The 72,089-nt window shown below is 41.7% G+C and overlaps 1 protein-coding gene, 2 long non-coding RNA genes, 1 other non-coding gene and 2 pseudogenes across 7 annotated transcripts; 3 read left to right on the top strand and 3 right to left on the bottom strand.

Annotated features, from left to right (window-relative positions):
• Positions 1 to 2,787: 2,787 nt before the first annotated feature.
• On the bottom strand, positions 2,788 to 9,202 carry LOC102526875 (troponin T, slow skeletal muscle pseudogene; annotated as a pseudogene).
• LOC102527134 (uncharacterized) lies at positions 8,637 to 10,187 on the top strand (annotated as a pseudogene).
• A 20,526-nt stretch (positions 10,188 to 30,713) lies between these two features.
• LOC140688594 (spermatogenesis-associated protein 31E1-like) lies at positions 30,714 to 36,698 on the bottom strand. Of its 4 annotated transcripts, none has more exons than XM_072948233.1 (5): positions 36,517 to 36,698; positions 35,708 to 35,897; positions 35,070 to 35,131; positions 34,730 to 34,796; positions 30,714 to 34,422 (listed from the first exon to the last, which is right to left on the bottom strand). In XM_072948233.1, the coding sequence occupies exon 5, from the start codon at positions 32,749 to 32,751 to the stop codon at positions 31,282 to 31,284; it is 1,470 nt and encodes a 489-aa protein (XP_072804334.1). In that variant the 5' UTR covers positions 32,752 to 34,422; positions 34,730 to 34,796; positions 35,070 to 35,131; positions 35,708 to 35,897; positions 36,517 to 36,698; the 3' UTR covers positions 30,714 to 31,281. The 4 variants fall into 4 exon arrangements, with proteins under 4 accessions (XP_072804334.1, XP_072804332.1, XP_072804333.1 ...); XM_072948234.1 differs by having other exon boundaries at positions 33,755 to 34,422; XM_072948231.1 differs by having other exon boundaries at positions 30,714 to 34,796.
• An 11,268-nt stretch (positions 36,699 to 47,966) lies between these two features.
• Positions 47,967 to 55,959, bottom strand: LOC107035179 (uncharacterized). Its single transcript, XR_012063412.1, has 5 exons — positions 55,866 to 55,959; positions 53,773 to 53,857; positions 53,263 to 53,370; positions 50,571 to 50,665; positions 47,967 to 49,959 (listed from the first exon to the last, which is right to left on the bottom strand). It is a non-coding gene; the product is annotated as an uncharacterized lncRNA (long non-coding RNA).
• A 58-nt stretch (positions 55,960 to 56,017) lies between these two features.
• LOC116279539 (uncharacterized) lies at positions 56,018 to 59,097 on the top strand. Its single transcript, XR_004188875.2, has 3 exons — positions 56,018 to 56,158; positions 58,184 to 58,518; positions 58,865 to 59,097. It is a non-coding gene; the product is annotated as an uncharacterized lncRNA (long non-coding RNA).
• Positions 59,098 to 61,575: 2,478 nt separating this feature from the next.
• LOC116279544 (U1 spliceosomal RNA) lies at positions 61,576 to 61,739 on the top strand. Its single transcript, XR_004188881.1, has one exon. It is a non-coding gene; the product is annotated as a U1 spliceosomal RNA (small nuclear RNA).
• The last annotated feature ends 10,350 nt before the right edge of the window (positions 61,740 to 72,089 follow it).

The following is a 72,089-nucleotide window of genomic DNA, read 5'->3' as shown; positions in this document are numbered from 1 at the left end:
AATTTTGTAAAACAAAAAATTAATGTTAAAAATACAGCTTATTTATATTATAGTATGTGTGAGAAATATGTTGAGGTTTCCAAGGAAGAAAAGAAAAAAGCCTCACCTCTTTCCCTCATTCATGGTAATCTTTTTTGACCATCAATTTACGGGATAAGATATTACATTAATTTAGATATTTGTGACTTCAGGTAGTTTTACCATTTATATCTGCAAAGATCTTTTATCCATATTTAAAAGGTTTTTCTTTTTGCTTATATTCAAGAATATTTTCCATATCGCTGTGATGATCTTAAATTACATATCTATTCTGCGAAATAGAAAACCTTGATCATGTTCTGTACTCAAGGTCAAAATATATTGAAAGTTTCTTATTGTCAGACACACTGTGGATCATTTACAGCAGTGGTCTCAACTGAAAGCTTACACGAGAATCCCCTGGAGATCTTTTCTCAGAATAGTACCTCTCCACATTCTGTTTCAAGAATCTTGGGGTGCAGTCTAAATGTTTGTTTGTTGTTTGAAAAAAACCCTCCAGGTCATGCTGATGCAGATTTAGGTTGAGAATCATTTTAGAAACTCACTCTGGAATAAGAAAATAAAAAAATAAACCCTCAGGTTGTGAAACTGTTATCTTTTTCTTGAAGTTTGGAACAGAAGATCCATATAGTTAAACTAAACAAATATTTCTGAGCATCTATTAAGTGCAGGTCACTATACTAGTTACTGCAGGAGTATTAAAAAATGTATCAGCCCATGGACTGAAGAAGAATGTGGTCCTTCAGAGTGAATAGTACAATCCTAGGGGAAAAGTACTAGACAGAGTGTGGCCATTCTGCCTCAGAGAAGGGTAAGTTTAGAGCTGTGTGGAAGTATCCTAGATGTGTTCACGACACAGTATAACATATGATTCATCCTGAAAGGAGGGTAGGAATTTTAAAAGAAGGGATATTGTGAACCCAGTAAGTGCAGTGTTTTGTTTAGAACATTTCCATGAGAGCCAACTAAATTACATTTTGACTGTGCTTAGAGCATTGTAGTGTTTGCTTTTTCACACATTTTCTCATTTGATCCTTGCAAGAATCCTCATAGTATCCATGACTTACTATTCTAATTTTGTTGATAAATGTACTGAGGTTAAGTTTCTAGCCCAAGATTATCTACATGGTTTGTGAGCTTTTCAGTTCTCAACATCAAGTGAGGCTAGAGATACTAGGGCCAGTATTAGGTAGTTAGAATCTGTGAATTTGTAGCAGCCGAGTAGTTTTAGTTGAAGACTGAAGTAAAGCACAGTTCTCAAACAGACTCACAGACATAGAATACAGACTTGTGGTTGCAAGGGGGGAGGGGGTGGGAAGGGGTAAACTGGGAGTTGGAGATTTGCAGATACTGACTGGTATATATAGAATAGATAAACAGCTTTATACTGTGTAGCACAGGGGAATATATTCAATGTCATGTAGTAGCTTATGGTGAGAAAGAACACGAAACTGAATATATGTAGGTTCCTGTATGACTGAAGCATTGTGCTGTGCACCAGAAATTGACACAACATTGTAAACTGACTATACATCAATTAAAAAATTTGAATTTAAGATAAATAATAAATGATTTTTTAGTATAAGTTCCCCCCCCAAAAAAAGCCACAGTTCTCAGATTCTGAATGTAGTGACAAAGAATGTGTATCATTGATGGAAATAAGGAGTTGCTAACTTGTCAGTTGGTGAAGATAGAGGTGGATATGATAGACTTGGTTTTAGAAAGAAGTGGTGAATTTTAAATTCTAACATTAGCTTTTGCTTAGTTGTGATGAAAAGACACCAAACGTAAACAGATTTTATTTGATTTATTTTCCAGAGACAACATTGCAAATGTTTTTATTTGGCTGGGTTTTGGGTTTGTAAATTCAGATATAATTCCCATCCTGAAAAAGCTACCATTTCAAAGGGTGCAATTCAGTGGGGTTTTTTGTTGTTGTTTTTGAGGTTTTTTTTTTTTTTTTTTTTTTTTTTTTTTTTTTTTGGCCTAGTCACAAGGTTGTTCAGCCATGGCTACTACCGAATTCCGGAACATTTTCACCCCCTCCCCAATAGAAACACCATTTCTTTAAACCATCACCACCACCTCCCTCCCCCCATTCCTCCCTTCTTCCGGTTCCCGCCTTGGTGGATTTGCCTTCTGGGAATTTCGTATCAATGGAATTCCACAAGATGTGGTCTTCTGTGGTCTGGCTTCTTTCACACATGATGATTTTGAGACTTGTCTGCGTTGTAGCCCGTGTTAGCACCGCATTCTTTTCATGGCTCAATGATAGTGTCTGGGATCCATGCATTGGTTAACGGACCTTTGGGTTGTTTCCATCTCTTGGCTATTCTGCTGCCAACAATCGTGTATTTTTGTGTGATGTACGTTTTCTGTTCTCTTGGAACAGCACTACTGAGTTCTCTGGTAACTCTACATGTAACTTGTGTTTTGGTTTTGTTTTTAATGGAGGTACTGGGAATTGAACCCAGGGCCTCCTGCATGCTAACCACACGCTCTACCACTGAGCTATCCCCCTACCCCGTCTACGTTTCACTTTTCAAGGAAACACCAGACTGTTTTCCATTTTCCATTCCCACCACTGTGTGTGAGGGTCCAAATTTGCACATCATCACCACGACTGCTGAGGATTTGCCAGGCGATCAGATCGCGAGTCCGTGGCCTCCCCGTTTACCAGAGTGGCAACCGCGCGTTAACAATAACAATCAAAGACTTCAGCAGGTACCTGAAAGGGGAGCGTTTATTTCAAGCCACAGTTGGGGCACACACTCCAAGGAGCCCTGGTGCCGCGGGGTGGGCCAGCGCCCCTCCCCACTTCGAGCGACCTCCAGCGCGGCCAGTCCCGCCCCTTCCGGAACTGCTGGGTGAGGCTGATGCGGTTGCACAGCGCCTAGACCTCATGTTTCTGCTGCTTCAACTTGGCCATCAGGTCAAGCTCCTCGGACTCCAGCTGGTGGATCCAGTCCGACAGAGCCTGGGTCTCCTTCCGGAGCTGGTCCTCTCCCATGTAGTCGATGTTCAGAGGCTTTCTACGCTCAGACAGGATGCGCTTTTTCACTTCACGCCCTGTCTGGTGCTTCCCCCGCTTCTGTTCTGCCATGGCCAGGTAACCCCCAAAATGGGCCCCCATGTTGGACAGAACCTTCTTCTTTTTGGCATCATCCTGAGCCCGCTTCTTGGCCTCTTCCTCTTCCTTCTGCATCTTCTCCACCACTTGGCCTGACACTCGCGTCCCTTCTCGGTTCTGAAGCGCTGCTGCTCAGCCCTCTGTGCCCGGCGCCGCGCAGGGAGCGATTTCAGGGCCACGAGCTCCTCTTCCTCCTCCTTTCACTGCTCACAATGCACGTCAGTGAGCGCCTGCAGCTCCGGCAGCTCTTTCCCCAGGAGCTTCCGGCGGGTGTCACTGAAGTCCGCACGTTCCCCTTCTGGGATCTTCGGCGGGGTCAGTCGAGGTACCACGGGAGGCCTGGCTTGTGGCACTCCTCTCGGGCTCTGCCGCCGGCGCCGGCTCCGGGGGCGTCCTCCCCCTCGGCAGCCTCCTCTTCTCAGGCTGCTCCTCGGCGCCCCACGCCTTGGTGTGACCTGAGGCCGGGTCAGCGGAGGTGCAGGCGGCGGGGCTGAGTATTCGTAAATCTATTTTTGTATCTGATTCCTTTCAGTATTACCTGATGGTCTTAATCAGGTCATACTAAAACTCCTAGTGACCTCATGCCAGAGGAATGAAAACATTTCGCATGACATCAACCTAATTTTACTGTGCTTTCTTATTACACAGGGCTCAGCTCTCTCTTCTAACAGTTCCAGATACTCCCAAGTCCTGCTTAGATTTTACCTTGCTTCTCTTTCTGTCTCCCAAGAATGTGTTGTGAAAGATTTTGCCATTCACTGTATTTCCTCTTCTCTTTCCTGCCCTCAATTCCCCTCTTTAAAATTATGTATTATAGTGGAGCTGTGTTTCAGGCAACTTGAAATATGAGACTAGAGAATAAGATACTGGAATATAAATTAAAGGTATAAATTGGAGACTCTTCTATTTAAAAAATTTATTTGAAACAATACAAATATATGTGATTGCTTCATGAGAGTTTTGGGAGAAACTTCTGTGGAGCTGGACAATAAAGGTCTTCCAGTTAAGTGAAACTTCTGGCTGTGAGTGATTCATTACCTTCTGTGAGTGATGATGCCTGTCCTTTGTACAGTAGGATGATTGTTGGTACGTGATGGTCACCCACTATTTTCTCTGTGATTCTAAACACCAAGACACTTTGAGATACAGTGTTAACAACATGTGCTGTGTAGCTCTGTAATGTCTGTCAATCACCTGTGAGTGTTTCAAATACACATAAAACTAGGCTTAGCAATAAACAAGTCCTGGGAAAATAGTTTATTAAAATTTAGCAAGTGAGACGTTCACAACAGACATGAATTTGCCAAATACATTTACTTTGTAATAATTTTAATATTGCATTGGAACTGGCTAGTCAGAAAGAGAGAGAGAGGAGAGAGACAGAATATGAATGGGAAAGAAAGGGTACTGTGGTGTGGTGTTTTTTACTATATAAATTGCTATTACAGAATAGTTTGATAATCCAATTTCATGATTATTCATTGTGAGTTTTAAATTTAATTTGATACTCCAAGCAATTGTACACATTCCCTCTCAATTCTAAAAACAGACAAAATAAAAACCAATGAGGAATATTATTATTGTTCTTTGCCTTTTTAGAATATGAAAATTAAGGCTCAGAATGTGGAAATGACTTGCCCATTTTATACGACTATTAAGCAGTCATAACTTTCAAAACAAACTACTCTTTTTTCCTCTGACAACTGCCTTCCTAATCACTGCTCTTATCTCCCATCATTTTAATACAGGAAAAGTAGATCATGCCATTCAGAAGTCCAGAATCCGTCCTTTGAAACACAAGTTCTTTTAGCATTTGATAGTCACTAGAGCAGACATAACCTGAGACAGTTAAAATAAGACAAAAGTAATATTTTAGGCATTTACAGCTTTACAGTCAAATCACATTTAAAAGGAAAAATTTACAGTCACTGATATGAAGGAAAACGAAGACAGAATGTTGCCACCACCAGTGAAAATTTAGCTTTGGCAAATACTCAAATATATTTGAGAGCTTAGTATCATTTATTTATTTTAAAGATGTTTTAACCAGGTGACTGAGCTGAGCTCCCTAAATGATACTTTATATCCTAAAGTTTGATTTGCTGCTCTCCTCTATCAACATTTCTACTCTATTTTTGAATGTAAACTCTGATGTTCAGTTATGATATTCTTAGTTTCAACCTGCTTGGGTGCATACTTTTGGGCTCATAATTTCTAATTTGCATCTATAGATGCAAGTTGAAGATGAAAAATACAGACTTCAAAATAGTTTTTATTTAAAATGTATGGGTAGTTATATATTTGTATTATCTAAGTAATTGCTTCAGTTGTCTATTTCATTAGAAGTGGACTGCACAACTTTCATTTGTATGTATATTTCATAATATTTGAAATTATTTCTGCATTATAGTTTAAACCAGGTATTACAGTTCATGTTAAGATTTATTGTTACTAAAAATTAGCAACATTTTAATATTATGCTAACACCACATAAAATTTACATCTTTGGCATTGCACTGAATTTGACAGAATCAAAGAGTATCTGTGAATAAGCCCTTCTTGTGGATTTCTCTTATTTATCCTGTGTGTGTATTTAAACAGACTAAACGTAACTGTTTGGCATTAAGGTTCAGAAACTATATTCTGACTAGCAAATAAAGTCCTTAAAGAGAACTAGTTTTTTTCACATTACAATTTCTCTTATAATTAATATTTATTATATAATGTTTCTAAAGAAGTCAAAATAATCCAGATTGTTAATTTTAAATTTTAAAGTTAGTTATACATATATTTGTAATACAAATGGCATGCACTAATTGCAATTGTATGTATGTGCTGTGTTAAGCGGTGTTGCAGGATTATTGGCAACCTTTTCCATAAACCAAATCTTGAGATTCATATACACTTGAAATGAAACTTTATAAACATGTGAAAGTACATGAATATTTATATATTATGCTTCTTAAGCTGCTTGGCTTACTAGTAGTGTCCTATGATGATGACTTAGGAGCAGAGGTATAAATCTTGTTAATTTCTACTTTTGGCCTCAGCTTGTGATTTTATACATAGAACAGAATAAACATACAAACAAGAGAAGAATTCTCTAATGTGCTGTTTTCCCGATGGCTTGTGTTTAAAGCAAATTCAAAAAATAAATAAATAAAAATAAGGTGAATTTACAATTGGCATGTTTATTTAGGTCTACAGTAAGATATTCTTATATTTAAATCTTCACACATTAACAATGTGTGTTAACGTTAACAATGTTAATGTGTTAACATTAACAATGCCCATTTGAAGTTACTGCTGTCTAAATAGTACTTTATTATTATTTTTCCTAAATGTATTGGAATAGTATTTAATATACAGAGTCAACCATATATGCACTTTAGATTAAATGCTAATATATTTGTATATATTAGAGCATAGTTTAAACAAGCCAATGAACACATGTATTATAAATTTATATTTTAACCTCACACATTAATTTTAACATATATTGAAACTAGAACTGCATTTATGGCCATTTTTTAAGATAGCACCTTTCTTCCAAGAACCCAGAACAAATTCTGGTGTTCTGTTCAGAATAACTCAAGTTAATCAACTCAACTGTTTTTTGAAGTGACTAAGAAAATGTATTCTATGGTTTTGAGGGGTGAAAAATTTTTGCCAGGAAGCCTAATGACTTACCCAGAGAGAACCCAACGGTTTGAACCAATAGGCAAATATTATTCTTATTGGGTTGTCTGTGTGGATGGATATTTCTTTTATTTCCACTAGGAAATTCACAGATTCTTAAGATGAGTTTTAAAGACTAACTTTCCACTATGCTTATTATTAAAGAGGAAGAGCTTTTACAAATAGATACTATCCATCTACGCAGCCTCAATCCTAACTCACTCACTACATTTAATGTTGATTAATGTCTTAGATATGTATCTCTTGGAAGCTCAGGTATTCTAAATTTTGATTCATAGTCTTCTGGAGACTCAATAGGTAAAATATATATTAATTTACTCAAGCTTCTAACAAAACAAGTTTTATGAGGTATACTATTATTTCCATATTTTAAAACTTTGAAGATATTTTTATTATTAAAACCATTATAAAAGTTACACCGATCAAAAACATATAATTATTAAAGCCTCTCAAAATACCTAAAAAGTTTGTTTCTCCATAATTAGTGTAAGAATCTAATATTCACTTAGAGGAGTGGAAAGAGTAATGATATAGGTTTTTAAAAAGACCTTATAAATCTTGAATGGTAGTAATTATTTTCTATTAATGCAAAATATATTAATATAAAAATAAGCAACAACTCTCTGTGGCTGAAGTTCTTCTAAATCTGCATGTTCTGAGTTACCACATAAAATCTACGTCAAGGATTACAGTGAACTCTGTCAGCTTTAAATGTGAAATTTTGCCAAAGTGAGATGATTATTTTTTAATTTATAACATGTACTTTTTTTTACTAACAATGCCTGATTTACACAGCATAAAATAAAAATAAATTTTTTGAATGACTCTGTTTTATTTGAGATAAATAATCTAACCAATTTGTATGACTTGAATTATCTTACTTGTCTATACATGTTAATTAAAGGCTACAACAGCAACAATTCACAGTTTTGTACTAAGTAAACACACATTTTTTTAAGCTGGTGGGTCTATTAAATCTAAAACCTTGACAGTGATCAAAGCAAACTTTCCAAAATGCATTTTCCCCCACAGGTTTGAAAGAATTTCAATAGCAAATTTACTTGAATCTTCTCCTCTTTGTGACTTGCCATTTGCAGTTGGTCCCTATTGCCTTTTTTGGAGTCCCTCAGTCTGTCAGGAAGATAATGGACAGTGTAGAGACTGATGGCCAGAGAGAGCATGGAAATTGGTGGGCGGCTCCACAAGTAAGGATGGCAAGGGAACCCGAACACTTATGATGTCTATTGGCAACTCCGGCAGGACTGTAGGAAAAGGTGTCCCTGCACACAGAATGGAGCAGATACGCCAGAGGCAAAGAATGGATTGTTCACCATGGAGAAGACCCTAACCTTGGGTATTAGTGGATTGTAGTGGGCAACTTCAGGCTGGAAGTTGTATACTGTGTAAGTGTGTAGGTACGTGAGAGAGAGAGAATTACTCCTGTCAGAGTTTTTTCCCTTGTGCTTTCCTATCAAAAGATGGACCTTGGTTAGGGAAGTGTTAGAGTCCCTGTGTTCCAGTCTTTTTGCTTTTTTGGTGGGGGGAGAGGGGAGGTAATTAGGTTTATTTACTTATTTATTTTTAGAGGAGGTGCTGGGAGTTGCACCCAGGACCTCATGCATGCTAAGCACGCCCTCTGCCGCTTGAGCTATACCCTCCCCTTCCCTGTGTTCCAGTCTTAATCATTGTGAGAAAGCAAGACAAGTTAAGATGTTATTATCTCTTAAAGACATACAGTGGTAGTTAACCATTACAGAGAATAAACAAAGCTAGCAATATAATAGCAAATCTAGATAGATGAGCAGATAGATTTATCTATGAACTCAGGCAAATTTGAGTGAATAAGCAATACATAAATAAGTACTAATTTATGAGCACTAGCCCAAAACTATACCAGTATATGAACAATTTGTAAAAGCATATGATGCACACAGTAAAGTAAAAAATTTTTAAACTATGAATTGAACTTATGTTCTGGTGACTGGTATATATGTGCTTTTTTAAAAGTTTAGAATAAAAGTATCTGCTATTAATATGTTTGAGAGGAAGAGATTATTTTGAATTGCAATTATTTGGCTATAAACCAATGACAAAGAAAGAACAAGAAAATACAATAGAGATTTAGGCATTGGAGACAGTGAGCGTGAGATGTATCTTCAAGCTGAGGGGCCACCCACCACCACCCCATCTTGGTGGTTCCTCAGGAGTTGAACAGCCTGGCCATCCTTCTCAGTGGTTCCTCCAGGAGTCCCAGAGCACCACCATCCCTCTGGCACCCGTGCCCGCGCCCCTCCCGTCCTCTTCCCGTCCCCGGGCAGAAGCTGCCACATTCATGGCCTATGGAGCCCTGCAGTCCACCCAGGTTGGGCGAGGCTACCGCTACTACACGTATACCGCCGAGCTGCTGGCCATCGTGCCGCACTTCAGGCAGAACCCCAACGAGCTCATGGTCACCTGGATCCTGCGGGTGTATGACCGGGGGGGGGGGCGCCGGCGCTGTCCCTGAATTCCTGGGAGCTGGCGCTGCTGGGCGACCTGACCGGCGATGCCGTCTTCAACTACCGCTGCCAGGCCCTGCGGGGCGGCTGCCGGACGCTGCTGGCCTGGCTGCTGCTCTCCCGGTGCCAGCGCTGGGAGTCCTTCCTGCACTTCGAGGCCACCGGGCTGCCCTTCCGGTCCTGGACCACCATGGAGGAGGGCATCCAGCTGGTGTGGGGGCTGGGCCTGCTGGCCTGGATCAACCGAGAGCCTCCCCTGCCCGGGGAGCCCGAGCGCCCGGCGCCCGAGGACGTGCGCTTCACGCAGGGGCTGCCGCGGCGCCTGCTGACGGCGGCTCCCTCCGAGCTGCGGCTCTGCTGCTCAGCCTGCTGGTCAAGGGCATGCCGGTGCTGGAGATCCGGACCATTGCCGACATCGGCCTGGTGTGGCGCCAGAGCCAGCCCGGCCGTGCCAGGCTCATGCTGGGGCCCGACCCGACACACTAGGACCTCACGGGCTGGCTGCTGAGCCACGGCGCGCCCAGGGAGCGGGCGGACAAGCAGCCCACCAAGGTCTTGCCGGAGCGGCGCACCAGAGGCCAGGCGCAGGCGCAGCCGCGCCGCCTCCGGGCGGGGGAGGAGCAGCCCCGCCTCCCCCGGGCTCCGACCAGGCCCGCGCGGGGAGCCGCCCGTGCCCGTGCGCCTCAGGTCCCGGGGTCCAGCTGGTGCTCGGAGCGGGGAGGGAGGCTAAATCCCAGGCGAGCCGACAGGCAGGGAGCAGGGACATTGGAGGGGAGGCACAAAGCCTCGGCGAGGCCTCCTGTGTGCCCCCGATGGGCTGAGGGACGGCCCCGGCCACCCTGTGGGGCTCACTGGCCAGAGCTGGGGGAGAACGGGCTCCTGGCTGAGAGCTGCTTCTGGATTCGGGGAGAGTCCGCTACATTGCAGTCTGATGCACTTTAACCCAAGGGTGTGGGGGAGTCGGTACCCACCGCTCGGCCACACGGGCCGCCAAAGCATTACTGGCCAAGAGGGAGACCCCGAAGCCCACAACATGAAAGCACCTTGACGTTTGCACCCTTTCTCAAGGTTTTATTAGATGCAGTGTTTTAGCCTATTACTTTATTTTCAGTGTGGAACGTGTGGGTTTTAGGAAGGCTCTTTCCCCTCTTGTGGTAGTTTTTCTCTTGAGACCTTTTTTTATGCAAAGCCTTTTCTCTTTTTAAAGTGCCATTCGCTCACCTGGGGAAGGTGCAGCCGGTTTTTTCTGGTTCCTCTAGCTGGGTGTGTGGCTGGAGTGTCTGCGAAATGCCTGGGTGAGGGGTGCTGGGGCCCAGAATCCCAGCTTGGTGGGGATGGACAGCCCAGGCAGGCAGCGCCAGGCACCCATTAAACACCTGGCATGTCCCTAAAAAAAAAACACACAGATTTAATATCCCATTTCATTTTAATTTTGATCCTTTGGCCAATATTAAATTTATTATTATTTTATGTTAATGCTGCTTCTGTTTCTTCTTTTGTTTTGCTTTGTTTATTATGGTAATACTGATTATTTTTACTAATTCTCATTAGTCTGAAAAGAATAACACTCATTGACTGATGATTTAAATTTTAGAAACAGGATACTGAATCACAGACTTCCATTTCTAGAGCTCAGTGTTCAAGCTAAAAATTAGAATTCAATCACTTTGAAATTACAGAGGAAAAGTATGTGGTATGAATAAACATAAATGTTTAAAAATCCAGAAACTGGAGAAGATTTTAACTTTAGACAATATTTCAGTTAACTTTCTAATTCATATAATCCTAGAAGAATATCCAAAGATTCTGTATAGCTAAAGAAACGCCATCCTTATAATGGGTTAAATTGCATTTGTGAAACTATTGCTAGATAAAAGTTATTTAATATTAAGAATTTTTGGCTTTAGATATGATACACTTTTTATTTGACTAGGCAAATTTTAGTTTGAATGAGGAGTTTTTGCTTGATAATATTTGGTGCATTAAGCTTATTAGAGGCAATAGAAAAGAAATTGATTAACTTTAATTGTTAATTACATTTTCAAAGTTAGGCTTTATGTATAGTTAAAACTTACATTATGTCTAATAGATACACATGCAATTTAAATAATCTAACATTACAAATACACTTTAAAAATATGTGTATACCATGTATTTTTTAAATTGGAATAGCTGTTAGGCATACAGTTTTGGCTTAAATATGATAAAGCATCATCTAGAATATTTCCTGTATTATAGATTATATCATTTGCTGTATCTTAACCACATTAAAAACATTGTCTCTATCTTAGAAAATGTGGTTTGTCAGTCTTTGTGTGGATCAAAAAATAAGTGAAAATGAAGTTAATAAAGTATTAAGTAATAATAGGAGAAATACAAATGTATTGAAATGTATGGTTATATAGGTATAATATTAAATATTATTATATAGAATTTTTTATGTACTTACACCCAAAAGGAAAATAAGACTTAATATATATGGTATTTATATCTTCTAAAAATTCTTTGTTAGAAACAGATCAAGGAGCAGGTATGAGTAAGACTGATCAAAGGAGCCTGTTTCGCCTGCTGAGTTGTTCCTATTTAAGAGTGATTCTATCTGTCTGCTTCTTGGAGTCTCAGAAGTGTTGTAATCTACAGAGGGAGCAAAGAAATTGTGAACCTTTTGAAATTACTTAAAATTTCAACAAAACTGGAGATAAATGATCACTTCTAATTGAATACACACACATATATACATATATATAATAATTTCTACCAGTAAAAACATAAATTAAAACTTTATGAAGAAAAAATACTTTTGTCAGAATGTGCTTGTAATTTGTTTACTGGGGCACTTATTTAAGAATCTTGATAGTTCTGTAGATTTAAATACAGACCACCTCTTAATCTAGGAATATTTAAAAGTCACATTTCTGGACTTTTTAAAGGAAACTAAGTTCTTCATCAGGATTTGATGAAGTTACAAAGAAAAAAAGACGTGGTTTGTTGAAATTTAAAAATAACAACTACTTTCTTTAAGAATCAGTGTAGTCTGGTGTAATCTCATTAGAGAAAACATTCCCAGATGCTGAAAAGTTGTGTCCAAGTCAAAAACTTTGACTAGAAGAAAAACAGGGGGAAAAAATGCAAAATCAGGGACAGCTGGTATGTTGTTTTCTGGACTTATAAAGACTTTCTTGTGGTAATCATGAGAGGTCCCAAGTACTTAGTATATTTTATTTGAATTATGGAATTAGTGGCTTGGTCCAAGTCACATCTGGAAAAACACTGCTGCTCTTCTACAAATACAAGTTTAAACAGTAAAAATGTCCACAGCCTGTCCATTGAATTAAGGTCACCATAACTACATTTCAATTAAAAGCATGTATCATTTCTGTGACTGCTCAGTTTCTGCTATTTTCAAAGTCTCACTCTGCTTGCTAGGACTGGAATGCATTAGACAAGACAGAGGAATGTGGAAATCATTAGGCTGAAATACAGATGGAGGAGACAATATCTGAGGCTGTTGTCCCCAGAGGAAAAATCATGCCAATTTTTGTGCTGATATCTTTTCAGCATCCCAATTAGAGACAGTACCTTTAATGTACAGTTTTGTTCACAGATCATCATTTGATACATCCTTTAAAGCACACAGGAGACATATCACACTCTGGTGTACTCCACACGACTGGTATGCCTAATGAAGTAAGCATTCTTACACCAGACTGGTGCAAGCCACAGATGTACATGTAACTCCAAAATATCAATTCATAAGCCTATCACATCTTCACAGGTTATTTTGCTTAAATCTTCTTTAAAACTACATAGATAGGTGTCTAGAGTCACATTCTTAATAATCAAAAAAAGTGTATTTTAGCCATGTCTTTTATAAGAAATTAAACACCTTTCACAGAAAGAATTCAAATGAATTATCGGGGTTTATTTTCAAAACAGTAAATAGGCATTGCCTCCAATTTTTTAGGTGAAGACGTAAGGACCTCAAAGTGACTGACTGACTTAAGACAGCGTGATGATAGAGAACGTGATGAGATGGACTCAGTACATAGTTGCCATTTGTACACAGGTGCAAAATTAGTGTAATGACTGCAAGGAAAATAAGCATCATCCACTGTGCGCAAGGCAGGGTGGCCTTTAGGAAAATCACTGGAAATGCCAACAAAAGGCAAAAGTCTCTGTCTCTTTTCTGTATGTCTTTGGTGTAATTATGTGGGTACCTTTCTGTGGGAAAATAATAGCTATTGGCATTACCTTCGGAGCTGTTCTGAGGAAATAAAGTAGCAATGGCTAATGTATTTGGCACTTGTTCCATTCTTTTGGCCTAAATACAATTTGTATGAGGCAAAATTGTTAACATTACTGGCAAGGTAAAATCACAGCATGACTAGGATGTTAACCATTCAGTAATGCCCATTGGTTCCCAGCCACTGGAGTAGCTGCTGAGAATACTGAGATGAATCGATCATTTTCCTCACCTTCAAATATGTTATAAAAGCTAAGATGGGAGATATATAAACAGCAGCTACTATACAATATAGGGAGTGTGATGATACAGTTGGGTTTTTTTGAAAGCTAAAGGGAAGGGCCTACAGCAGGAAAGACTTCTCAGAGGAGAAAATAGCTAAACAGTGGAGTAAAAGAGAAGCGATGTAGGGAAAGATGTCAAAAGTCGGGGAGGATGGACATGGCTGTCAACTAGGGACTATTCTACAGGTTTCAGATATAAATGTGAATATGCATAGTACCCATTTTCTACTATTAATAGAGGATAGAAATGATTATAATATTCAGATTTTATTTAAAAAGTTAATCACTTTACTCAAACAAGACATTTTAGACCCAAATTACTACCTATAATATTAATACATTTGCTCTCATTATTTGTTTATTTCTTCTGATTTTAAATAGCATGTATCAATTATAAAACATTTTTTGGAAAAAGTTAGAGATGTAAACAGACACAAATCAGATCAACCATCTTACAATAAACTCTATTTCATAAATGCAGTCAGAGAGTTTGACATTTATGATGTAGAATAATTATTTTAGTTACAATTAAACTAACAGGAAATGCCAAAACAGTATTATTAATTCACAAGGAAATTATTGGTTGTAATATTTTATCAAGGTACTTTCCATCATATTTCTCTGTATAGTGAGAATTGTTTCAAAATTATAGTACTGACAATTGTAAACAGATAAAAATGTTAAAGTGAATTAATTTTCTTTTAACTGTAGTAGAATCCAGTAATAGTTAATGGTAGGGGAAAAGGTAATTATAAAAATAAATCAGTGAAAACCACCTTCAATACTTTCAAATTCTTGTCTATAATGTAATATATAGTATTTGAAGAACAGCAGGTTACAAAAGAAACTACAGAAATGTCCGTGCATTTCAAGGGATCTGTAACAAAACTGACCTGAGAATTTATTTGCTTGTCCACCCAGATTGTTCAGATATATTCTTGACACAAAGCAATTTGTATCTAGACTTGGCTATTTTATTGCTATTGGCCACTTACTGCCTTGTGTTTATGATCTTTTGACAAATCTTCACTTTTTTAAAATTTTCTAGTAACTTTTTTTCCTTCTTCAGTTTTATTAGGCAGAATTCTTACAGTTTGACTGCACATACACATTATGTTTCATGTAAGTACATATATACAGTATACTGCACATTGTTTTAGTTTACATGTATGTACTGATTATTGTTTCTAAGAACAGATTAGAGCTTTAGCTTTTTAAACTTAGTTATCAAAGGAATAAAGCCAACTACAAAATGAGAATCAACATAGTGCAGTGATCCAATCATAAGGGACAGTCAAATGTGCTTACATATATTCAAGAAATCAATCATCTTAGTTATAAATAATAAGTAATTCATTTATGTCCTCATTATTTTTGTTATTATTTTTTAGACACATCCTCACTTCTTGATGATTCATTTCTCTGGATCAGAATACATACAATGATATATTTTCTTAATCTCACAAAAATGTTGTCTTGGAGGCTAAAATGTATTTTGTGACTCAGTGCATTCTCCCCCTGACCACACAAGGATAGCATTGCATTTGTATAATATGCAAACTGTTTTACTCAAAATAATCATTTGGAACAAGATTCAGAAGGGGGCAAGTATTTCATTCATTCTTGTAATTATTTATGTCTTGTCCTATCCTGAAAAGGATCCAAGGAAGCCTATATGAAAGCATATAATAAGACATAGCGAACTAAGCTGTGCAAGTGAATTGAAGCAAAAGGGAAATAAGAGTAAGATATCCTACGAGTCTGCAGAGGACAACACATCATGAAGACATATCCTGCCGGAGATGGGTCACAGGCTTGGCTTAAGCTCCCTAATTGACAGCCTCAGAGGGGAAAATCTCCAATCTCCATTTTGTGATAAACAGGGTCTTTTCAGAACAGGAAATACAGATGAGCAGCACAGGATCCTAGCATGGAGACCAGAGAGAATTGTATGCCGCCGTTACCACTCAACTCTGCAGAGCAACAAACTCAACAGGAACAAAACAGAACTAACTATCCAAGAACAGCTTCTTAGAAAGTTCCACCATGACTTCAGCACGGGCATGTTAATTTACAGTTTAGTAAACCCGACCGTTGCACTTAGGTCCAGATTTGTCACTCCGCTGGGCAAGCTTTATCCAGATGGATGTATCATGTGTTCTTGAGATGTGATTGAGTAATTGAGCAATTACTCAGTTGTGTAATTGAAACCAGTAAATATTACTTCTCTAGACCACGTTTTTGATTAGTATTGAGTGGAAGGAATTTAGTGTTAAAAATAAGAGCTAAACATTGAATTTAATTTTTTTTAAATTAACCAAACAAGGGTAGGATTTACACAGTCAGAAAACTGCCATAAGGGCTTAAATGATCCAGTCATTTCCCAAGGCTTCTACATTAGGTCCCCACCACTGGTTTGGTGAGCTCTGGCTATACAAGGCGTGTCCACACTCATCAACATCAAAGCTGTGTTCAAAGTGCTTTCATAGAACGTTTTCTCAGTGACTGTTACGATATCTGAAACCTATATAGCAATGCAGGGCAGATTCTAAATAGAATCTCCATAACTCACATTTCTTAAGATTTATGTAAAAGATATCATGGTTATAAGCTATTGCTTCTTAAGATCAAAGAGAATTGTTTTATTTATTTAAAAAAAATTAGTAGCACTGAAGTATTGTTTTGTAATTTTCCCTGTGTAACTTGAAAGAGAGAGTACTGGGGTTGGACTCACAAATACAAATATATTTACCACAGTCTTCAGTCCTCTTTCCTTCTCCTATTTTCATGTGTGTAGATCTGCTTCTGAAAGTTAAATCTTGAAGAGGTCAAGGTGATATTGTCGTATATGCACAAGGTCTTTAAGATAAGGGAGAACTGGGAGGCCGAATACCTAAAGGAGTTTTATCTTAATTAAAAAAAAATTGCAAAAACTCTACTAAAATTGATGGCAGCCAGTTTTTTCTTTGAAATCCCAACTTTAGAAATCAGTAGTTTGGTTGACAAGCCACAGTTTGTTGCTTGTTACTGGTCATCAGGTCTATGGAAGGTGTGTGGATTTTAGGGACACACAGTTAAGCATAAACCCACCTGGAGTCTGGGGAAAATATCCACTTTTATTGTAATGAACACCTTGAACTTGCAAAGCAAATGGGCCAAACTGAAATTCTATGATGCAAATAGCAGCAGTGACATTCCCTGTGTTGGTTATAATACTTCAGTTCCTACAAGCTTTGTCTTCCTCCCCGATGCATCACATTTCACCATTGCACCAAATACTAGCATTTTATTTTTATTTCTCAGTAGTGTGTGTTCAACCTAGTGTTGGCCATTGAATTAGTGCAGACTAGTAGAATACAGGCACCTCTAAACTGCTGAGTGCATACTGCATGCTTTACAGCTGCGTAAGTCAGCCTCAGTGATCATAGTGACGAGGACTTCATAGTGACAACTAAACATGTGATCTCAATCCTTACCCTTCGCCACCTAAATTGAGAAGTTCTGCTTTCTGAGAAGACAGTGATGATTGCTTTAAAGTGAAGAAATTCAGAATAACCATGTTTGTTATTAGCAATGTACTTTTAAATTATTATTATAAATCTTGGTGACCATTATCCATGGGAACGTCCAGTACCCTTTTAAAAATAGTGTCCTGTTACATCCTGTTATAGGAAAATTAGAAGATTTCATATATTATATTTGTGATTATTGATATGGATAATAATAAATTTTGGAGTGTCAAACTTCTATCCTAATTAATAATAATTTGGAAAACATAGGTGATAAAATACATTTGAGATATGAGTTATTAAAACTACTACACCTATTTGAAATATTAACATTTGTGGGATAACAATATTATTTGAATACTAACAAAATGTGGTTTTGGGTATACATAATTTTGGATTAAAGAACAGTGAAATTATGTATCATCCTCTTTTAAATTATGTTGTTGTGTTCTTAATAATATCAAGAATATTTTCATAATTAAACTCTACATTTCTAAAAAATTTTGAAATGTAATTAACAAGTGTATGAAAGCTAATGCTCTGTATCTATTTTTCCCCATAATTTTAGTCATGATTTCATTAGAGAATTTACAACAAGCTATAGGGAAGTTTCTAGAGGGCTATCACAATTCAATGTATATGGGGTAAGAGGAATTTTATTATTTTCCTCTGAAATAAGTAAATTTATGCTTTTAAAGTATAGATTTTTGCAAAGGATAATTGCCAAAAGTTAACTAAGTACTAGGATGTGTAAGAATCTTACATTTATTGAACAGATTGTTTTTTGAGGTTAAATGATAGTATTTCCCTTTAAGTCACATGGTCTTGAATCTATTTGGAGTGATTTAAAAATTCTTGCTTATGAAACATTTTATTTTAAAAATATTTCATGTGGATGCAAATTTGTTTTTCTTGAGCTTCAGCCTTTATGTTTTGCCTTCCTACCAACCGCCTCCTCAATCCCTTTTTAATAAAAAGAGAAATATATGCATGTTTGTTGTGGCAGCATGGTGTTATGTAACAAGATGTTTTTGCTTAGTGTGTTGGAGCATCTTAACTGTCATTTAGATGAAGACTGAAGGGAATGAGAAAGTATAATTCAGTCACTAGAGAAACCCAAAGTTATTAAAGCAAACACAGTAGTTATTTCTGCCTTAAACCTATCCTTGCAGTTAACGTCCAGGTATGAGTTAAGCATATGGTATGTTTTAGCACTGCTAATCCTTGAGCTACATTAGCTGTACATTCTCTGTGATTTTTAAATTTGAGGCACATCAATAGTCAAGGAGAATATCTCAGTATTTAATCGGTAAAGATAATTTTTTCCTGCCAGATTGACACTAACACTAAAATTGACCTCTTTTAAGAGTGGAGGAATCTCCTTCTTCTATCAGTCACCTTCTTACTAGGCTAAAGCACTTGTATTCCATGCATTCATTTATTTATCAGTTTATAAATAAAACATTTATAACACGACTTCTATATATTCCATACATTATATTAGGCTCTGGGAATAAAGAGGTGAATGATAATTTCAATGTCTAATGGGAGAGACAAATGCACAAAATATCTTTATAGTATCTTGATAGATGCTGTATGTAAGAGTATACTTGGTGGAGTATGAGATATTATTGGGGTCGGGGGATGGGCAAACTCATCCCAAGAAAGCTTCCCAGGCAAAGACAAAGTTAAGAGCAATGGATCAGTTTATCTCTCTGAGTCTTTCAAGGGCAAAATATTAAAGTTCGGAACAGACATTGAAAGTCATATGACAGGTTACATTCATATAGATGCTGGTTTTCTCTCCACACTCTCAAGGCTGAGGAGGAATAAGGCATGCATACTAGTCTTCCTTGTACTTAGAGCTCATTTACTGCCAAGCCACCACATAACCCTCCAGAGATCAATTACTTTGAGTTTCCTTAGCTCTTATAATGTCTTCTTCTTAATGGATCTCTCTTATCCAACAACACTTGCTTAATGAGGGGATCAGTATCACATCTGATGAGATGACAAAGAAACTTAGTAACAATTATTCCTTATTAAATACCCTGCCTGGATATTTATACCATGACTTCAAATATAAATGTATTCTTATTATTCGTATTCTCAACAGAAGAGATCATTTTGAAGAAAGTCTGGGAGACCATTACGATTATGTGTCAGTAGTTTTAGAATTTCAGTGGACAGCTCGCTCTTGGTGCAATACATTGGAAACGTCATTTTCTGCACACATGTAAGGGATTCAGATTTGCTGAGGCAGCCCTGGAAGTTTTTAGCCATGATTTCTTCAGATATTCTCTCTGCCCCTTGCTCTCTCCCGTCTCCTTTTGGTGCTCCCAGTATTCATATGTTGTAATGCTGGGTTATGTGCCACAGGTCTCTTACGCTTTGTTCATTTTTTTCTTTATTTTTCTTTTTGTTTCTTAAACTAGAAAATCTCAATTGATCAATCTTCAAGATCACTGATTTTTTCTTCTTCCAGCTCAAATGTTCTATTAAAACCCTCTAGCAAATTTTTCATTTGTTACTGTGCTTTTTAAGTTGGTAATGTCTATTTGGTTCTTTTTTAAATTTTTGATCTACTTATTGATTTTTCTATTTGGTAAGACATTGTTTCATGCTTTATTTCTTTATTCCTAGCTTCCTTAGTTCTTTAAACATAATTATAATAGCTGATTTAAAGAATTTATTAAATAAATCCCATATCTACAAGTTCTCAAGTACAGTTTCTATTGATAGCTTTTCCCCCCCTATGTATAGGCCATGCTTTCCTGTTTTTATGCATGCTTTGTATTTTTGGTTGTTGTTGAATGCTGGAAACTTTTAAAACTATAGTAACATGGGAGACCAGATTCCCTGCTTTTCCAGGATTTGTTGTTGCTGTTGGCTTGGTGACTTTCCTGGAGTAATTCTGGAAAGTCTGTTTTCTTTGCTGTGTGGGTCTTTGCAGTCTGTGCTTGACTGACAGAGATTTGTGTACACTGGTACACTTCTTATATGCTCCAAGTGCAAAATTCTACCCTGGCTTTCCCTTGCTGTTTAAATAGAGATGCAAAGTCAGCCAGAAATGAAAGATGAGGGCTTCCTCAAGGCCTTTGCTGGCCATGCACATAGTCCTGCGTAAGCACCTGGCCGTCTGGCTCTCCAGCAATGTGCCTGATCTTTACACAGCCTCCTGCAAGCTTTTAATTGTGCTGGTTTGGAGCTAGTTTTGAGGCTGTTGCTAGGACTACAGTGGGATCTACAGTAGGTGTGCTTGATGCTAGGGGCTCAGGTGAGTGTGGATTAGGTCTGGTTGCTGCGTGGATGAGACTGGCTCCGGTATCTTCTTTGGTAGAGTGGTCCTGGGACAAAGTTGCTTTTCAGAGTGCACAATTGAGTCATCAGTCAGTCAGCATATTACTAGGTTTGTGGACTGGTGTGGCTCTCACTAGGTCCCTGGAAGGACTCCACACTTTTACACATAATTACATGTCTAATGGAAATTACTTCCATTATAAAGCAACTACTAGAGTCCTTAAATATTCACATATTTGGGTGATTTTCTCTGTTAGTGTATTTAATCAAATGAAAACTGTTATATGTCTTGGGTATATTTTATTTATTAGAAAAACTATAGTTTTTCTACAAAGTAATCACTGTTACTTGGGATCTTGACTGTCAAAAGTCTCTCTCACATTAAGAAGATGCATATTGTAGGGTAATCAATACATAAAGTGATTGAGAAGAATATTACTGAAAAGAGACTTTTTTAAAAGAAGATTATCACTAGTAACATTTTTCTTTTTTTTTAAATTGAAGTATAGTCAGTTTATAATGTGTCTATTTCTGGTGTACAGTACAATGTTTCAGTCATACATATACATGAAATATATTCATTTTATATTCTTTTTCATCATATGTAATTGTAAGGTATTGAATATAGTTCCCTGTACTATAAGTATAAACTTACTGTTTATCTGTTTTATGTATAGTAGTTAGTATCTGCAAATCTTGAACTCCCAGTTTATCCCTTCCTACCTCTTTCCCCCTGTGGTAACTATAAGTTTGTTTTCAATGTCTGTGAGTCTGTTTCTGTTTTGTAAATAAGTTCATTTGTCTTTTTTTTTTTTAGATTCCACATATGAGTGATATAATATGGTATTTTTCTTTCTCTTTCTGGCTTCACTTAGAATGACAAGCTCCAGATCCATCCATGTTGCTGCAAATGGCATTATTTTACTATTTTTATGGCTGAGTAGTATTCCATTGTATAAATATACCACAGCTTCTTTATCCAGTCATCTGTCAATGGTTGTTTAGGTTGTTTCCAATTTTTGCAGAGAAGTTTTGGCTGGTTGACTATTTAGGAGTCATATTAAAGGTATTTGTAAGTGAATGAATACATAAGAAGTGAAGGCACCAGGTTTGACTACACATTTTAAAAATATTTCAGTATAAAACCTGATATTGCAATTGTTTTATCTGCTTTTTAAGGTGATAAATCCCCTAAAAAGCAAGGAAAAAAGAAGAAATCCATTAATTCAGGAATGGTAAGTCAAATTTTATGTTACTCATTAAAGATTCAAATAAATGAATAAAAATATATGCTTTCTATTAGATAGAAGCAACTAAAAACTGAACTGTTTCACTTAGGATTTTTTAAATGAAGGTATATAATTTAAAAAAATAATAACTTGCTATGAGAGTGGTTGAAATGGAGCATACCTTATAGGAGATAGTGACCTAGCAGCCTACACGTTGTCCTAGGGGCTGAATGGCCTTTGAGGGAAGATGAAGTTTTGTTATGAATTCATTCAGTGAAATCACCCTAGAGAGAGTCAAGCAGACTTGAAAAAGTTTAAGTTATAATAAGAAATACTACATTCTTTATACACTTAACTAAGACTTGTTTTATGAGATGTGAAAGGATTTGTTTATAGTGCTTTAAAATTTACAACTCTGTGGAAATGCTGGACTAAATCTTTACAGGAAGGTGCAAAGATGAAAGTTTATGTTAAAATTGTGAAAAATCAAAACCATCCCATTCTGATAAAAATATACTGAAAATTTTAATCCAAAGATTTAGCTTTTTAATCCAAACATTTAACATCCCACCAAGACAGCATGCTTGCTGGGATGTGTCTAAGGTTTCAGGGCAGGGGTTGACTCTATGGGGTGACCTTGGCTCTGCTGGACTCCAGACCTCCCTAAGGATCCCCCTCCCCATCCCTGTCCCATCAATCATGGTTCATGCTCTTTCTCAAATTTTTTTCATTGTAGATAATTACAAGAGTCTCTGTGCTATAGATTAGGACTTTATTGCTTATCTATTTTATACATAGTAGTTTGTACCTGCTAACCCCAAACTCCTGATTTACCCCTCCCCCATTGTGTAACTTAACTTGGTCGTATTTATTATTTGAAAGAAGACACAGCTCAGCGCCACAGCAGTGGTAATAGCCACCACCGTTGCTCTGCTCTAGGAGATCTGTCTCCTCTGTGTTAAAGCATCTCAGTGAGAAGCCCTGTGGGGTGGACCAGCCTTAATTCTGGGGGTACCCTGTCTTGCCGCTGGATTGTCTGAGGAGCCCAGAGCCGTGTTCTCTGCACAGAAACTGTTTCCACTTACCAGTGGTGCAGGAGACTGCCAGAAACTTGGCAGAAGGTGCTTCCTTTCAGTCACCTGGCTTTCAATTCTCAACTTGTTTCTGTTCCTGAGCTGTTAGAGCTTTTCACTAACCCATGAGAAACATCTTGAAAAGGTCAGGTGACCCTGACATCTAAGTGCTTTAACCTGGCATGTCCCTAAGGCTGACTTCCCACCCCCTCCCAAAGAACTCTCTCTTCTTGGTGATGTGAAAATAGAGAATTTAACATAAAAATAAACACACAAGTAAAATCCCCTCTAGATACTGCCATTTTCCCAGTTCATTCTTAACATATATCTTGGTGTTTGAAATCAGAAAGAAGGAAGAAAAAGTAGTAGATATCTTTCTAGGTAAGTGCCAGTATTACATGCATAAATAATAGCCAAGCCTAAGTTCTTTAATTTCCTAATTATATAAGAACATATAAGCTTACATCTTAATTCTTTTTCCTGGGGATGAGACATGCTCTTTCCAATGAACTGGTAAAAGTTGGTACCAAAGTTGGTTGAAAATTAAAAGAAGAGTCTTATAAATTCAGATGCCTTTATGGCAGCTCAAAGGCCTAACACCAACCCTAGGAGCTGAGAAAAGGCCTAACACCAACCCTAAGAGATGAGAAAACCAAGCCCGCCGCGACTGCATCAGCACCTGGAAAGGAGGGGCCGATGGAAGGTGCACCTCCCGTGACTGCAGCACAGCAGCCTTCTAGGAACATGGGGGAGGCCCAGGGAGGTGGACATGGGCTGGGACTTTAGAGAGGGTTTCCAGGGTTCTGTGAGCGCACCCCCAACAGGGAGCGCCCAGGAACCAACTCTGGGGACGCAGGCAGGTTCTCAGAGTGAAATGCCTAAAGCCAGGGGAGCAGGGCATGACTGTAGGACCATCCTGGAGACATGGGGTAGGGGCTGGCTGAAACGCCAGGAGCACGTGCTCTCCCAGCCTCAGGGCTGAAGGGGTCCCACGCTGTTCCAATGTGGCCCAGCTTGAGAGGCCTGCCGTGAGAGGGGAGGGGATGGCAGCAGCATGAGGACTGCCAAGTGATGGGGAGCCGTGGGGACCAAGCAGGGAAGGTGCTCCCCCTCCCGCAACAAGTCTCTGTGAGAGTGAGGCCCCTGGAAATGGCATGAGATGCCCACAAGAGAAAGCCCCCTGGGAGCCCCTGCCACGTCCATGCGGTACCACAGTGGGCTTGCAGTGGTGCTGGGCAGGTGACACGAGCCTTTCTTGCCCTTTTATTCTTGCTTCCTTCCCACCTTCCCCTTGCTGGGCTAAGAGAGGTCAGAATTCAAGATCAGCAATCTGGGAAGCAGGAGAGCCCTGTGGACCAGGGCAGGGAAGAAGAGGGAGCAGCTCCAAGCACAGATGGAGGAGTTCACGTGCTCCCCGTCAGCTCCACACGGCAGCATTCCCATCAATGGCTAAGGCGGGCTGTCCTCTGGGGACACAGAAGTTCTGCACCGAAAGAAAATGTAGGGGATGGGGAGAGTAGCTCAGTGACAGAGCACTGGCTTAGCATGCAGGAGGTCCTGGGTTCAACACCCAGTACCTCCAGTAACAAAAAGGAAAAAAAAAAGAGGGAAATGCAATGTGGGATTTTGACTATTACCCTGGACTGTGGGATTTAATCGTGAACATCAGGCTTCCTCTTGCTACTGGAGGTAACCAGAGGACCCACGGGTTTCACCAAGAAGCACGTGTGAAGAGGCAGGCAGAGAAAACAGTGTTGGTGTCAAAGCACCCAGTGAGTCTAGCTTGTTCAATGTAAAAAGATGCAATGGCTTTGGAATTGCAGAGTCTTTTAAAATCAAAAGAAATTAGTAGAAACTTGCTAAATACTGTGTAGCAAAAAATGATTAGAAAATCACTTGAGAGAATATTCAGTTTATTTTCTTAGAGAGGATTTTAAATTTTTAACACATCCAAAACACTAGGTTTTGTGCTACAAAATTTTACGGCTGAATTTTGTAAGAAATAACTAATTGTGTGTACTTTAACAGATGGAAACTAACTTGGTAATAATAATACAAAAAATAAAAGCAATGATAATAGCAAAATGATTCAGTACTAGTTATGTGATGTTTTACTATCTTAACTCATTTTCCATTTACTGTAACACTTTTAACTTTGAGCCCCATTTTCCAACTCAAGGAAACAGAGTTGTGAGGCACTGCATGACTCACCCAAGTCACAGAACTTGTAGATGGAAAGTTTCTCTTACTCCAGGGACCACACTCTGCAAGAAAAATTTATAAACTTTTGAAATACTTATTGACATTGGAAATAGGCATGTAAAGTGTCACCAGCATAAAATTACAGCAGGAATCAAAAAGGAAGATGCTGGTCTTGCTTCTGACATTTCAGGGCAATGTGTGAGCTGGGAGAAAGCTGTTTGGTTGCAGGGTTCATTGGAAACAAATGAGATTGTGAAACCACAGGAAGCAGGTGGTGGAGAGTCCAACTTTTGGACTCAGAAAAGGAAAGAAGAGCTACAGACGTCACTTCAGTGAGTGAGGGTAGGAAACTTGAAAACACAAAAATGCTTGGTGTCAAACCAAAAGTAGTTACCCTGTGATCCAGCAGTCCCACCCCTGGGCATATATCCAGAGGGAACTCTAATTCAAAAAGATACATGCACCCCAATGTTCACAGCAGCACTATTTACAATAAACAAGACATGGAAATAACCTGAATGTCCATCGACAGATGACTGGATAAAGAAGACATGGTATATTTATACAATGGAATACTACTCAGCCATAAAAAAGAATAAAATAATGCCATTTGCAGCATCAGCAAAGGACTTGTTTTCATTATTTTCTCCTTTAGCTTGTTTTTTGGTATCCATTCCTGTTTGATATATACTAATGGTAAAATATTTATAAGATTTGCCATATATGAATCTTGGTAAAAATAAAATATGGGTGGCCGTAAAGTCGGGAAATGCTGACAATATTTTTTTTAAATAAGTTGAACCCCCTTGACTGTTTCATTGAGGGTAAATTTGCCACAGGTGGAGAGGAGGGCATCCCAGCAAACCTGAGTTACCAGAATGTGCACCTGTTTGAGAAATGCAGCCATTCACATGGTCAGAGGCAGAGGCACAATCATAAAGACTGATCCTGTTCCACGAATGATTCACGAATGATCATGTTCCACAAATGAACTTGATGGACCTCAAAGGTGCAGGGGTCATTGTGGAGTTTCTGGAACATCTGGGTCTGGATGCTTCTTACTAGGTCCATGGTGACAGCATGGCAGAAAGAGTAGCTGTATATATTTGGGAACGCTTCCAGAACACTGCCTGTGGGAGTTCATTATAAAATGTATGAAATTGAAAACAGCATTGTATCCTATGCCTATCAAGAGGAACAGCTTTTGAGGGTTAATATTGTAGACTGACTACTTTTTCTCTGCCCCCTCCCTTTTTTTTCTTTATGTTTTGCCCCTTGGAGTATTCATAAATCATCACCTCATTGCCGCCCTCCACATTTTGTGCTAGAATACTTGTCTTATTAGAATCAGTGTGAGAACTGTTTTAAATATAGGTCAGTTTTGAAACCAAATGTAATACATCCTGAATATCGTGCAGACAGCCTTTTATTTGTAGATTAAAAATCAGTTCATTTCCAGCAAAATGTTCTCATGAGAAAAATGTCAAAGACAAAGGACTTGTTTTTGTTAATTTTCTCCGTTAGCTTGTTTTTTGGAATTCATTTCTGTTTGGTCTATATTAATGGTAAAATGTTTATAAGATTTGCTGTATGTGAATCTCGGTAAAAATAAAATACAGGTGGCCATAAAGTCTGGAAATACTGACAATGTTTTTTTTTTTTTAGCAAGTTGAACCCCCTTGATTGTTTCATTTAGGGTAAAGGTGCAAGTTTATGCTGTGGAAATTGGACGCACAAATCGTCTGAGGGAACGTATGACAGATACACGTGCAATGACTGATGGGAATGTTGCTTTAATGAACATTGTTCATTGCAGTTTTCCACAGCTTATTGAGCTATAAATTGCTAATGAGGGACAACACATTCACATGTCGTAAAAATAAACTACTTATTATGGACTTTTTGTCTATGTTTTCAGACTTCATGGCCACCCTGTACAACTTCAATTCAAAGGACTGGATAATAATCCCTCAGTTGAATACTGTTCTAATTCTGTTAAAATAGTCGACTTGAAAAGGATATACTACTCTTTGTAAAGCATTTCTTGTATGAAATTTTCCCTAATTGGTCCCATTTTTTTGATGATCATGAAACTTACCTGCGTAAGTTGCACTTAAAAAAAAATCTGATGCGATACTACAGGGCATCCAGGACCATTTTCCATCATTTTATGATTCAATGACATTGTGAGGGAGTAAAGTAGAAAATTAGTTATAAATTTGTAAATTATGAAGAATAGAAAAAGGGAATTTTTAAATTGAAACTGACAATTCAATTCTCTTAGAGGAGGGACTGTAACCCTGTCATTCTGATGGGTAACCTGAGAGGCTCAACCAATGACACAAGCTTGACAGCTAGTGTTACAGTCGATTTTAACAAGACAAGGAAAACTAATTGCTTATGAGCAACAAGAAATATGTATGTAGCATCACTGAAACATACCCTTTGGAAAGGGCTGGGTAAATAACATGAGAAGTTTGATGACTACTGTACACTTTGTGTACATTAATCTGCACTTGATGATTACACTTTCTTCAGTTCTGATGTTAAGCTGTGCCTTCTGGTAGTTTTATTAGACCATACGCATGTCTCAAGAATAGATTAAATGATACATTTTCTAAGATTCTAGATGAATCTAGAGAGGACAGAGGAGAGAGAAGAGAGGAGATTTGAAGCAAAGGGTCCCTTTTTAGCCTTATAATGAGTATGTAATGGAGCCCCGTTGCTTAAGTTTTGGAAAATGTCCATTTTAAAAGAATTATTTAAAAAATGAATCCTCCTAAATAGTCTATCAGTTTAAGCTACGTTGGCTAAACATTAGGACTGTCACATCTTGGAAACAGGCATAATACCATTGGAGGGCATTGCCACATTTTAAGAAAAAAAATTAAGTATAATTTTGCCAAAGGACCAAAAAAAAAAAAAAAAAAAGAAAAGAAAGAAAAAAAGAATACTGTCAGATATAGGAGTCATTTGTAAAATAAAACTTCACGTAATTGTTAGTCTGTTTCATTTAAAAGTAAAACAAAGCCGACAAACCTGTTATGTGCAAAACAATGTTCCAGTGGCGCGGCCCCCGGCGGGGGAGTGAGTCGCCACAGGCCTTCCTGTTGGTTTATTTTACTCCTGGAGCCCATTGGCTTCAGGCTTTTACCTTGCTTCCAAAATAAAGAAACCCACCCTCTGGAGTTCAGACCTTGTCCCCAGTGAAATTTTTAAAAATCTGACATTGACACCATTGGCCTGGAAGATGAGTGACACTGGACAAATAAAGTATTTTCTCTCATTGAAGGTTGGCAGAATTTTATTCACATTGAAAATCTGTGATTCTCTAAGCTGGGGGTCAAGCTAACAAAAACCCGTGGAGGAAAGACCTTTGCAGGGCTACGCGTGGCGTGTGTAATTCTTATGTTTAGAGGCAGCGATGTTACAAAAGGACCAAAATTCATGAGTATTTCTCCAAGCAGAGACCACCATTTAGGGCAATGCTGACAAGGTCTGGGTGTCTGGGGGACCTCGGGGAAGGGAGGCAGCCACTGATCCTCCCCCTGTGCTGCCCGTTTGTTAAGTGGCATCAGATCCACCAGGAAGGCTGACAATGGGTGGCGACTCAGATCCTAAAGCCTGCCTGTGAGGCCTGTGTGCAGGGTCTCTGAGGGGGTGTCTCCATGTGGGTCTCTGTCAGAGGTGTCTGTGTGGGGACTCCTAGTGGGGGGCCTCCATTGCTGGCCTTACCACACCTTATGCAGGACAAGGGCAGAGGGACTTGCCCCTTCCTGCTTCTTGCTGTTCTAACAGTGTCCCCTTCTGTGTGGCTCTCCCTGCAGGACACTTGGGGTCCCCGCACCCCAGCACTCACCTGTCAGTGGTCCTGAGAGGATGCAGTGGCAACCAGGCTCAGGGTCCCCACTCTGTGCCCCCCTCCCTTGAGCTCCCAAGGGTGCTCTTTTGGCCCAGGTCCCAGCCCCTCCCACAAGTCCTGTGTCCACCCTGCAGGATGGGGCTCGAGGCAGGACCTGGCTCCAGGGAGAAACCACAGTCCTGTGCCTGCTCCCCTCTCCACCCTGGGTCCTGGTCCCATGAGTTGGGGTCTTGACAGGCGTTGGGGCAGGGCCATCCCTGCTGTCACCTGGATGAGGGGCCCCTCTTGGAGCAGGGCTGTCCATCGTGGGAGTCACTGTGACATGAAGCACCAATCACTCTAGAGCATTGCTCCCCATCTCCCAGCTTCCCATGTGGCCGGGCCGGGGAGGAAAGCTGGACGCCATCCCATTCCCCACAGGTCACTTCTGCCCGCTGTGTGACAGGTCCTGTCTGCTGGCCTCTTCCCACTCTGGGCTCTGGGGTAAGCAAAGCTGAGAGCCACGTGAGACTTGCTGTGACCCCGGGACAGTCTCCAGGCCTTTTAAGTCCCGTCTGTCCCCTGGAAGCCTCCTTGGGCCCCGTGTGTAGGTAAAGGCCATGGACCACCAGTCTGTCCCAAGCTCCTCATCCTGTGAAAGCTTATTACACACTCTGTGGAGACATGAACCTTCCTGCTTGAGGCTTTGCTGCTGCCGTGAGCCTGGTCCTCAGAGTAGGAGCTGCAGGTGGTTGCCCTGTCTGGGCTCGGGGAGCTGGAGTAGGGGGGACACTCTGGGGTGAGCCTCCAGGCCCTGTCTTCTCCCCTGCGGGCCTGTAGATGGTGGTGGGATGCCAGGGGCTTCTTGGTCACTGCAGCATTTACGGGCACCCTGTGCCACCTGCCTCCTCCCCCTGCACCCCCCTGGGGTGCCCAGTGTCCCACCATCAGACGGCGAGGTGACTGCACAGAGTCACGGCCTGGGAGGGGAGGTGGGTGCTGTGGGCAGGGCTGCTCCCTCCTCTGGGGCAGGCTGGACAGTCCCTCGGAGGTCTCTGGGCGCCCGCCGCACACGCCCAGAGCTGGGGGAGCTGCGCTCCTCGTGCTCGCTGCTGCTCCAGGTCCTGAGAAAGGCAGAGGGAGGGGCCGCTCCTGGCCCACCTCAACCCAGCTTCAGGGCGGGGAGGGCTCAGGGCAGGTGTCACCTCTTCCCACCAAGACATGGCGGGGGTGGGGGGCAAGGTTTCTCCCAGCTCTGGATGTGGGGCCAGCGCTGCCCCCTACTCCCTTCCTTAATCGGCCACGTGAACTTGTCTCTGACACTTTCTGGAGACTGAGGGGAATTTCAGCCTCTGCAAACCCCTCCGCCCCAGCTGCACAAGTTCAAGGTAGAGAGCGTGTGGGGGAGCAAGGCTGAGCCAGGTCCTGGGAGAGGGGAGGTCTTTAGGCTTTGCTCTCCTTGACAGGCCCTGGATGCTTCCATTTGTTTCTGTAACGCTGCTAGTTGTGGGACTTTAAGGAGCAATGAGGGAACTGGGGCGAGGGTGAGAATTCCACGCTGGGGTCAGCCTCCCTCCATGGCCCCGTCGTCCCTTCTGGAAGCCAAAGCACGCCCTTGGCTTCCCTTCCCTTCTCCCCAGCAGGACACAGACAGACGCCACACCTGTCATGGGAAAAAAACATATATTTGGGGGAAACAATAAAAACTGTGGTAGGAAGAAGACATTAGCACACAGGGGATGTGCTAACCTGAGAAAAAGAAGTTTCTCTGCACGATGTACATTGTTCCCTGGGGAAGAGTCGTCCTCCCAGGAAGGACGTAGGGAGCGTACCCCGACGGCGCAGGAGAGGCGCAGTTCCGAAGGGGACGGTGCCTCGGACAGTGGGCGGGGTGGCCGGGGATGCCTGCCGCTCCCAGCCCGTGCTGGCCGCGTCCGCCTGGGGGCCCTGGCTCCCCGGGCGGCAAGGCCCACTTGCCGTCTCTGTGGCTGCGACTGGCCCACCTGTTCCTGCTGTGGCCCTTGGGGGAAGCTCGGGGATGGCAGGCTTTCTCTCTCATCACTCTCCTGTGCTCTTGGTAGGAGACAACCCTGTGGTAGCAGTAACGCTGACCCACTGGGGCCTGGGGGTCTCCTTCGTGCCAATTTAACTCTGAGGCATAAGGCCCGTGTCCAGGGTGAAGGGCTAGTTTCTACTCGAGGATCCGCCCCACAGCCGTCATGAGAGCCTCCGCCTCAGCGACCGACAGTGCTGTCTGTAAACGATCGGCTTTGGGCAGGTTCTGAGCCCCAGGCAGTGGCTGAAGCGGGCTTGCCTTTTTGCAGGGGGTCTTTGGGGCCTCTGTCTTTACTGGGGAAAACCCACTGGAGAAGGAGCTTCATGTATTTCCTGAAGGAGCTTCCCGACGGAGCCTGCCCCTTCCTCAGCGTCAGCTGGCGGGCCTCGCCTCTTTGGGAGTCTGCTGGTTCCTCTTTCCAGCTGGGGCGGCTCAGCCCCCGGGCCTGGTGGGCCTTGAGCTCTGCCGGCCCTTTTTCATGCTGTCCTGGCCTGGGCCTCCTATAATCCTCTTGCTCATCAGTGGGGCCAGACTTCTTCCTCTGGTTCTTTGATGGGGCCTGCTGTCCCCAGGGCTCCTGCTGTTCCCAACTGCTCCCTACACTGGAGCTCAGGTCATAGAGCACCTGGGAAACTGACATGTCCCCACTGGACAAGGTCTGGGAATGAGACAGAGATTCCTGAGCAGCCAAGATGTCTGCGGCAAGGGACATATATGAGTGACAGTCTTGAAGAAGGGTGCTGGAGGCATGGTCTTGCAGGAGCACCCCAGTTTCATAGTCCCGGAGGAGCACCCCCGTGTGCTGTTGCTCTGGTTTTGCGAATCTTTGGCCCTCAAGCTTCCGAAGCTGTGCGTCCAAGTATACATCTTCTGGAGTTAGGACCACGGACTGTGTACTTAATGAGAGGCTTCTTTTGGACCTTGGAGACCAGGAGTCCTTCTGATCCACATTCGTGCTTTGGGATCTAATCATCATACCAGGGTCCAAAATACTTTTCCAAGCGGGGTCCGTGTCTTGGGCCTTGGAAGACTGGGGCCACTCGTCAAGGTCCACTACTGTTACGCTACTGCAGGAGTCTGGGGAGGCCCATCCCCCAGTCTCTTCCCTTGGCTCATCCCTGGCCACTGGCGGACTTGGACTGGGCTGTTGCGGGCTGCCTTTCTCAGTCCCCGTGACAGACTCATTGTGCCAGATTCTGCTTATAAACTTGTATGTGACGGTCTGAAAAGGTGACTTGTCCCCCTGTCCAATCAGAGAGGCCTCAGGGGGCTCACGGATATCGCCAGAAGGGAGCCCTCCCAGGTCCCCTGGGATTTTCTCACAAGGACATGAGGGGGCAAGGAGGGGACTCATCAGGGTGGAAAGTGACTCTGTGGTTATGACATTCTCTTCTGGTTGGGGCTGAGGCAAATTTTCCAGGACCTCAGTTAGCTGGGTTTTTGAGTGGCCCCCAGATTCATAGGTGACATCCACGATGGAGCTGGAAACAGCCATGGGGTGAGCTTTTTTCAACTTATAGAGAGTTAGGAACTTGAGGGCCTTGCGGAGTAAACTCCAACTATGCTTCACCCAAAACCTGATAATATGTGCTTCCAGCACCTGCTGAATGCATGGACTAAGGACCAGAGACTCACGGGACGTGTTCATGCAGGGCTCCCAATCCTGGGGTTTCTGGACTTCCTGCTCCCTTATGAGAATTTGACTCTTCAGGAAGGTCTAAGACAGGGTTGGCGGCAGGCCTTGAACAATGAACATACATATGGATGTGACCCTCGTGGGTCTGCTCCACCATCCTGCCCAAAAGGACTCCCAAGATGTTTTCTGGATGCTTCCTGCCTAGGCCCAAGTCTCTGTTTGACTCAGTCTTTATGCCCAAGTCACTTTTTAACTCAGCCTTCATGCTTGGAGCCTTCGGTGAGTGGCTGGCTGAGGTCACATATATGTTTCTTAGGATCCTTCTCACACTATGGCCTACAGCATTGTGCAAGCCCTTCCCTGGCAGGATCCTTGTGGGGCACCTGGACCCCATCTTCTGTGCATCCCAGCTCCCCTGGCCTATAAACGCAGAGGGCTTTGAGGGCCCCATCGTGCCCTGTGCCTGGCAAGGCCCCGGGAATGTGCCCTGAGGCTCCACCAGTTTCTGAGACACTTGGCTTCTGAAGGGCGGTCTGCTGTGTTGTGGCGTGAACCTTTGCTGGAGGTGTTGCTCCAGCTTCTCCCAAACCCCAGGGCTGATGAAGTCCCTGGGAGGGACGGAGATGGCGCTGTGGGCCCGGGAGGCCCTGCTGCCCTGGGGGAGGCGGGGAGGGGCTTGGCTAGAGACTTGCCGGGATTTTTTAACCACAGAGGGTAGCATCTTCTCCCTTTCTAATTGCTTTTTCAAGAAGTGACTTTCCAGATTTTGCACTGCAGTTGACATGAACGATTGTGCCTTATTTTGGACTGTAGGGCAAGATACATCACAGTACCTAACCTGGGGTTGAGAAGAAAGTGGCAGGATCGGAAAAGAGTGTGTGCAGTGGGCCACCTCAAACTGAGCCAGAGATGGGGGGTGGAACTGGGGCCCAGTTGGGGTCAAGGGTTGGGGTTGGGCCTGGGCCAAAGGGTAGGGCAAAGGCTGAGCCAGCGAGAGATGTGAAGTGACTTTAGCTTGATTTTAGACTGGTTTGGCATTAGAGGGTTCATTGAATACAACAGAGGGTAACTTTGGAGAGGAATCAGCAACTGTGACAGGAGCCACCAGAGACTCACTGTGCAGAAAGGGGAGACCCCAGAAGAGCTGGCTGCATGTCTGCTGTAGCTGGCCCCCCCGAATGCGGAGATATGCGGCCTTCTCAGGACCAAGCAGCTCCGCTGGTTGGCCTTTCATGCTCCAGAAGTGTTGGCAACACCTGGGGTCCAGGGACTTGAACGTATTCGCCAAAGAATCCAGGTGGTAGCCTGGTCCCTCCTCCTTTTCTTTCTCCTTCCAAATCTTCAGTCCTGCCCTCTTGGTGATTAGCACCTCCAGCAGCTTCTGGACGTCTGGGGTGACAAAGGGCAGGCCACTAGCCTTTACCTGTCTGCCTGCGGGGTCTTCCCAGAACGGGGCCTCCGGTGGGTGACGAGACAGGCGCCCTTGCTGGGACTCAGAGCGTGTCAAGGTGGAGAGCCTCCAGGCTTTGGAAGCCACCTGCCACCAAGGCACCTCTGGAATGGGACAGCTGGAGCCGTCAAGGCCTGAGATGGCTGGTGCTCACGTGATGCGTGGAGACGAGCTGCGTGGGGTGGTGCCCCGTGGGAGTGCCAGCGAGTCACACTGAGGTCTTGGAGTGAAGTCTGGTGGCAGTAGGGCAGAGGGGGCTGTCAGAGGGGGTGAGCAAGCCCTGGCAACAGGAGGAGATGGGGGCAAAGGGGAAAGAGCAAGTGGCCGGGATGAAAGGCTGTCCAGGGAAAGGAAATGCTCTGGTGACGGACAAGCACTTGAGGGTAAATTCAAATGAATGGAAATTGTCGCGATCACTGAGTCTGGCCAAAGGGTGGAGGCCAGAGGTGGAAGGTGTTTGGTGAAAGGAGCCAGGAACATGGCAGAATCAGCCTCTTCCCTGCATGGCTGCTGGGCTCCAGCAAGCTCTGCTTTGCACACCTTGTCAGGGGGCTCTTGGCGGTAGAGATGTTGAAAGCTGCCCTTGTCAGGGAATCTCCCCAGGTGGCTGCGGGAGACAGGAGGCACAGGCTGCAGCCAGGAGCTGGCAGGGCCAGGATGGCTGGGCAGGCCAAGTAGGGGTGGGCATTTGTGGCCCATGGCCCTCCACAGCGCCCACGCTGACTTCACAATGCTCCTGCTGTCCTTCCCTACCCCCAGGGCTTTAGCCATCCCCCATCCCCAGGGCTCCCCCCCCCATCAGCCCCAAGCTGCCTGCAGCCCTGGGGTCACCCCATAGGCTCCGGGAGGAAGGAGAATCTGGGAGAGGAGGGGAAATTACCTTTGCAGGAGTGAAACCAGGCCCCGAACCTCTTCCAGCTCCTCCAGACAGTATTCTGTAAGCTGGAAATCAGGAGGCTGGGTCATGGAGTGAAGATGGGAGCCTAGGGGCCTCGCAGCAGGCTGAGTGCCATGTCCCTCTCTAGGGGACATCACTGGGAGGCTGGAGCCCAAACACCAGCACCCAAGGCTGCCTGGCCCCTGACAGTGATGGAGAAAGCTCACAAATGGGTTTATCATTTATGAAGCGCTTCCACATCCATCCCCCCCGAGGCCCTGACAGCCCTCTGTGGGGGCTGCAGGGCAGGGGTCACCTCACGGAGGAATCTGAGCAAAGTTAAACAGCACAGTTACACCTGGAGGTCCCCCCTCCCCGCCCAGGCCCCGCTGGCCCCCTGCAGCCCGCATGCCCGCGGCCCACACCCCTTCCCAGGCCCCTCACAGCTTCGTTCCAAGTGAGGAATCTGGAAAGAATCTGGGTTCTGCTCTCCTTCCCAGGAGCCGCCCAGAGGGTTCAGCTTCTGAGGGACAGACCCTACCACTGGCGTCCATGTCCTCGGAGACCGTGGAGCTGGGCCCTCAGGGCTGGGGGAGGGGGGGCTGACTCTCAGGCGCACGGGGCTGGACGGAGCTACTTACCTTCCAAAGCTCCGTTTTTCTTCCGACTCCTGTTCCTGCCCTTCTGCGGATGCTGAGAGATAAGGGGGAACAAGGGGCTGGGGCCCGGCTCTCACTCTACCCTCTCCCGGCAGGCGCCAGACTCCCGCGTCCACGCATAGTGCAATTTTCTGCATCAAACGGGGCTCTGTGGGTTTTCTTCCCTTTCACTCTTTTTTAAAGTGGATAAAAGTATTTTGTTTTACTCCATCGGAGAACGTGAAGAAGGATTTTCAACGTGAGACCCACCCTGGAATTCTTCTGTCACTGCTCCTCTGCTCAGGAAACACGCACTCTCCAACCTGCAGGTGCGTCTGGGTTCCGTCAGGTGGGGCCCTGCTTCCCGAGGTCAGGGCCCCCCTGCAGCCCCAGTCGGAGGCTCTGGGGGCCTCAGCACTGCCCTCAGATCAGCCCTGACCGGGGAAAGTCTTGTCCCAGACACCTGTTCACGGCTGGTGAGCCGGGGCTCAGGGGCCTGACCTCTGGCTGAGGCTGAACTCCCACCATCTAGTCCTCGGCCACTGGTCACTGCATTTGGGACTCGCCCTGGAGCCCTCTACCCTCCCTGGACGACTGGCCTGAGCTCTCTGGCTGGGAATCCCGGTGCCCAGTCCAGCCCCTGCCCAGCCCGGCTGGTCCCTGAGGGCTGCTGTACTGTTCTTCCCCGAGGATAGAAGTCCTAGGCTTTCCCACCTCAGGAGGCCCTCTCCTCAATTCAGAAAAGTGGAAATAATAATAGGAAAAAGGAGAGATAATCATGTGCTTTTGTGTCCAAGCCAAGCATTCCTTACCTTCCTGAAGTTTCCGTGCTTCCTAGGAGGTGGTGCGGGTGGACCACACTGGAATCAGGAGATTATTAGGAAGAAGAGCCCCAGCCTGCACAGGGCGCCCAAGATGAGGTCAGGCACCCGAAACGTGCAGCTGGAGCTCAGGCACGTGTCCAAAGTGCTTTTCAGAGAAAAGAGATAATTCTCCATCGTCTGAACCACACTGCTGCCCTTAGGCAACTGGGCACAGGGGGTGTACGTGGGGACTGAAGTCCTAGGCCTGCATCACAGCTGTGGTCTGGTCACAAAGGGCTCCTGAGCTGGGGAGGGAGCTGGACCACACCCCAACCACCCAGCCTGGCAGTTCCACTCATCCGTCCTTCTGAGCCATCCAACACCACCTTCTCACCCTGAGAGAGGCGTTAGCCAGTTTTCTTTTAATTCCACCTGGAACCCAGATAACAATAGATTCCTTTAAGATCTCCACTTGAATTCCATTAATAGCTCTTAAAAATCTGGAGTTGTCCCTGGAATTTTGGTTAATTCTGGGGGATTTTTACTCAGGATGGCCTTGTCTGTAACTCCAAATATAAATCAAAAATAAATCTAACATGCTATATTGGTCACCACAATAGGATACCCCCCTTCTCACCCTACTATCACAAATATTATGATTAAAATAATTATATTCTTCTCTTTTTTTCTATTAAAATGATCTTATAAATTTACAATGCTTTTATTAGTTTCCAAGACTCAGAAGCAAAGATGTTAGAAATTTTTCACATAGTATGTTTGTGCCCTGCATCAACCCAGACATAGAACTTAAACTTTTTTTCTTCTTGAGCCATGTGAATTTTGAAAACTTTCAAAAATTTTAATAAGTTTCAGTTACTCTTCACTATATTGAGCTACAGGGACTTAAAACTTAAGTATTCAAAATGTATAGAGCTAGATTATAAAACAAATTGAAATAGTTAAACCTTCAAAGTATATTTTTCATAAATTTCTAACATCTTTGTTAGATGCTTAGGCTGCTTAGACATCTGGCCCCTAGGCAGCAGCATTTAAAGAATGCAGATATATACCGTCCTGTGGGACTGTCAGCACACACTCTGCTGGCCACCAGTGCCACTGAGCTGGAGGCGTCTTCCCAGAAGCAGCCACAAAACTCAAGGCCCCAGAAAAGTGTGTGAGCTCATTTCTGGGAGATGCTGGCCAGTTGTCGTGAGGCAGAGGGAGAATGCCGATATGGCGTCCAGCGACCCACGTTCCCCAAGATCAGCTCTGCAGACCCTTAACTGTGCGCCAAACTGGAAGCCTCTCCCTCAGGCTGAAGCTCCTGGACCAGCAAATAGGCCTCTTTCAGAGAAAGACTGGGATGACTTTTAGTCTGCTGTCTGGGCAATGCCCTGGGGGCGGTAGCCTGCTGAAGTGTCTCTCTGAGACCAGGAATGCAAGCCCTGCCTTGTCTCCAGAGCCAGGTGGTCAAGGGCTTCCCTGAGCCGTACCTGCAGAAATCAGGCCCCAGATGCCTATAAAGCTTCCTCCTGGTGGACACTGGTGCTCTGGGGTGTGGCGGAGGCAGCACACGAGCATGCTGCCTGCTGCCTGCAGCAAGAGGGGGTGCTGTGGGAAGGTGGTCCCCAACAGAAAAAGAGAAAAAAGAGACAGCACATGTTGTCTAGAGCAAGGCAGAGGAAGAGCACCAAGATGCTGTGCCCCCAGTCCCCGTCCCCAAGTGTCCCATTAGGCTCTGAGATGTGTGTATGAGATGGTTGCCCCTCAGGCCGATGCTGTAATACATGTAAATGAGTCTCTTTCGCTTACAGTCTGAGCACCACGGGCCACCCCTGCCCTGGGCCCTTGGACAGACGTGTCCGGTGGACGTGCGCTGTAAGAGCTGTTTCTTAGCTCACTACCGTCCTGGGGTCTTACAGACGCAATCCCTGGTGGTTTTCAAAACTGGAAACTTTGGGCGCTCATTTCTCAGATGTGGGTCTTAAAAGTTGGGGTGCCTGATGTGGGTCTCACACCCTTTGCTCCTCTGGGGGAATCTCCTAGTTTTGAGTTTCCCCCCAGTTGTGTGTTGCAGTGCCAGGGCTGGAATTTATCATGAAACTTGTCCCTTCTCCTAGCTGCTTATCTGAAATTGCTGAATGTGTGGTCATTTTGGTTTTTTCTTTCCTCTAATATGACTGATTAGATTCCAGATATTCATGGTCCCATGAAGTTCTGTCCAGTGGGCCTGGACGTTTAACTGTGGCCTCTCCTGATGTGACAATGGACTCTTTGCTTGTCCCCAGTCTGCCGGAGGCCTGGAGGAGCCAGGCCTCACCTGACGCCTGGCAAGTGCCTGCTCAGGTGAGTTTAACTCACTTGGATCCCAGGGCAGAAAGTTCTAGGTCCCCCATCTCTTTTTCTGTGAAGTCCAAGGCTGTAAGCAGGAGGTGAGGACACCACTCACCTAGCAGCTTTGCATGCTTTAGAAATACCTGCATTTTTAACCTGTAAATGCTCAGACACAAGACAGCATAAACAGATTGGTTCTCATGATGGTGACGTATGTGTGGCCGTTGCCAGCTGTGGGTACTTCCACAGCTGGTAGACAGATGCTGGGCATCAGGCAGAAGGACTTATCCTTTCTTCCAAATTGTTTTCTTAAAAAGTATCTTTAATTTCATCCCATCTAAGTAAATAGATGCACCTAATATTTCCTAAGCTCCTTTATGGCTGTTGTATTATTGTGCACTTAAGTATTTAAACATCAGTGTTATGTTTTAATTGTTGAAATACCATAATTGCCAACTACCTTTTGGTTATGCCTAGGGGAGAAAACACCTGTCAGTCTTTTGAAATCCTGGCATTCCCAGTGTATTTTATTTATTTTGATGGCAAGACAATGATGAAGACACTTCTGTGTGCTTAGCTTCAACACATTGATTTGTTTCTTCTTTAATAGTTGAGTTACACTAAGTGCCTTGCTGGACATTTAGGTCTCTTCTGGTACAGAATGTATTTTAAATAATACGTGGAGAATGTTTAACTAATATGTAGAGAACGTTTTTATTATATACGATGGTTTTCCATTGGTGGCAGATTGTAACTCATCGCAGTGTGTGACTGGGTAAACTGAGGCAAGCACTGACATTTTAAGTCCATGCATGAGCTTAAGGGCGTTCGGTGTTAGGAGGAAACTAAATACCAACCATGTGCTCACAAAATCTCCACAAGTAAATGATGCACAAAACAGCAAAGATCCCTTTCCACAGGGCTTCCTCACTTCTGATTTCAAGAGCTGCCTGTTGACCTGTTCACCCTTCCCTGCTCCCTGCCCTCGCAGATGTCGCGATGGAAACACAGTCCTGGGAAGGAGCCACGCCTGGTGTCGTCAGGAGCCCCCTTATAAGACACCTGCGGTTCTTCTCTTTCCAGTCTTAAGCTGTTCATGTTCAGAACTACAATCTATGCTGCCTTCTGTGGTTTAACTGTGGGTAACACAGGTATCTGTTCAATCTCCGTGCCCTGGTGGAGGGCACCCCCTTGGTCCTCATGCTTCCGGGACCTGAGCTTCTGCCCACAGGGAGTGCTGGCCTCCGGGGCCCGCCTTCCAACGTGCCGCTGCTCTGACACGGCACTCGTTGAGCCTCTCCCCCGTCAGACCAACGCAACATTAGGAAAGCAAGGGGCACGGTCTCCCCGGGTCTCTTGGGTAACTTTGTGCTGGATTCAATGGCTATGTTCTTTCCTGCTGTGTTGGGGGCGTTGTGGGAACTGGCAACAGCACACAGCTCAATGAGACACATCTGCGAGGCCTGAGCATCGCGTAACAACATAACAATGCAGCTTTTGGTCTCTCTAGGACTCAGGCGGAGGGCTGGGCACTGCCACTGTCTGAGCACCGCTGGGTCTAGAGCAGGCGGAGGTGAGGGAGGCACAGGGGGCCGAGGGGGCTGGGCCAGAGGTTACAACCTTCCAGTGGAAATCATCTAAATAAATACGGAGAAGCTTCTCAGGTTTTTGTGTAAAAGATGTCTGGTTCATATAAATTAAGAATCTAAAAAAAGGAGGATTACTAATACACAACAAGCAAATAGAGACTGGAGAAAATCCAAGTTGTCTGTTTACTGGGGCTACATTAATATGTGTATCGGTATAATTAAACGTTGTGAAGTTTTCTACTCTTTCCATTGTTTTTATTTTCTGAAATCAAGCTAAAGGCCTCTGAAATGGCCTCTTAAGCAGATAGTTTTTTCTTTTCAAAATTATTTGGAAGGCAGTGCAACCGTTGCAGACACTGCAGCAAGGGTTAACTCAATGAACTTGAGCTTCTCAACTCTTGTACATTCAGGGGTGAGCACTGGCCTTTGACTGGCTCCTGGAAGCTAACTCTGGATCCCCTGGAATATCTTGCTTGTTAAGATTATCTTTGTATCATGACCAGATAGTTGATGAGACCTTGGTCATGCCAGAGAGTTAAAGTTAACAGTGTGATTTAGAGTGAACACCTGCTTTTGGTTTGCATGTTATGTGAGCAATTAATCTACAACAAAGGGGACGAGAATATACAATGAGGAAAAGACAGTCTCTTCAATAAACGGTGTTGGGAAGACTGGACAGCTGCATACAAAAGAATCAAACTAGTTCCTTCTCACACCATATACAAATATAAACTCAAAATGGATTAAAGACTTAAATATAAGACCTGAAACCATAAACCTTCTAAAAGAAAACAGATAGTATGCTCTTTGACACTGGTCTTAGCAATAGTTTTTAGATATGTTTCCTCAGGCAAGGGAAACAAAAGTAAATAATAAACAAATGGGACAACATCAACCTAAACACTTTCGAACAGCAAAAGAAACTATTAACAAAAAGAAAAGACCGCCTACTAAATGGGAAAAAAATTTTTGCAAATGATACAACCGACAGGAGGCTAATACCTAAAGAACTCACACAATTCAACACCAAAAAACCTGAACAACTACATTGAAAAAGGGGCAGATTACCTGAGTGGACATTTTTCCAAAGAAGATATACAGGTGGCCAACAAGCATGTGAAAAGGTACTCAGTATCACTAATCATCAGTGAAATGCTAATCAAAACCACAACGAGGTATCTGTCACCTCACACTCATCAGAATGGCCATCATCAAAAAGGCCACAAATAACACATGTTGGCAAGGATGTGGAGAAAAGGGAGCCCTCACGCACTGTTTGTGGGAATGTAAACTAGTGTGGCAACTATGGAAAACAGTATGGAGATTCCTTAAAAAATTAAAAATAGAACTACCATACCATCTAGCAATTCTGCTCCACAATATTTATCCAAAGAACACAAGAATACTAATTAGAAAACATATTTGCAACCCTATGGCATTTCAGCATTATTTACAACAGCCAAGATATGGAAGCAACTTGAGTGTCCATCGATAGATGTATGGATAGAGGTGTGATGTATGTGTATACAATGGGATATGACTCAGCTATGATAAAAATAAACTCTTGCCATTTGTGACAACATGAATGGACGTAGAGGGTATTATGCTGAGTGGAGTAAGTCAGACAGAGGAAGATGAATATGTATGATTTCACTTAAATGTGGAATCAGAAAAACAAAACAAATGAACAAACATAATAAAACAGAAACAGAGTCATAGATACAAACAGGTACTTGCCAGAGGAGGGGGAGTGGGGGAGGAGAGAAATGGGTGAGGGAAATAGAGGTACAAACTTTCAACTACAAAATAAGTAAGTCATGGGTATGAAATGTATGAAATAATTATATAACATCTTTGTATGCTGACAGATGGTAACTAGACTCATTGTGGTGATCATTTTGAAATGTACAGAAATATAAAATCACCACGGTGTGTACCAAGAATGAACACAGTGTTTTAAGTCAATTATACTTCAAAGAGAAACAAACAAACATACTCATAGAAGAGACCAGATCTGTGGCCACCAGAGGCAGGGTTGGGGGAGCAGGAACCAGATGAAGGCGGAGAAAGGTACGAACTTCCAGTTATAAGATAAATAAGTACTAGGGATGTAAGGTACCACATAATATAATTAACACTGCTGTAAGTCGTATATGAAGATTGTTAGGAGAGTAAATCCTAAGAGTTTTCATCAGAAGGAAAAAAATTTTTTTCTATTTCTTTAATTTTGTATCTATATGAGGTGATGGATGTTCACTGAACTTAATGTGGTAATCATTTCATGGTAAGTCAAAACATTAAGCTGTACACCTTAAACTTATACAGTGCTATGTGTCTACTTCATCTCAATAAAACTTGAAAAAATATTTTCTAATTTTTAAAAAAACACTTTACTGTGGATAAATGCTAACCATCATGAGGTAACATAGGGTTGCCACAAACCTTCAATTTATAAAAAAAAAAAATGCAGCTCTACAGGAGTGCAATAAAGCCAAGTATAATGAAATGAGGTAAGCCTATATATTTACACCTGGCCAATGACAGCGGCTGCCCTCACATACTGTGAAGTTACACATAGGTCTTTTCCTATGGAGAAAGATAAAGTTGAAAAACTATGTACAAGGGTGAATTCCAGATATATTAAAAAACCTAAAAAAATTTTGGAAATGACACAAGAAAAAATTTTTAAACATTTTTATTGATTTATAATCATTTTACAATGTTGTGTCAAATTCCAGTGTAGAGCACAATTTTTCAGTTATCCATGAACATATATATATTCATTGTCACATTCTTTTCTCTGTGAGCTACCATAAGATCTTGTATATATTTCCCTGTGCTATACAGTATAATCTTGTTTATCTATTCTACAATTTTGAAATCCTAGTCTATCTCTTCCCACCCCCTGCCCCCTTGGCAACCACAAGTTTGTATTCTATGTCTGTGAGTCTGTTCCTGTGTTGTATTTATGCTTTGGGTTTTTTTTTGTTTGTTTGTTTTGTTTTTTTTAGATTCCACAAATGAGCAACCTCATATGGTATTTTTCTTTCTCTTTCAGGCTTACTTCACTTAGAATGCATTCTCCAGGAACATCCATGTTGCTGCAAATGGCGTTATGTTGTCACTTTTTATGGCTGAGTAGTATTCCATTGTATAAATAATACCACTTCTTCTTTCTCCAGTCTCTGTTGATGGACATTTAGGCTGTTTCCATGTCTTGGCTATTGAAAATAGTGCTGCTATGAACATTGGGGTGCAGGTGTCATCCTGAAATAGGGTTCCTTCTGGATATATGCCCAGGAGTGGGATTCCTGGGTCATATGGTAAGTCTATTCCTAGTCTTTTGAGGAATCTCCATACCGTTTTCCACAGTGGCTGCACCAAACTGCATTCCCACCAGCAGTGTAGGAGGGTTCCCTTTTCTCCACAGCCTCTCCAGCATTTGTCATTTGTGGACTTTTGAAAGATGGCCATTCTGACTGGTGTGAGGTGATACCTCATTGTAGTTTTGATTTGCATTTCTCTGATAATTAGTGATATTGAGCATTTTTTCAGACACAAGAAAATTTGGATGCATCTTTGGGACCCTAGAGTAGGAAATGACTTCTGAAACAAATCTAGTGCCCAAACATACAACCATGAGGCCATTGGATGAAACTGACCAAGTCAAAATTAAGAATTTTGGTTCAATGAAGATACCAAAGACAAAATTAACAGATGAGTGATAAACAGATTTACTGTATGTCATGAATCTAAGATGGCATCTACTGTATTTTGTCTACCACTAAGGAATTAAAAACCACTGCCAAGGGAAATGTAAGGATGTTTTCTCATCATCTACATTTCAGTTTATATTTTGTGAAAAGGCATTCCTGGCAGATTTCTGTCATCCAACTTTTGTACTTATGAAAAGAAAAATAAGCAAGTTAAATCAGGCAAGACATTTGCAGCCTCGTTACCTGAGCTCTGGCTGGCTGTTCTGTGCTCCGCCATGGGTGTCATGGGGATTCATGCTCCCTGCTAGCAGGAGTGTATCCTGGCACTGCTTGGGAGGATGCTCCGTGGTCATCCCTGAGGTTACCGGACAAGTCAGCATCACCCATTCTCTATGTCTGATGCTGGAACTTTCCTACTGAACTAAACTCCTAGTTCCATCTTTCCCCAACTGAATCACATGTTTCTAGAAAGTAAGCTGATAGTATCCAAAGGCAGCATGAATTTGACATAGGAATGTTCACAGCCTCAGTCAAGCAGCCTCTGTTCACCTGTTTGGAGGTGTCGGGCCCTTTCTCCATCTATCAGCAGACTGACTTAACAGCCGTGCACATAACTCAGCTGAGGTGCTGGCAGTGAGTACAGCCATGACCAAGTTCACTGGGACACAGGCAATGACACCTTCCCCACCCACCCCCAGCTGACAGGGACTCTGAGCAGCTCTAAGAGTCATACCCATCTCAGAGATCTTAAAATAGGAAAAAAGAAAAGTGTTCCTTAGGGTCATTGTAACAGGAGTACTACTCAAAATGCAACCGAGGACTAACGCCTACACGGCATATGGAACTCTTGTTAATCAAAAAACAGGCTAGGAATCAAGGAGAAAATGTAAAAGATGTGAATGGGCATTGTCAGGACCCCAGCAGCTAATATAGTAACAATCAGAAGAAACGATACTTGAAGGCTCAAATAATCAGAGAAATGCAAAATAAAACGTTACTACCAAACACGGCTGGGGGAAACTGGGACCCCGACATGCTCACTCAGGAGGTCCCCACGTAGAAGAGACCCCGGGGAGATGAGACAGGCATAGACCAGTACCCAGTTCCTGGTTCCACATCCCCAGAGACTCAAACAAGCCCACAAGAGGGTAGTAACCACCAGGTCTCTGTGGCAGCGAGGAGGGGGGACAGCCGAGGTATGCATCATGAGGACATGGCTAAGTAAGCCATGGTGGTCACAAGCAAGGTGATAATACACAGCGGCCAGAAGAAATGACCGGGAAGCCCACCCAGCAACCCCACCTCTCTGTCCACCTTGTTTGACATTTCATCAGACCGCTGAACACGAACTAACACTGCACTTGCCTCAGTCCCAGTCTGCCTGCCCCAAGAGCCCTGACTCTGATGTATTGCAGGTGCTCAGTACATTCCTCAAGCGTAGCAGGCACTCAAATATTTGTTTTAAAACTAAGTGCTGAGTAAAAAAGCTTGTAAAAAAATCAGAATGAAGTCTAGAGCACACAATTAAAAACACACATTTATAAAACATCAGGGTTATATGGTTTCAAGGATACACATATAAGAAAAATAATAAAATGTATGATTCTAATAACAAAATAATAATAGCATAACACAAGTGTTCCAGTGGGATGGCTCCCTGGGGAGGGGAGCAGCTGCAGGCGCTGGGGATGAAGGAAATAAGGAATAAAGCAAGCGACAGCACCGCCTTGCACAGGTGCTGACGGCAGCGGCACTGAGCGGAGGTTTAACCCCTGTGTCTGCAAGAAAGGCCCAAAATGAAGAAAAAAAAACAGAGACTCAACTAAACCAGAAGACAAACCTCTGGCAAATCTGAGTGAGAAAGGAGATACAAATAAACAGTGCCCACAATGGACACATAAATCCCACAGATATGCTGCTATCAACATCTGTGTGTGAAGTTCTATGTATATATTTTATATATAACTGCCCAGGAGAATCCTATGAACTATTTCATGCCAATGCATTTGAAAACATAAGAATAAATGAACAATTACTAAATGTCAGTTACCAAAACTAACTCAAGAAGGGAACACGAACAGCTTGAAAACCTCACAGAAGACATTAAATTCATGATTAAAAATCTATGCTCAACAGAACAAAGAAGACAACAAATACATACTGTTGCCAAGAAAAAGTGTAAGACTAGCATCTCTCTGGTACCAAAGCTGGGCTAGCACAGTTAAGGGAAGAAATGAAATGTCCAAACTCATTTTTCAATATTGATGCTAAAAACACCAAAAGTTAGCAAAACAAGTCGAGCAATGTATAAAAATTAACCAAATATTCCTGCTTAAACAGGGGTTATCACTGGGTTGTAAGAATTGTTTTTACATATTCTTTTTTATATTTTACTTGCCAGCCTCTTACCAAATATATGGCTTGAAAATATGTTCCTCCATTTTGTGGGTTTTTTTTCAATCATTTACCTGATAGTGGATTTAGAAGCACAGATGTTTAAAATTTTAATGGAGACCAGTTTATCTATTTTTCTAGTTGCTTATGCTTTTATGTTATATCTAAAACTCTTTGCCTAATCCAAGACTATGAAGATTTACTTTTTTGTTTTCCTTCTTCTAAACTAACAATTTATAGCTTTTGTTCTTAAATTTAAGTCCGTGATTCATTTTGAGATAAATTTTACACATGCTGGGGGTCAGGCCCCATCATCATTCTCTCACATGTGTACATCCACCTGTCCCACCACAATTTGTTGAAAGGATTATTCTTTTCCCATTGCATTGTCTTGCTGCTCTGCTGAAAATCAACCATGACCGTAAGGTTGTCCACTCATTTTTTAAGAACAAGGCCCTGAAATGCTCATTGTAAGCACAGCGTAAATGAGCTCAGCTTCTGGGCTGACGGTGGGTTTCACTCTATGATAATCAGACATGGACTTGTTTGTTCATTTGTGGAGACCCTAAACTCAGTATTTTGTTTTCCTTCTCTTGACTTTGAGTTTCACCAAAGAGGAATCCTCCAGGGAGGTGTGTGAGGTGTAATCTTGGTTTCCAGCTTTCTGAGAGCTGACCTGGAGGACGCAGCGTCAGCGTCCCATTATTCACTATGAGGTTTCTATCTGAATACTGCATCCAGAGTGGCACTCATCCCCTCACTTACCCTTCGGACTTTCAGTTTTCATGTAGCCTTTCCCAAGAGTAAATTTCCCATCTTTCTCTAAGTCTAAAGAGGGAATCTGGAGTGAAGATGAGTGATATGGTGGCTTGCAGGTTTTACTCTTAAAAATGTTATGTATATGAGTAATTAATTTAAAAAATCAAGCAGTACAATTTAATATAGCAACTGATTAGAGAAGAAAAGTCATGATCACCTCAGTAGATTAAAAAATTTTAATAAAATTTAACACTCTGCCTTAAAAACAAAACCTTCTCTTAGGAAACTAGGAAGAGAAAGGAAGGCTTGTAACACCATATAAGTAATCCCTTAAAAGCCATCAGAAACAGGACACAGAGGCCCTTGTTACCACCCTCATTCAACACTGTGTGGGAGGTATCTTAGCCAGCGCAGTAACATAGAAACAAGAAGAAAATGATGCTCCTCATGATAGAAATGAAAACTCTCTGGCACCTAGAGATGGATTTATGAAAAGACACGCAACATCAGCTTCCTGACTGTGACACGGCACTGCAGTTAACAGGACGTTATTATTGGGGGAAACTGATGAAGGGCAAGTGGACTCTCTCTGCATTATTTCTTACAACTACATGTGAATCTACTATGATTAAAATAAAAAACAGAAAAAAAAAAGATAAGCAAAGTCTTTATGAAGAAAGTTATGTAACTTTACTGAGGGACATAAAAGGTCTAAATGTACAAGTGATACACAAGGCACATGGTGGTGCGACGCTGTATTAGCAGCACACCAGTTCTCTCCAGATTGACCCATAAATTCAATGCATCACTAGTCACAATCCCAAGCCCATTTTCTGGTCAAGTCGGATCAGTGAAACTCAGACTCACAGTGAAGAGTCAGGAATAGCATAGACCATTTTGAAGAACAAGGAGGTGAAGGACTCACTCTAGCCAAGCCCTACTATTATTTTTGAACACTCACTCTTATTATTTATCCTGTCACATAATTCCTTACTTTTTTGGTGGGGGAGGTAATTACGTAATTTATTTAACTATTTTCTTTAAGTGGAGGTACTGGGGATTGAACCCAGGACCTCCTACATGCTGGGCATGCAGTCTACCACTGAGCTATATCCTCTCCCCAAGTCCTATTATTGACATGTGGTATAAGCAAGGTTCTGGCACAGGGAGAAACAAGTACACAGAAAGAATAAAAATGAAGCGAGAAATAGTCCCTATTTTATAAGGGACTTGATATATAAAAGGAGGGAAATTTCCCATCAGTAGGTAAAATACGGGCTATTCAACTAATAATGTTGGGACAACTGACTGTCATATAGAAAACAGGCAAGTCAGACCTTTGTGGCAGGAAAGTTTTCATTCCCTTAACATTAATGATTGGTAAGTCTGATTTCAGAACAAGTAAAACTTTCATAAGACCAGAGATACTCACGCAAGTGAAGAATTCAAGCCTCTCTTAGGTCAGACCACAAGTAAGAGGACACGCTCTTAAACAGAATACTCAGTACTCTCACAGCAACAGGCTGTGTGATAAAAGCACAAACATGAGCAAAAGAAAGACACCCACCAACTTCAAGCTAGTGGCTCTCTCGCCTGGGCGGCAAGAGTAAGCGACAGATGGGAGGGGGTCTCTCCAGCTGTACAGGTGACCCCTGAGCAGCACGGGTTTGAATTGTACAGGTCCACTCACACACAGAGTTTTCTCAATAGTGATGCTACAGGACTACATCCACAGGTGGCTGGGTCCGTGGATGCAGAACCACATACCTGGAGGAACCGTGTGTCTGGAGGACTCGTTATAAGTTACATGCAGGTTTTCGACTGCACTGCAGGTCAGCGCCCCTAAGCCCCGTGATGTTCAAGCGTCGACTGTAATTTGTAATGCTTCATTTCTTTTTATTTTTTTTTAACATTTTTAAACATTTTTTATTGATTTACAATCATCTTATGTTGTGTCAAATTCCAATGTAGAGCACAGTTTTTCAGTTGTCCATGAACGTATATATATTCATTGTCACATTTTTTTCTCTTGTGTCTATTTCCGGGTGCTATACAGTATAATCTTGTTTATCTGCTCTACAATTTTGAAATCCCGCCTATCCCTTCCCACCCCCCACCCCCTTGGCAACCACAAGCTTGTATTCTATGTCTATGAGTCTGTTTCTGTTTTGTATTTATGCTTTGCTTGTTCGTTTTTGTTTTTGTTTTTGTTTTTTAGATTCCATATATGAGCGATCTCATACGGTATTTTTCTTTCTTTCTGGTGCAGTTCACTTAGAATGACATTTTCCAAGAGCATCCATGTTGCTGCAAATGGCGTTATGTTGTCGCTTTTTATGGCTGAGTAGTATTCCACTGTATAAATATACCACATCTTCTTTATCCAGTCACCTATTGATGGACATTTAGGCTGCCTCCATGTCTTGGCTATTGTAAATAGTGCTGCTATGAACATTGGGGTGCAGGTGTCATCCTGAAGTAGGGCTCCTTCTGGATATATGCCCAGGAGTGGGACTCCTGGGTCATACGTTAAGTCTATTTCTAGTCTTTTGAAGAATCTCCATACTGTTTTCCACAGTGGCTGCACCAAACTGCATTCCCACCAGCAGTGTAGGAGGGTTCCCCTTTCTCCACACCCTCTCCAGTGTAATGCTTCATTTCTTAAAAAAAATAATTTGAGAGACAGAAAAATGTTAATACCATTACTTCTGTGTGGTGGATACATATGGGCTATTTTCTGCATACTTAGGCAGAGGAACTAAAAATAAAAACAGATTAAACATTGGAAGCCAAGAAGGAGGTAGCACAAGTGAGCTGAAGTCTCATGCTTCATACTGTGAGAGTCCACAGACACTGTCTATCATTCGTCAATCAAGAAACAGTCGTGTAAGCCTACCATTAACAGCCAGGTATGAAGGAACCTACAACAGACCGAAAATCAGAAACGAACCAGATGGGGGAAAGCAGGAATGCTGCTTTCCATTTTAACTGTCTCACCCTTTGAAATATTATATGTGTGTATTACTTTGAAAAATAGATTTTTTTTTAAGAAAAAAGGGGCAAACTGTAATACCCAAATCGGACACTGCTAAAAATGCCCATACCATACCTAAAAGAAAGTTTTATACTAGGAAATAAAGCAGTTCACTTTTGATCTCCAGAAATTGCTAAAAGTCTTATTTCAGTTTAAAAAGGAACACTATATAAACCACTTAAGTGATTTTACCTACAGGAAACCAAACATAAGTCCCTGAACAGCAAACCAATTTACCCTGAAACGATGTTGTAGTTGAGAGCAGGATGGTCTTTCGAGACAGGAGGGACAAGAGGTTCTGGCTGCCACTCTTCAATCAGTTCTTCCTTTTCCTACAGGAGGAAACACAGCGCAGGGCTAGTTACTGGACAGCAGCTCCAGCAGTACCCAAACTGTTTGTTGTAATGCAGCCGTCATAATGAACACCTTACTAGAAACAGAGGTCTAGCTGTTGTGGCTGGAAATGACACAGAATTACTACTGAGTTTTGCACACTTAACTCTTCACCTCTTTCCCTATCTTAGGAGAAAGGCTCTTTTACCCTATAGCTCTGTGAGTGACTAGAAAATTTTCTAAAATTTTATTTCTACGTTCAGGATTTTTCACTGCGGGAAGCAGGAAGGATAACTTCCACTGGAGTTAGAACAAAAAGCAAATCTCTAACACAAAGGGGAGGAGGATGACTGCAGGCAAGGAAGCTCGGCCTCTGTCGCACGGGATCACAGACAGCTGGACCCTAGGTTCTTGCAGACATGAATGTCGTGGGAAGGGATCAACTAGAGCCCAGAGCACTGCTTCTACAAGCTGCCAGCACAGATTCTGAAGTAACTGGAATATACAAAAAGAGTCTTTCATAGTAATTGTTGTAAAAGGATTTAGTTGCCTGGAAATTTCTCATAAAAAGCCATTTTATTCCTTTTACCTGTTAGCACATGCATTACAAGTATTTTGCTTATTGTGAGTTTTACATCTTTTCTTGAACTAGAGAAAAAATGTAATTTTGAAAGCATAGTCTGGACGTACAGGATGAGCTGAGGCACCTAAAGAACCTGACAGCCACAGCGAGGCTTGCCTTACAACAGACCTGCTCTCAGTCCTTCCATTTTCACACTTCTGTTAAATGCTTCTGTGTATTTTTCACCTAATAGGCAACGCCAGGGCACGGCCGAGAGCATGTTCACCCGATGCTCAGGCACTCAGAAGTGCTGGCTGAATAAATCAGCCAGTAAATTCCTCATCTGCTTCTGTCAGTGACTGCACAGACAGCAGCCCGCGCAAGCCCGGGGTGCCTGCCATGCACGCTGTCCGCCTGCTGCCGTGGAGGCAGACCGGAGAATTGACTCAAGACTGCCTGGTATTCAAGCGACTCTGCAGGCCGGTAACACCGAGACGGGATTTCTTCTATGCTGCCGTAAGTTACACTTTAAAAACACTCATGATTTTTTTTCCCTTCCACAGCTTTTAGGGTAAGATATGATTACTGAATCTTGCTCTAGCCAAGTTCTGCTTTTAGAGAGTTATCCTAAAATTATGTTTAGGAATCATTTTTTTAAAATGCGTATTTGTGTGGATTGATATTTTTAAACTAAAACTAATGAACAACCCCTTAAAAAACTGGGCTAGAAACCTGTCCCACGGCCACAGAATCGTTCCCAAGGAGCCCCTAAGCACCAAGGGAGAGAAGGCGAGACTGGATCCCTGGTTGGGAGGCCCAGCCTTGTTGCAATACTCTGTCACAGCGTGCTCCAGGGCACACGTGTGGCATGTAGGAATATCACGAGGTACTCATGAAACAAAGGTGGGGATGGGGATCTGAGGTCAAATTTAGGGCATCTCTCCCAACAGAAGTTTAAATATCCATGGGCATATTGAAGGTTACGAGAAATCACTCAATGTGACATCTCTTTAGTCTGCTTTACCCAGGTTTCTGAAACTTAATTACCCTAAGAACCTTGTGCCACGTGTCCCCTGGGGGGACACTGCCTGACCATTTCATGATAAATGTTAACGATCAGGACAGCGGGCCCCAGTCAGCGACACCAGGGAAGCACCGGCCACGTTCCTGGGGTTCTATTCCACTTGCACTTTCTCCTGCAAACGCTCCAGCAAGTGAACAGCGCAGGGCTCCATCTTTGGGCTGCACTCGGTGCTGCCTTGTGAACCAAAGTTTTAGACATTTTTGCAGGAAAAACGCCCCTGTCTACCCTAAGCTTTCCAGCACACTGCTATAGGGGATGGACAGGGAAACAGCCCAAGGGACAGAAACCACAGTGCAGGCAGAACTGCTTCTCTCCTCTCTCACCTGAGGCACAGTTCCTCAGTGTTCCTACCTGCATGAGAAGGACAAGTTTCTTTTCCATAAACCCCTGGGGTTCCTCATACTAACAGGCCCCAGGTGGGCAGCACCCCAGGTCTCGGACACTTCTGCTTCCTGAGCTTCACCTGGCTTGGGCTTCAGCTGGGCCCCTCACCACACAGAACCCGTCAGAACTGGGCCTGGGGGGGGGAGGTAGGGAGTGCGGGGGTGGGGAGGATTCTTTCTGAACTTCTTTTATGAAGGAGACCATGGGGAAAGCTCATGCAGGCTCCAGAAATAGGGGTGCTTTCCCTGAGCAACTCATGTACTCTTGTCTGCAGATACCCAAAATTCTGCAGCTGCCCACACTTCCCTTCCAGCATCTAGTATGTTTCCAGACTGCTGTTTACTCCCAGCAAATCACAGGGGCCTGCAACACGGTACTCCTTTGTGTACTTATTTCATCCCTGGCTTCCCCATATTTTACTTGCCCTGACATTTCACTCCCCTTGACTTCCTTACATTCCAGAAAATATTTTAATGTATATAGTTGAGACACCACAAGTCCTTTCCTGCAATATGTAGCAACTATAATCATACACAGAATAATAAAACAGAGATTTAACTTCTTACCTTGACTGTAAGATCAGATCATTCTTGTAATTTGTAAGTTTTAGAAAAAAGAAGTCTGATTATCCAGAATATTAAAATTCCTTCCAAAATAAGATGATAAGCAGGAGCCTGGGAGTGAATCAAAAACAAGAGCAAAACAAAAACAAGAAATGAAATAAACATTTCCAAAACCCGCACATAAAACTTAACGCACCTGCGTATACTGCTGCCTTTAACCTATGTATTACTTCTTAAAATTAACTTTCAAAGTTCACTTTATTTCTACTCATTCCTTTTCCCATTTCTAACAGAAATCAATTTCTCCTAATGTGAAAAATCTCTAAAGCTACAGCTTTAGGAATAAAAATAAATTTTTAAAAAGAATCCACAGAATTCCAAAGTGAAACAGTATCAACTATCAGATCTTTCAGGTAATTTATATTTTTACTGGTAGGAAATGACTGTAACAAACATTCCACAGTGTCACAAGGCTTCCACCACCCCCATGTACCATAATGAGTTGAGAATTACCTGGAAACCTGTTTCCACAATTCTTAAAGAGTTTTGCACATCTTACTGTATCTTCTGGATCCCTGACGAGCCTCTTTAAATCCTCCTTGGAACACAGTAGAGAAAAAAGGCTTTGTAAATGCTTAATGAAAAAGCAGGCCTCTTTTCTACTGTAGCTCCCCAAAAGTATGCAGTGTTTTTTCCATGTCAACAGGCATAAAGGTACATTAATGAAATTATCCATGTCAGGTCTTCTTTTCAACTGTACGTTTCCAGGATAAAGGCCAGGCTGCCTTTTATGTTTTATACCACTAGACACAATAAGTGCATGTGGAAGATTCCAGGTATCAACTAACCCCCCATCAGTCAGTTATGGGGTGCTATATTCCAATAGGTTGTCATTGGAAAGTCACTTAAAAGAGGTATTTAGAAATGTAATTACAAATTATTTTCAAGCATTAGATAGAAAGAAAGTGATGATGATTCACCATAGTTAAAAAAAAAAAACACTCGAGTAGGAACATGGAAACTGCTGACAAATTCATATATAAACTTTCAGGTCAATGCACAAATACATTTCAAGCTACATTCAAGTTACAGATGTATGGGTACACAACAAGACTATTCAAATTCTACATACAAGATGCATGGGAATTAGAAGCAAGAACAGAAGGCTAAGATTATTTTTTTAAATTGCTGATCCTTCCCGAATATAATTCAAGAATCAGGACTCTAAAAACCCTTCTGGTTTTCTCAATAATTGTATTCTAGTGGGCAAAGGTCCAAGTCACTAGTTAAACATTCCACTCCACAGAAAAATCATCCTTAGAAAAGGATGTTCAGTGAACTAATAAAAATCACAAATGCAGCTTGTTTTCTTCCCCAGGAAATATTACATCCAGGAGGACTTCTCTCACAACTCCCTCATGGTCAATACCAGGGTATAAGAAGTTACATAACCATAGGGCAGTCTTCAAAAACATAGCAACAATACATATAAGTTACTCATTTCTGGAAAAAAAAAAGAAATCTTTAATTTTAGTGGCTCTTCTTAGTCATTTTAATTAGCCTAAGGTTGGACAACCCCAGATTTGCTCTCTTAACTGTTTTTTCAAAAAGTCCTGATAGGTCTTCCAATGATATGTCTTGCATCATCACCCCTGCCAATAAACAGCAATACTAAGCTTTAAAAAAATTATCAAAAGAAAACAGATTTACTTTAAATGAATGTAAGTCCTACAAGTCCAGAGACATTTGCCTGTTTGTTCCCTGCACTGTTCCCAGCATCTAGACCTGTGCTGTCCAATACTGTAGCCACCAGTCACCATTCAACTATTTAAATATATATCTAAGTTAAATAAAAACTTCAGCCCTCAGTTGCACTAACCACATTTCAAGCACTTAATAGCCACATGTGGTTAGCAGCTACTGTACTGAACAGCTCAGATAGAGAACAAGCATAAAGTTCTATTGTACAGAGCAGAGAAATTCACTAATGTCAAATGAATGAACATCCTCCAATGCTGACATTTTGATTTCATATTATCTTACACACCTGAAATAGCTGGCCTTTCAAAAAAAACCCTCCTAACTAGTCTTCCTTTAAACAGTCACTAAAATAGTGGTATCTTTACAAGACAGAAAACGGGACGTATGCGGAAGAATGACAGATTCTTTCACATTCCTAAATTATTCGTCTTCCATTCGAACTCCAGCTCCCGACCAAAACCCCAGCGCATTACAGTTCTTTCCCGTTACCTGCTCCGCAGTTCCAAGGACCCTACTTCCCTAGGACCCCTGCGGACTTGAGGTTTTTCACCATCCCGTTTTACCGTCAGTCCCAACTCTGGTTCTTGACCAGCCTCTCTGCCTCTGACAGGACTTAGAGAAGGCTCTGCGTTCGCCAGAGCGCAAAACCCGACTCCCGTTTCCGGCTCCCACCCGAGCCTCTCCCTCCCCTCCGTCGCCGGGAAGTGTGTGCGCCCGGGAGCCCTTCCAGCGACCGACGCCGAGAGTCCGGGCGTGACCCTAGCCAGCCCCGCCCAGGCCTCCGACCATAAACCCACTCGAAACGTCCCACTTCCCGCCAAGCTCAACTCATACAGCGCCCGTACCATCTCCACCAGCCCCAGCTGCTCGGCGACAGTAGCCATAGCCGGCTGCTGGGATCCTTCCGGAAGGCGGCTCACAGGCGCGTCAGACACTGCGCGGCGCCGCCCAGTGACGTCTGCGCGCCGGGAGGCGGGGCTTCTGGGCACCGCCTTCTCGCGCTCGCGTGCCGGGCGGCCGGAGGCTGCTCGGGCTGCTGAGGGTTTAGGATTCGGACTGGGCGGTTGTTGGCCTTAGGATCTCGCTTGGGTGCGCGGAGAGGTGGGAAGGGGCAGCCGCCTGCACATATTGGGGGCCGGTATGTGTCAGACCTCGTGCAGGGCTCTCAGGGTGAAGGGATTTTAGTAAATGTCCTTGCGCTTGGCAGGCAGTTGGGTGAGGGGAGTTAACATAACCGCAAACACATTTATTTTTAAATTACAGAAGTGATCTAGGACTGTATTATCATAAAAAAAAAAAGCTTACTCTTATATAACACAGTGTATAATAAGGCACAGCCTAAGGCTTTGCGGGGTATTAAGTCATATAACAGTTTGGTGTGCAACCTTCAAGAGCCTACGTAAGCAAACGTTGTGTGCACACACACTTCAGTTGGATTTCTTAAATATAACCGGGAAAATAAGACAATATTGTTCTACAGCTTGCTTTTTTCCTATTTTCTTTTTCTTTTTCTTTTTTTTTTTGCTATAAATCTATTTTTAATCAATGAAGAAGCCTATTTCTTGGAATAATTTGTTGTATGTATTTCTCAGTCCATTTTTAAACATTTGACTGTTGGTGAGCACTTAGGTTTTTCCCACTTTTTCACCTATTGCAAACAATGCTGTGGTGAACATCAGTATGCGTATGCCTTTCTATGTATGTTGGGGTTGTTTCCGACAAGATTACTCAAAGTTGAATTTTGCTTAAAGAATAGGCGTGTTGTTAATATTGATAAATACTACCATACTGCTCTCCAGAATGGCTCAACCCAATTTAAAATGTTTGAAAGTATATTATGAATGAAAAATACTGCCTGCTTGTCAGTAAATAAGGATGCTCCGGCCATCAAATCATCATCCACTATTGCTTCACCCTAGGGTGAGCCAGAACGACCTCAGGATGAAAACATGCAAGCTGTCCGGCCTCTGCAGCCACCCCTAAAGGTGCCTCTAGAGGGAACTCAGGATGGGAAAGAAAGAGGTACTGGCCCTAGATACTGGCCATAGATACCTCAGGGCATATCAAAGGGATGATTTCAATGAACCCAGACTTTTGCATCTTCCCATTCTTAAAAAGTGCTAAATTCCTTAGTATGAGATGCCTGGTTTTCTTTAATTAGCAATAATCTTGATGTTCTGACTACCTGGTCTTTTTCGCAAAAGCTCCCCTATATCCTGGCTCCTCCCTTACCTCTTCAGAGTAGTCCCTCAGAGCCATCTGAGAGGCTGTCATCCTGGGCTTAAGTCCTCAGGAATGTCTGCTGAATAGAACATACCCTCAGCTCGTACGTTGTGCACTTTTTTCAGCTGACTGTGTCCGCACTGTAGCCTGAGGTGGATATTACTAATCTTTTAACGTTCTTGACCAATTTAATGGAGATAAAATGATACCACACTGAGTTTTATTTTCCACGCTGCTGATTATTCATGGTTATTCTTAAATGTTTCTTGGTGTTTGTGGTCCTTTTGTGAATCATCAATCCATACCCTTCGCCCATTTTTCCATTAGTTATTTTTCATTTTCCAATGGATTTATAGCAGCTCTTCATACATCTTGAATATCTATATTTTCCTATTTCATATGTGACAATTATTTTTGCCCAGTTTCTGTTTAGTTGTTTATGTTGTCTTTTTTCATACCTACATTTTAAATTTTATGAAATGTATTGCCTGCGGGGTTGTATCTTGCTTAGAAAGGCCATCTTCACCACACTTACGTTTTCCTCCCATGCTTCAGGAAGTTTGTCGTTGTTCAGTGAGCCCAGACTTTTGCACCTTGCCATACATAGAAAATCACTAAATTCATTAATTTGAGATGTCTGGTTTTCTTTAATTAATAGTAATCTTTCAATGTTCTGACTAAATGATTTTTGTTGCAAAACCCCCTATATACCCTGGCTGCTCCCTTACCTCTTTGGAGCAGTCCCTTAGAGCTATCTGCCTCCTGGGCTCGAGTCCTCAGAAAGCCTGCAGAATAAAACATAATTCTCAACTTTTAGGTAGTGCATTTATTTTTCAGTCAACAACCCTGATATCTTCTTGACTGGCAGCACTCAGGACTCAGATACTGGGTTTATAATTTGCTCCAATTATTAACCATTATTTTTCTTTTGTTACCATAGAAATGCCTCTTATTAAATACCGGATTGCTTACACCCTATACACCTAACTTTGAGAGCTCATCTGCATCATTACTTCCTGAAATAAGTAACTGAACTGACCCACTGTCAGGACTAAGAGGCTGGCTCAGTGAGGTAGAAAGCAACCTATCAACTAAACTTCTGGACTGTGAAGACTTCTTAAGAGGAGTTCCAAAGGCGGCACTGCAGAGGAGCAAAATTTATCACCCCAAAATGCCTCTTTAGCTTGCAGATTATTTTGAGCTGAAAACAAGTGAAGACCAAAAGACGCAGGAAGAAACTTTGACCATCCTCCTGACTGCCTAAAGAAAGTTTCAGTAAGTTATCTGTCACCATAGATAACCAAGTGCCAACTGGGTGTGTAGAGAGGGAGGAGGCTAGCCAGATCTGTTTGTTACAGTTCCTCTCTGTGTCCCGCTGTCTCTGCCTGGTCCAGCAAACATTTGTTTGCTGAATATTTGCTTTTGGTTCTCCCCTTTGAAGTCCCAAACCACTACCCTCCAAATCCTATTTTGTCTGTAGCTGAAGATGGTCTTTAAGGGGACGGTTTCAGCCATTTGGGTGAGTTACTCAGTTACCTTGGGTCTCTCCCACACAGACAGGTTATTAAACTTTTGTGTGATTTTCTCCTGTTAATCTATTTCATGTCAATTTAATTCTTAGACCCACCAGAAGAATCTAGAAGTGTAGAAGGGAAATGTCGTCCTCCTGACAAAGTGAACCTACGGAATCCTAGACACCCCACCCTTGGACACTGACAAAGGCTGAGTTCCAGATTCTCCTTCTCTCTCCTTCTCTATCTGTCTCCCTCCCTCCCATGACTTCACAATTTGGCCCTGGGGCACACCGTGTACCCTCCAAGACCTATGAGTAATAAATCTTCCTCCTCAAAGTTCCCCGATGGTTTTTGCTGAAGTGCGTCCTGCAATCTTAATAAGAATCATAAAGACCGGACCAGTCACAACATTGGCTCAGGTCAGGGAATCTGTGGGGGCTGGCTACTAGTAATACAGGCCCTGGGCAAGTGTCTCAGGCATCCTTAACCAACAGCATCACTATCAAGAGACTGAGACTAACACAACACAACACACACACACACACACGTGCACACACACACACACACACACAAGCATTAGGCATAGTAATGTTAAGCATTTTAAAATTTATTCTTCTGGGTACTAGATGCTTTCTTTCAAGCTGAAGAATTGTGTCTTTCTTCAGTTCTAGAACAGTTTCTTTGACTATATCCTCCTCGTTTATGTTATCTTTTGGAAAAAAATCTATTTTGGGGAGAAAATATTTGCAAGCTACATAACTGATGAGAGATTAACATCCAAAATATATAAAGATCTCCTACAACTGAACAACAGCAAAAACAAGCATCCCAGCTGAAAAATGGGCAAAGGACTTGAACAGACATTTCTAGTCCCCAAGCACATAAGAGGATGCTAATGCTGCTGAATTACACACTTAGAAGTGGTTACAATGGTACATGTTGTTACGTATTTGTGTTTTCCCACAACGAAGAACTCCTTTTTCTTTACACGTATGTATTTTTCTTTTATATAAATTAGCTTCCCCCCCAAATTTCCAATTTTTGACCTTTTCTGCTTCATTTTGGTAAAATTCCTGATGTCGTATTCTGGTCCACCGTGTGTCTTCGTCCTACTTTTGTTATTGGTTGATAGTTAATGATAGACTCCTTTGTTGGATGTCATTCCCTTGAGAAGCTGGAAGGTACTGCTCTTCTGTCTGGCTTCTAACATTGCTAATGAGAAGTCTGATGCCATCTTTACATGGATCCTTTTTATATGACCTGTCCTTCTAGCCTTCCTTTTAGAAGGTTTAGGAGCTTTCTGTATTTTCACTTTTCTTTAACTTTACAATAGTGTAACTGGTTGTGGGGCTTTTTATAATCAGTATGTTGGAAACCTGAGGGAGTTTTTCAATCAAGAAACACATCCTTTGGGGAATTTTCTTCTGTTATGTCTTAGATTGCCCCCTCTCCACCTTTTCCTGCGTGCTATCTTCCTGGAACTCAAGTATTTGAATCTTGCAGTTCCTAAGCTGCTTCTCTCATCTGTGGGTCTTTTGTCTCTATTTTCTATCTCTTTGCTTTTTTTGTTCTACTTTCCGGGACATTTCTTTATCTTTCAAGATGTTGAATACATTCTTTCAATTCTGCTTCCATATTTTTAATTCCCAAGAGGTCTTCCTTGTTACCTAGATGTTCCTTTTTATGGCATAAGGCTCTTGCCTCACGGATGCAAAATACTGTTTTTTCTCTAAAATTATTAATTATATTTTCCTTCTTCATTTCACATTAACCCTGTTATTTTTATGAGCTTTTGGTTTTATGATAGTTTTAGATTTATAGAAATATTGTGAGGATAGTACAGAAAGTTCCTACATAGCTCACAACCAGGTCCCCCATCATTAAACAGCTTGTACTGACGTGGTACATCTGTCACAACTAAAAAGCCAGGTGTGCCACGTTCTTTTTGTTCTTTGTTTTGGTGTTTTTCTTTCATGTTTAAGGCTTTTTTTTACCAACTCTGTGGTGACTCTCAGGTAACTATTTATATTTAAGAGTTAGGGAAATCCTGATTTATAAAGTAAATGGGTTTTCACTGAACATTAATGAAGTCTCTCAGAGACTACAGTAAAGTCTGTCACTATATTAATTTTCACTTTATTCAGTCTCTCTGTGTGGGCAGGAGTCCAGGGTAGGAAAAATAAAATTTTAGAAAATGTTTTTAGATTTTAGAAATATTTTTCCAAGTATATTAGAAATTAATACCCAATATGATCAAATAGAAGTAATGTCTAAGGAAATATGACTAATAGGGAAAACGGGACAATTTTAAAGTAAATGTAGTTAACGTACTGAGAAAGGGTGCTCTGAAGCAAAGCCTTAATGTCTCCTTGCTCCTGTATCTGCACTCATTTCCATTTCTATTCCTGACCTCTGAAATTCAGATCCAAACATCCACCTGCCTGTGGGACATCTCCATTTGGGTGTCTAACATCTGCTTTCAAACTTGCTCACCTTCAGTCTTCCCCATCTTAGAAAATGGCAATGCCATTCACTCAGTGGTTCTGGTTAATGACCTTGGCGCATCCTCGATCCACCTTTCTCTTCCGCCCCACAGCGGGAAGTCCTATCCGCTCTACCTTCAAGTGATGCCTCTGGTAGGACGACACCTCACTTCGTCCAACTCACCTGTGATGGTGTCAGTGTCAGTTTCACCCTGGCAGTCAGTGCTCTGGCATGAAGGTGACAAGCCACTTCTACTCATGTGTCAAGGAGGTGTGGTGTTACTCCAAGTCTGGAAAACAGAGCCAGAAGTATTTAGTGAATAGTTCTTAAGAACTAATCTGCCTGGCAGGGGAGATACCATGATCACTAAGGTGGTTTCCACACCGCGAGGCTTACTCATTGCACTCTGGATGTGCTGACCCCTGCAGTTTTCCCAAATGTGGGAAACTTGACCACATAATTCGTCGTTGTGGGGATCTGTGTTCACGCTTTCCCCTGATTTTGTGGTGCAGAAAATAGAGCTGTCGTTGTGTGTTCTTTTGCTTTTCCGTGCAGGTGTCTCTTGGCTTTACAGTTAGTGGCGAGATCTTGTCCATTCTTCCCATGGTTGTAGGCTCACTGTGTGTACCACTCCTTTTCGTTCTATGGGGAGTTTTGTATCACACACCAAAGGTCTTCTCATGACCCCTGGTGGACATGAACAGCAGCTGCACACCTGGGGCACCGTTTTGGGTCACTTTGCAGCAACTGCTCAAGTTTTTACTCACTTAAATTAAATCAAGTCGTGGCTGCAAGCATCTGGTACAACACACTGCTCTCACTCCACGCCTTGGCCACCAAGAAGCCGTTGTCCCTGCCCAACTGTCCAGAGCACCTGGGGCTGCAGGGCACGAAGGGCATTCAGAAGCCATCAAGTTCAAGTTCAGTCATTTTTCAGAGGGAACCACTCAGGTCTGGAAGGAGAGGGGATAAAGTACCCTGTTCAAAGTCACCTAGCTAGTTAGAGACAGCGATGTGTTGTAAAAGAAAAGCAATTGTCTGCCTCTCGGTTTTATGATAACAGATTTTGTTTTATTATATTTACATTGTGTTAATTTGTAACTACCTTTTTTTCTAAGAGTTTCAGTTACTTCCTGTGGTCTGGCTGTCACCCATCAAGGTACAGAGAAGCAGGGATAAATTAGTTGCGTGAGTTACTACCCCGAACCCTTCACTGTCTTTTAGGAGACCTGTCAAGACAGTGCATTTTCTCTGGTCCTCTAAGTAGGAGTCGATGCATTGGAGTAGCTCTGGGGAGCCCTGGGGCAGAGGCCACCCCAGTTCTGAGGTCACTGCGAGGACCCAAGTTCAGGAGTCCTGGGTCCTTAGCAAATTTCTGTCTCTGTCCCTTATAATGAGTAAAATATAAACAATTTTTTGGATGACTATATTAGTTTTTAATGAGAATCAGTCTTCTGTTAATCAGTGATCTTTAATATTTCCCCTGAGCATCTAAAGAGAATATCTTTATAAAGAGCTCAAAGGCCATAAAAGATAAATATCTGGAGTGCAGACAATGATCCTAGTGGCCTAACTTCTCTTGAGGGCTCATTGAGGCAAATGGGGGAGCCCCGAATGGGCCGTGTGTGACCCCTGACTGAGCTGGCTGTGTTTGAACTGGAGACAGCAGGGCAGTGCTTGGAGTTCCAGGAATGAGCACTGGGCCCTAATGTGTCTTGGCCGCCAGGGAGACTCACCGCAGCAGCAGTCATGGACTTTCATTGCCCAGATGGACAGTTGCTCAGTGTGTTTGACCCTGAATCACCAGGCACCGCAGCTGACCTGACGCCAGCCATTCCTGGCCAGATCTGCCCTGGCTTCTGCGGGAGAACATTTCTCCACCTCCTGCAGAGAACTGAATTTTACTTGCTTAAAAGTGTGAACACCATTCTACTCTTTCAAAGGAAACAAAATTTAGTCAAAATCAATTTGCCAAAAGAAGGCAAAACAAATCTAATTTCGGGGGAAGGAGAAAAAGAATGAAGACCTGGCATGTGTATCCCCATAACTGCTCAGAACAGCCTCAGCAGTGACAGGAGAGCAGAACTCGTCATGTGGGGTTTCAGACCAGAAGAGAATCGTGAGCTTGTGTTGCTCAGGAACAAATGTCCTGGAATAGAAAGACGTAAGCTGGACCTTTTAAGGAGGAGGAGGATGAACTGAGAAGGGTTTCAGGAGATGGGAACAGCGTGAGCAAAGGTACAGAGGCTGGGATGGGCATTTTCCACCCAGCACAGCCAGTGACCTTCCCCGGTGACTGGGAAGAAGAGAAATCAGAGCTACTCATACCCCACCGGGAGGCCACAGGATGCCCAAGTGTCCCCTCTTCCTGTTCCACTGGTTGAGATGAATGACTTGCATTTGTCATTCAGGGAGGAGTTTTTCACATGTGGTTAGCATTTCCATTTCAGTGACTCACAATCACAAATTACCAATCCTTACCAGTTTTATACATTAGAGTCAAATATATACATGATGCATATATCCATGTCTACACACCACTGCATACATACAGGCATCCGTGTCTGTGTGTCTGTGTGCATGTGTGTACTGATGCACTTCTATGAATACTCCCCGGGTAATGAGATGTGCTGATACAGAGAAGTTTTGCTTTAGCATCTCTCTTCCTCACTTCTCCTTTGTTCTCTCTTTTTCCATCTATTACATTTCTTTATTAGATGAAGACCCTGAAATAAATGAATCTCATCAATCCTCACTGTTAGATCATCAAAGAGCATGGGGCTCTGGATCCAGCTTAGGTTCCAGCTGTGATGTGTTAATGGAAAATATAAGTTTGATTCTTTCAGGAGCGCTACAGTGGGGACAGGAGACCACAGTCCCCGGAGTGGAGGAATAAGTGGACCGCAAGCCCAGTTGACTGGGTCTGGGCTCCTGTCCTAGCTTGAAGTCTCTCAGCACATTAAAAAAAATGCCTCTTCTTTCTTAGTTTCTCATTCGTACCATAAGAATGACCATGTCCTCTTGGATTATCATGAAGATAAAATGGTTAAATAACTATGAAGCACCAAGCACAGTAATAGACAGTAATAACTCACAGTTGTTGTCTTTGGAGAAGTTCCAGTTTTATTGGGAACAGAAGGGCAGAGGAGCCACTACCAGGAAGCTGGCAGGATACGTTCAGAGCCAGTTCAGGGAGTGACCAGGTGACTGGCCAGTATCTCCAGCTGAGATGGGTCAGGCATGCGTTCCAGTGGCTTCATCCGGGTGTTCTTTTTTTTTTTTTACTTTGATATATTTTCTTTTTTTTAAAACATTTTTATTGATTTATAATCATTTTACAATGTTGTGTCAAATTCCAGTGTACAGCACAATTTTTCAGTTATACATGAACATATATATATTCATTGTCACATTTTTTTCTCTGAACTAACATAAAATCTTGTATATATTTCCATGTGCTATACAGTATAATCTTGTTTATCTAGTCTACATTTTGAAATCCAAGTCTATCCCTTCCCACTTCCCACCCCTTGGCAACCACAAGTTTGTATTCTATGTCTGTGTGTATATTTCTGTTTTGTATTTATGCTTTGTTTTTTTGTTTTTGTTTTTGTTTTATAGATTCCACATATGAGCGATCTCATATGGTATTTTCCTTTCTCTTTCTGGCTTACTTCACTTAGAATGACATTCTTCAGTCTTTTCTATGATTTCTTTTTATTTCAGAAATCTGCTGTTAGTTTTATTATCTACTTTTCTCAAATTTATTTAAGATGCTTTGCCATTCTCTTTCTAATTTTTTAAGATGGACACTTAGCTCATTAACTATATATATATATATATATATATATATATATATATATATATATATATATATATATATATATATATATGGATTTGAGGCTTTACTCATCATAACCAAACACTGGAAACAATTAAAATGTCCTTCAATAGGTGATTCAATAAGAATGTCCTGGCAAACTCACACAATGAGCTATCACTCAGCATAAAAAAGTTAAAACTACTGATGCCTGCAACAACAGGGATGAACCTCAAATTATGCTGAATTAAAGTAGCTAGACAAAGCAGAACGGGTGTGTGTGGTTTTATTCATGTAAATATCGAGAACAGGCTAAATTAATCTGCTGTGTTAGGAACCAAAGCATGATTCGCCCATGACAGAAGTATTCTGTTACCTGACTGTGGTGGTGGTTGCATGCATTTATACATTTATCAAAACTCATTGAATTGCATACTTAGAGTCAGTGGCTGGTAGTGGGAAAAAATTTCACCTCAATAAAAAGTATTTGTTAAAAAGAACATGAATTATATATTATGTTGTAGCAATGTGATACCCACAGGAATTACTCAGATATATAATGCTGCCTGCTCTCACTTGTAACTTTTTATTGATATTAATGCACTGTCCTACATTTTAATTTGTTATTATTGATCTGTGATGGAGTGGGAAACAGGAACCTACGCACAAGAATTTAGGTGAATGAGTTTCAGGCTCGGAATGGCTTTCTTGTGTATAAAGTTAATGGATTTAATAAATGAATGATTTTTAGTATGTATTTAGTGAATTACAGTTCTTACGTGCTAATATGTAGACACTTTCTTGTGATCCAGAGAAGTATGATTGCCTAATAAGACAGACAAGGGAATCGATATACATCTGCCAATGGGCGCATATGAAATATATGTTTTGTTTAACAAAAACAAAAATAGCATAAATAAAGCTGAGTATCGTGTCTAAGGCGGTTTGAGAACATCTGGTAGACTGACAATTCTGGTTTTCTAATGTATTCAATATTTTCAGCACTGTTTTCTAGTCTCTTTCAGGTCAACAATGTCTGTGCCTCGATTTCCAGCTCCCTTGAGTTCCACAGGGGAATGTTCATGTTTAGTCCTGAAGTTCCCATCGGCTCTCACTGGAAACTCATCCTCATCTTCATCAAGATGTTTGTCTGCTTCAAAGTATTTAAGCATTTGTATTTCCTACCTCGGCGGAGATGTTTGTGTTGGGGTCTCTGAGTTTACACAGAAGGCTGGAACGGAGTCTTCATTTTGTATTTGCCCGCTCACCAGTGCCCAAGTGGCATCATTGTGACTCTGGTTTCAAGAGGTAGGTTAGTATGTGTTGGGTTTGTTGGCTTCCTAGTTCATTTGGATAAGTTTGTTTATGTAGAGTGGTCTCAACTTGAACTTGCTTAACAACACCCTTCTCCAACCTTGGGGTCCAATCTTTTTTTTTTTCCTTTTGTGACTCCAATTACACATTAGATTGTTTAATATTGTACCATGTGTTCAGACAGTTCTGTTCAATTTTTAATTTTTTAAAAAAATTTTAGAATGAATAATTTCTACTGATCTGTCTTCATATTTGCTGATTTTTGTGATCTCTTCAAACTATTACACCATAGACTGAATTCTTCATTTTGGTGGTTGTGCTTTATCATGTAGTTCTTTTAAACTTTCCATTTGCCGTAAGACTTTTTGCCTATCCATTCATTACCATCAGATTTGCCTTTAAGTCCTAGATAATCATTCAAATAACTATTTACATGATCTGCTAAATACGTCTGAGACAACTGACAGCGTGGGACTGGCGTCTACTGACAGCCTTTATTTTTTTCCTTAACTCTAATCCACATGTTACTGTTTCTTTGCATATCTAATAATTTTTATAATTATCTTGAATAAAATAAAATTATACTGAATATCATGACTTATGCAATTTAGAGACTCTAGATTTTGTCTTCTTTATCCTAAGTGTGTTCTTTTCTAGCAGGCGGTTCAGCTACTGGCTCATTACCTTCAAATAATCTCTGTGAATCATGTTAATGTTTGCTTTTAAGCTATAGAACAGTCTAGAATAGGCTTTACCGTACTGTATGGAATTTATCCTAACATGTGGATTTTCAATTCTCAGCAGGATGCCTGGGATATTAAAAAAATTTTTTTTTTAATTTTAGAAAGGCCAGAATTAATTCTTACATCTTTTCTTCCTTTCGAACACCTGAGTTCACTGTTAAACCCAGAGCCTCTGGAATTTCTCACATCATCTTCTCTAAAGAGGTTTAGCAACAGCCCTCAGCCCAGAATTTACAGAGAACTTCACCTCAACTTCTGCCCTCCCTCATGCCTCCGCCTTCTTTCCCTTGCCATGACCTGCCAAATCTCGCCATGGCAGCGGTCTTAAACTGCAGTCTTTGCCTCTCCAGTTCACTGTGACCACCGTACCTGTGACCAAGGTCCCTGTACCACAGTCGGGATATTTTCATGGGGTAGAAAACTGGGGTGATTACGGGACTAACCTAGTGAGTTAACTTCCCTGCAGGAATCACAGAGTTGTCTTGTCTTTTGCCTAATTCCTAAAAAAGTATTGGCTTGTATATTACAGCCAGTCATACTTGCTCATGACAGAACTCTTGTGTTACTCCATCATGGCTGAATGCAGAATCATTTCTATTTACTCTTATTTTATCTGTCTTTTCCCTTGAAGCATTTGAATGTATGAGCCTTGAAAAAGAGATAATCTGAGATTTAGTCGTAGCACAGGTTTAGGGTATTTTTTTACAAAAGGATATTGAATATGAAGACTTAGATTTTGGAAAAAGGCTGTGAAAGACTACTGAATTTTCTTGATCAGCAGTGGCATGTGCATATTAATGAAACACACATTTTTTTCATTTTTTTTTCTTGGCTTTTATTAGCATGTGTTAAAGTCATAGGACCTTTGTTATGAGAACTTTGCTTGTAAACAGCGGAGAATGAGTTGTGAGCCATGAAGTAGACTGGGTCTTCACAAAACCCAAAGTGCTCTAACTTCATAGCCAGTTTATGGCTTTTTTCTACTTTGTATTGCTTGTTTGATGACGTGGTTTAACTTCTTTAGCCTCTAAGTGTAAATCTAGTTCAGAGTTCTATGGCACAAAATCTTGGATTACTTTTTGGGCATTTTATGCTCTTCTAAATCACCTGAGGAAGTTTCTCCCCCGGCAGTCATTCCTCAACTGCCAACTGGTACATAGGCTACAACGAAGGGGGAAGAAAACACTATTATCCAACACACTTACTCTACATTGTATGACATATGCATTGCAGTAATAAAGGTTTCCCAGAGTTTTTTGGTCTTTAAATGTTTCCAGCAAATATTCCTAATTCCCTATGACTTTCTGTTGTCCAGATGGTGGTAAGCCAGGCCTCCAAAAGTCTGATCTGTCCCTGTCTTCTTTCAAAGTGGACTGTTTTTAGTGTGATGTATTTACTTTTTAATTACTTACTTTAACTTGGGTTCTCCCCAGACCTTGAGACAAGGTTCTAATGGAAACAGTTTATCATTCTCTTACTATTATGGATTGCATTGATTGCTTTTTGAATGTTAAACAAACCTTGAATTTCTGGGGAAAATGCCATGTGGCCACAAATTTTTTCTTTTTAAGTTATCGGATTCAGTTTGCTAATGTCTTGTGAAGGATTTTTACATCTTTGTTCAGGAGGAGTATTGTCTATAATTTTCTTTCTTGTAATATCATGCAAGATTTTATATTAGCATTCTTCTGGCCTTACAAAACAAATGGAGAAGACTTTTGTGAAAGGGCTTATGCAATGTTGATATTTATTTTTCTCATTTGATAGAACTCATCAGTGAAACCATTTGTAATCATATCTATGCGTATGTGTGTGGCGGTGGGAGTGGAGGGTGTTCGAAAACCAATTTAGTTTCTATAATAAGCAGTAGACTTTGCAGACTTTCTATTTCCACCTGAATCACTTTCAGGAAGTTGTGTTTCTCAGGGAGTTCATTCGCTCACCTGTGATATTGAACCATTTATACTTTCTTGTTGTCAGTTTGATTTCAGATGGACCTGTTGTGATAAATTCTTCTGAAATTCTTAAAATTGGTCATTTTTGTCTTCTCTATTTCTTTATTCTTAGTAATCCTTGGAAAGACCCAGCTTTTTATTTCTTTAGGTTTTTTTTTTAGCATTATCTATTGTTTCTCTGAATTCTATTAATTTCCCCTCAACTCTTATCTTTATTGTCTCCTTCTTCCTCCATAGTTTTAATCTGCTTACCTTTTTAAGCATTGTACAATTGAAAGTTAGGTCATTATTTCTAAAATCTTCTCTTTTATTAAAAAATGCACATTGAAAGCTAAACCTTTACCTCGAATTACTACTTTAGCAAGTACCTGTACACGTTTAAATGTTGTGTTTCTATTGTTCAGTTTAGACACTTAAAAACTTCCTTGTTATTCTTTGACCTACAGGTTATTTTTAAATGTTACAAAGGTCTTAGGCCCTTTTTTGATATTTTATATTGTTACTAGTTTCTATTAAAATTAATTGTGTTCAGAAAATATACTTTGTATAATTTTTATGTTTTTCAAGATATTCAGACTTATATTTAGTCCTATTATGAATTTCTTTGGTAAATCTTCTATGTATACTTAAACAGTATGCACATTTCGCAGTTTTTATGTGTCACCCTGCAGATTTTTTGTATACTCTTTCTTCTAGTTACCAAAAAAAAGTATATTAATATCCCCGTGTATAACTGTGTGCTTGTCTATTCTCCATTATTTTTGGCTTCATCCATTTTGAGGCTTTGCTGTTTGGAGTGAATATGTATAATTACTTTGTCTTCCTGGTGAAATTACCCTCATCGTATCAGTCTTTACAATGCCTGCTCGATAAAATTATTGTCTTATATTTATATAGTCACTCCACCTTCCTTAGGCTTACTATTCACATTGTATATATTTTCCCATTATTTTATTTTGAACTTTGTTACCTTTAGATTGCATAGTTGAACACAGCTTTTTATTCCAGCCTGACAATCTCTGCCTTTTAATTGGAATATTTAGTCCACTCACACTTAATACTTAATGATATTATTTGATTTGTTTACCAATTTGGTATTTCCTTTTACTTCTCCTGTTTTCAGTTTTTGTCTTTTTGTTTTCTTGTATTTTTTTGGTCTGTAGCCTCTATTCTCTCCTCCTTGTTAGGTAATAGTATACATTGTTTTATGTTATTTTGATTATTTTATTAAAATTTAAATCTACCTGTTTGCATTAGTTTATTATTTGCTGTAAGAATTACAATATATCTTAAACTTACCACAGTCTACTTTGTAATTATACAGTATCAGTCAAACTAAAATATATAAAATTTGCAACTGTATATCTTGATTGTGTGCAATTGTTGTTCTATACATTACAGTTACACGGATTTTTATAAACCTCTAAGTGCTGCATCACATTTTAAACACAGTCATGTGTCCACTGAGGAAAATGAGAGAAGAAAATTTTTGTATTTTCACTGAGTCATGTATTTAATTTATCCAATACTCCTCATTCATTTCTATAAAGTTTAGTCTCCATCAAATGTTATTTTCCTTCAGCCTGATCAACTTTATTTTATTGTTTATTGTTCTTAGAATCTTCCAGCAATGGATACTCTTATCATCATTTATACAAAAAAATTATTTTACTCTTATTTATAAAGGACTTGTTATTTTCTTTGATAGAATTCCGGATTGATAGTTTCCCCTGACCTCGGTCCTTTAAGTATGTAATCCTGTTGTCCACTTATTTCTCATTATTTTTGGTGAGAGCTAAAGTGTCATAATTACTAATATTCTCCTTTACGTAGTATGCCATTTTCCTCTGGCTACTTTTAAAAATATTTCTTTACGTTTGATTTAAATCATATGATGTCATCACACCAAACCCAAGAGAATTTCAAGCCATTAGATACTCCATTCTCAGCCTAACCAAGTCCTGCTGCTGGTTTTCATTTGTTCGGCCAGCCCTGCACTGGCCCGGCCCCTTGCGCCACATTTTCCACTCTAAATTCCAAGTGGGAACAAACCCTCCCTGCTTTCAATTTTTCTTACGGATACAAGATAATTGACCAAAAAAAGAAGTATTCTCTAAAAGCTTAGCCCATGACAGTCAATTCACTAAAAGGTGAATTTGCCACATATGCCAAATGGAAAAATTGATTTTCACAAACTTTTACATATTCTGTAATTCTGCATTAAGGAATATTTATATCAATCAGATTGTGTGATACCAATTGCCAGAAAGTTACTACTTTCCAAAAAGATTTTTTCTGGATTTTCTCTTTGGAAATTCTGGGATAACCTATTGCTTCCTTAATTCTGGCATTCTTAGATCTAACAGAAAGTTTCACAATTTCTTGCTTTACTACCTGTATTGTATCCTTTGTACTCCTTTGTCATTTCTCTTCTCAGGTTTTGTCTTTTCAACTAAAGGCTTCCCCTTCAGAGTCTGTTTCAGTTTATTAGATTCACTTTTAATGACCATTCTGAAGTAGTCACCTTGTCATTTTTCACCCGTCGTTTTGTCTTCTCTTTCCTTTTCTTCCTCTTCCTCCTCAAGTGCGCGTCCACCTTGGGAGAATTCATAGGCTGTGGCCATGCTGCGGTTTACATCTGTCACTAGCACTGCAGCCTCCAGCAACTTTTTATTAAAGCCAGTGATGTAGTGGGCACTTTGGCCAAAGCTGTCCACATGATGGATAGGAGCATGTCTCCAGGGGCCTTTCCATTGCAATGAGATGAGATTGGCTGATGTTGGGAGATGAAGCCTTTCCCCTCTAGGTCAGTGCCTGCAATCCATTCCAAGTCAGAGGGGAGAGGAAGTTATTACCAGCCAGTGGCTGTTTCGTGGTCACTGGGACTTCAGTGACTGGGAGAACCTCATCCCTCTTTTTTCTGTATAGGACCACAGTTCCTATCAGCTAATGCTGGTGACCATGGTATCTGTCTCAGAGGAGATGCCCTGGGCAAAATGAACTGGAGTCAATTAAC

This window comes from Vicugna pacos, chromosome 23 (assembly GCF_048564905.1).
Source record: "Vicugna pacos chromosome 23, VicPac4, whole genome shotgun sequence".
NCBI classification, from domain to species: domain Eukaryota; kingdom Metazoa; phylum Chordata; class Mammalia; order Artiodactyla; family Camelidae; genus Vicugna; species Vicugna pacos.
Note: the sequence above shows the minus strand (reverse complement) of the source record. Positions and strands in the feature narration are given on the sequence as shown.

What these genes read in the sequence shown, in the direction of transcription:
- LOC140688594 (XM_072948231.1), bottom strand. Translation starts at nt 32,751, where the DNA reads ATGAACACGTCCCGTGAGTCTCTGGTCCTTAGTCCATGCATTCAGCAG.